This window comes from Dufourea novaeangliae, unplaced genomic scaffold (genome assembly GCF_001272555.1).
Source record: "Dufourea novaeangliae isolate 0120121106 unplaced genomic scaffold, ASM127255v1 scaffold412, whole genome shotgun sequence".
In the NCBI taxonomy this organism is placed as follows: Eukaryota; Metazoa; Arthropoda; class Insecta; order Hymenoptera; family Halictidae; genus Dufourea; species Dufourea novaeangliae.
The window spans coordinates 486879-558967 of NW_015374293.1; the positions used below are offsets into that span (position 1 = coordinate 486879).

At 42.2% G+C, this 72089-nt stretch overlaps 2 protein-coding genes across 2 annotated transcripts; one reads left to right on the forward strand and one right to left on the reverse strand.

Annotated features, from left to right (window-relative positions):
• Positions 1 to 27511: 27511 nt before the first annotated feature.
• LOC107192786 (POU domain, class 6, transcription factor 2) lies at positions 27512 to 48066 on the forward strand. The gene is made up of 12 exons (XM_015582123.1): positions 27512 to 27613; positions 28266 to 28446; positions 29069 to 29227; positions 29755 to 29946; positions 33514 to 33687; positions 34192 to 34454; positions 35815 to 36034; positions 37966 to 38146; positions 39135 to 39188; positions 40655 to 40738; positions 47578 to 47714; positions 47942 to 48066. Exons 1-12 carry the CDS (start codon positions 27512 to 27514, stop codon positions 48064 to 48066), a joined length of 1872 nt encoding a protein of 623 aa, XP_015437609.1.
• A 4819-nt stretch (positions 48067 to 52885) lies between these two features.
• LOC107192789 (UNC93-like protein) lies at positions 52886 to 58962 on the reverse strand. The gene is made up of 6 exons (XM_015582126.1): positions 58675 to 58962; positions 56827 to 57113; positions 55699 to 55924; positions 54087 to 54246; positions 53673 to 53940; positions 52886 to 53157 (listed from the first exon to the last, which is right to left on the reverse strand). Exons 1-6 carry the CDS (start codon positions 58938 to 58940, stop codon positions 52886 to 52888), a joined length of 1479 nt encoding a protein of 492 aa, XP_015437612.1. The 5' UTR covers positions 58941 to 58962.
• Positions 58963 to 72089: the final 13127 nt, after the last annotated feature.

Genomic DNA, 72089 nt, shown 5'->3' on the forward strand with positions numbered 1-72089 from the left:
ACCCCACAGACGAACTTCTAATACGGGGAACAATGATGATAGTAATAGCGACTTAATGACGCGGCAATTAACGGTGTACGGGGGTTCCAGAAAGACGTATTCCGTGGATCGTGATGGAGGTAGCGGGGGTGGGTGTTCGTGGAAACTATCCCTTATCGTTCAGTCCGATTGCGCGGTAAATTTGCTGGCACGATATGAGGTGGAGTTTTATAATCATGGGGGACTACTGTCGAGTTAAGTGGATTAATTACTGTTGAATTACTCTTAACATATTCACTGTCGTAATCTACCCTTATTTTCTTTACACATCATTTTTCAATTATATTTCTTTTTGGAAATGCTTCTAGGAACATTATTTTCTTGCAGCTTGTATTGTGGATTGCAAGAATATAAACACTCAAAGCCTTAATTGTCCATTACTGTGCATGGTACAGAAGAAGAATGCAGTAAATCATTGATAATTGTTCAAAGGCACTGATAAGAAAAGTTCCAAAGGTGTAACGCTGACTGTTTAATGAGGTTTAGCACAGTGATGGAGCGTAGTATTCTGAAGCCAATGATATTTGTTTCAGCCTGTCTGACCATTAGTTAATAATATAATTAAACACTCATCGAAGATTTACTGTGAGCATACAGAAAAATGTTTGAAGTTAACTCCATTTCTATACAAATATTGCTAGCCTTCGTGGCCCCAGAGAAAAAATTGTTAAAAATACCCACAGTAGAATGAAGTACATTGTTAAGAGCCACCCCGAAACTATTCTGATTAAACGCGCGACGTTTTGAAAAAAGCTCTCCCTTTGAAGTTTCGCCGTAAAAAGGAAACGACCTTTCACGTGCAACGACCTAATAATAGTAATAATAATAATACACACGCGTCGTTCTGTGTGTTCCACAACAATTCGTATGCACGGAACACGAAAGAAAGAGTTCTCTAAATACCGCGCGTAACAATTTCCTAATACAAAAGGCCCGGCTACGTGTCACAATTGGACACCCGTTAGAGATCAAACCAGGCGAAAGGGAACACAGCGGAGCCAGCAGGCAAAGTGTCCGCGCGCGATAGTTTTAATAGTATTAATTCTACGCGGAATTACTTTGCCGGTGAACAGTAATGAGGGGGAGGGGGTGGTCGTAAAGCGTCGGCGTAACGAGTTGGGAAACGCGGGAAAACGTGCGCGCGCCTGTGCACGTTTTGCCTTATTGTTATCGCAAAAAAAGAAGAGAATAAAATCTGTGCTTTCTTGGTTGTAGCGGGTAACCAGCAGCTTTGCCCGTTTCACGTTTGTAATTACGAATTCGAAGGGTTCCGGGTCTATTGGAACGCGTTCGCGGAAGAAGGCCGCAAAGAACGTGTCAGAAATTGCGCAGCAACCCTCTCCCCCCGTTTTTATTTCTTTCGCGGAAGCGCGGCAGCGAATTTAATTAAAACGATGTCCATACAGAAGTTTCTTTCTTTCTTTTATTTTCTTTTTCCTTTTGCTGTACCGTAGACTGACTGGGAACCACGTTAATTAATTACAGAATATAAACGCAAGTGCCACCCTCGTTCACCCCACGCACCATCTTGCGCTCGGTTACTTATGCGGAACCAGGGAAAGAAATTAATAAGAGACGATCCGATGAATTTTTTAGCCCGCGAAGGGAAGTTGAGACCCGCGACCTTGGCTGATGAATGTTCAATGGGACCTGGTGGATGCCGGAAATAGTTCGGAAGAACAATATTGGGCAGATTGCGATAGTTACTGGTAACAATATTCTGACTTTCTTGACAGTGTTTAAAATTCTTGTATCGTGCATAACTCGTAATTAGAAACTTCTATGTACCTTATCCTAGCAACAATAAGGATAAGTGGAAGGTGTCGAACTTAATTGTCGAACATAAATTGTTTTGCAAGCTGAGATTTCCGTCGAACAAGATGCTTCGAGCAGTATCGCAATAACTGCTTGACGCGGTAACACGTTTCACAATAACAGCTGTTCACGCCGGTCCTTCAGCGTGTCGCTATTGTTAAGCAATATCCCTAATGCGGCGTCGATTCATAAATACTCGGCGTATACACGTCCGCCGCCACGACGTCCCTGTAAATGACGACTATCGAGGACCGTGTATAACTGGACGTTACACGGCCAGCACATAAACGTTGCCCCGCGCCGCTCGATGAACAGTAATTACGCGTTATGCGTTCGCCACTGATTCACCCCTCGTCCGTGGAAAAAGGAAATGTCGCGAGTGGACACCGATGGACGCGGTAAATGCCCACGATCGGTTGACATCGTTGCTGTTGAACGAGGGAAACTGTGAGTTTCATCGTTGTACCGGCAATTTAAAGACGGGGATTTATTTTCGAACTTGTAGTTTCAGCAAATGAAATTGAGAAAATGAAATTATTGATATTGCTGATGTAGGTCAATTTAGGTAGAGATGGACCACCGAAAGAGACGGACCGATTAACAAGGGAAAGCACGGAAGTGCCCCCTCCGATTTTAATGAAACTTCGTATGTCTGTTAAGCAGTCAAAAATAAGGGATACGTATTTTTTTTTATCGGCTGAGAAGCGAATTTAAGGGGTGAAACCACCCCTCAAAGTTACAATCCGAAATTTTTTTAAAACAAACGATTTTGAACAAACTTCCGAAATCTTCGTTTAAAACAACGGCGAACATTGTAGAACAAGTCCAAATATTATCAAAACAGGCTTCTCAATTTACTCTTTGACAAGACATACTAGATTAATTGACGATATCTAACACAATAATTCTCGAGATCTTCGACAGAGGCCAATTGCTCGGCTCGGCGAACGTACACGTAAAAATTTGAGTGGTTCCCATAGAATCCAGGGCCACGGGAAATTTGTTTATCGGCGTGCGAGCGGCCAGGGCATTAATACGCGGCCCGTCAGCGATAACCATTCTCAATATCCATAATTATTATCAGCGGCGGGAGCTGTTGGCAGCCCCGGCGCACCACGTGACTCGTTCCCGTCGAAATAAAATGACAGCGTTCATTTGCAAATGCGCGAAAGTGCATTATTTTTATTGGGTTTGTTAGTAGCCGAATCGCGAGTTCGTCTGCTCTGGTGCGTCTGTATAAATGTGCGTACAAATGTATATGTGATCACACGCAACTGGCAGACACTGTTCGTGCGCGTTGCCCAGGCGGAGAAGGGTGTCGATTCGTGTGCGTACGAACGCACGCACGCGACAGGTTCGTTCTACAACGACGGCTAAAGGGAGTGTGACAGATTCGCTGGGAGATGACCGGGACTGCCGTTGAATTTTTTCGTTTTTTCTTCATTTTTTTCTTCTACAGAACTCGCTTACCCTGGAGAAAAACTGCGCCGATGTTTGGCAACGATTCCGGCCAATTCGAATCGATGTGTCACAGGAATTTATCTTCTGCTCGTGCAACGAACGAATCGGAAACCTTTTTGTATCATCACGAATAATTATTCTCATTGAACGAGCGTGATTTCCAAAGTGCGTGGAATATTTCGTGGAACGAAACCTTTTTTAGGTTTAAATGAGATGGTTGGGTTGCTGATAAAAAGCTTTGGTGATAACGTATCAGTGATCCCTTTAAATTTTGATCTGTGAGTATCAATCCACCTTTGGGGGAGAATTTTGAATATGTTGCTGCATGGTTAGGTAATGTACCATTGCAATATTGGCCAATTTTTGTAATAGTTGTACTTATTCGAACTACTATAATCCAATGAAAATAGAAAAATTTTCCAAAAGTACTCTTGGATTGACAATATCAATTCCAGAATACTCTTTGAGTACAAACCTCTACGATAACTGTCAGCAGTCCGCTGTCCACCTGAAACGAGAATCGAATACCCACGACGCGAGGCGTCTTATCGGAAATAAAAAATCCCCGAACGATTTCGGTGGACGGTTTATATTTCGCGAGCAGTCGATTTTAATAAACCCCGATGTAAACGGTTTCGCCCCTACCCTTTGTGGAGGAAAGTTTCCGGGAGACCGCGCCGATTTTTAAATATAGTGCCCGCTAGGTTTCGGCCGCCAATGAGAGAGTGCCGTGCGGTCGTAAGCCGGGGTGGGGTACCGTGGCCACCGTCAAAGCGTTTTTCGCCAAGCGTTCTCCGCTTGCCTCGCTGATCCACGAAAAAGGCTCGCCATCCGTGGAATCTTTTGTTTATAATTTTTTTGATCATTACCCAACACGGCTGCTAATTCTGCCTGGCAGGGCGGGTGCATTCAAAATTTATCGGCGCCCGCGACAAAACGCACCCTCCTGATATTTTTTTTCTCTCTTCCTTTTTATCTACCTCTCTCTGTCTGTTATCCCGGTGTCGGGGGCCGGTTCTCTGCTCTCCGCGACCCTTCTCTCTGGCTTTCGCCTTTCTCTTCCTCTTTTCCCTTCCCCGACCCCGGCCAAACCGTTCGTTCGGCTCTTTCAAGCTTGCCCACCACCTCCCCTCCAGCCCCCGTTTCCCTATTGGACACCGTTCAAAGGGTATTCAGAGTCGAAGGTCCGGAAATGGTTTGGCGAAAAAAACAGGTAGACAGAGTTAGGCACTTGTTTGTCCACGAAGGGGTTATCCATCGGGCGATCCGTGATTTTCCGAAAAATTGAAATCCCCCGCGTCTATCGAGCGTGCGCAACGCTATCATCATTTGCTTCCACCGCCCGATCAGCTAATTACACAGATTTCCAAGCCTCGAAGCGTCAATGGGAAATCATTCAGGATGCTCGACGCAGTGGCAACTTCCGGCGGGATTGCACTCCATTTGCACGGTAAGCTACGCGGAAACAATCGGTCCCATTCCTGTTGCGATTTTTTTTTTTTTTACGGTGTAATGTCGAGGGATTTGTTCGTGTTATTTTGATTAGTCTTTTCTCTGTTTTCTACATTTGGTTTTGGTGTACCGTGGAAAATACATGGCTCGAAAGAATTGGAGGGTCGTTAATGGAGGTGCTCTTGTTGCACCCGTCATGCGAAATAAAAATTTACTGCTATAGGATTGGTTAAATTGATATTTTTTCTATGGAATAATAACACTATTAACACCTACATAGTTACGTTTGTATGAACAAATTTTTAAAGGTTTATGGAAACCATAATAGGTATATAGAAGCTGGTCCCAGCGATCGGTCGCGTCTTGGGTCGACAATACGGTCGACGAACCGTCATAAAAAAGGGATTCCTCGACTGCTGCAGGTCACGTCCTAAATACAATTCGTTATTGTATTTCGACGCTGAATTCCAGGAACCCCAAAAACTATATACACACCGGGCCCCACTTCTTTCACTTTACACTATCACATCTTCCATAACATACACCAATAAAAATTCTGCATTTTCTGCCAATTACAAGCTGATACGTACCAGCGACCCACCACGCACACAGACGTCGGGCAGTACACACTGAACCATCAACGAGAACACATCTAATAGTCAGAGTGGAAACAACTGTGTAGTGCATACATATACATACATCACACTGTTATGCTTGGTGAAGTTTAAATGTGTGACCAAAGTAGTGTTAAATTATTCAAATCACACACAATCACACCATCTTCGAACGAGCTTCGCGATATTAATTTATCAACGAGTAATAGCAAATCGTGAGTACACCGCAATCATAATTGATTTGTTTCGTGTAGTATGTATCTTCTACTAGGCCATTACAGTGATTTCTCGATGAATGCAACACGCGCAACGGCGTTATTCCCTTTACCGAGGGATCCTCCTTTAGAATCAGTTAAAACAGAATTAACAGAAGTTAAGCAGAGGCTCGGTTTCTGATAATTCCTTGAAGCGATGTCAAGTAAGCCGAACTCATCGAGACATTACTGTATTTTTTTTTAATTGAATGGGAAGAAGGTTAGTACTTTTATTGGTTCATTTTTACTGTGACATCTGTTTACTACCAAATTCTCTGTCAATGTAAGTTTATTCTGTACAATCTTCTTCCGCTCTATTCTAATTTCTGCCCCTATTTTTAATTAATCGTACTCCATCGGTACCGAAAAATCTTCGTCCATTTCCCTAACCTTTTTTCACTCGAAAAACGTTTTCTTTTCATTTTAATTATATACCAATAAAAGTAAAAAATTATCAACGTCAAAGATAAACGAAAAGCCTCTTGCTGCCTTTTAAAATTACGAAAAAAGAAATAACGTATTCACGGTCTGTGTCCTTAAGAAATTTATTTCTGTTTCTAATACTAACAGATTATACCAGGGAAAGATATAATAAGTCTCTATTACACTTTGAATTATATAACAAGAAAAAAACAAGGCTAGACACAGAAAAAAACCTGCTAACGACCCAATGCCTTCCGCTAGTTGAGATCATCCGACAATTATCGAGACAGTCCAGCCTTCATTTAAATCGTTTATCATAGCTAATATCTCACCACACTTAACAACACAAGTATACGACATCAGTAACACGTCGCCCGAGTTCTTAACTGTTCTAACTCCATTTATCAAAACAATTCAGTTAATCAATCTATGTACGTGCGTCTCATTAGTCTAAAGAATACAAATTTACCATAATACAGTCGTGTTCGTTGTTCCTGTTATTCCTACAGTTTCGAAACTAGTGAAGATAGAACAATTAAGAACTAGAGCGACCGTAGAATTACAGAAGGGTCGTAAAATCGAGGGGGTATCGCGCGAACAGTCAGAAAATTTCATATCCCCGCTAAATATTTCAGTTACATCAGTGTTTGCCACGGACAGCGACAGCAAATAAAACACATTTTTCGTCGAAACTAATTGAGACCGGGTGACACGTCGAAAAACTCATCGGACCGCGAGCCGGGGTCGGTTTTCCTTTGATCATATAACATATAATTATCACCGTTTAACCGTGTCACAAAATCGAAAAATATCTCCACTGTCGCGGTCTGCTCGACCATACGCGCATCGTTTCAGAGGTAATAAACTCGACGCGATTCGTCAAAGAAACCGACAACGGTCAGACCAAGCACACCGTTAATGAGACGCGAGCTTACAACGGTGTCCTCGATCCCACCCCCTGGATACAGGATTCAGGCATATTTAAAAAAAGGGCTGAGCGACGTGTGGGCCGTTGGAGGTGGCAGAAAGGTGGAAGGAGAAAAAAATGGAGGGTAACAGTTCGCATTCAGAGATCGTTGGGTACGGGGCCGCGAGCGAAACCGAGACCACGGGTAGAAATAATGTGTTTAGACGCGGGCATTTTTATCGCGCTACACCACCCCCGTCGCCTCCCTCTCGCCATCCACCCTCTAGCCGTCCCGAAGCTTTTGTTGTTTCCAATGCTTTATGTGAATTGCACTGTAAAATCTCATTATAGCCGTGTGCAATGCGTCCATTATATCCCTGTGCCAGAAACATTTTTCCCCAACCCGATTTTTCCACCCCCTGTTCTTGTTTTTTTTTTACCATCTCCAATCCTCTTTTTTTCTCTCTCTCTCTCTCTTGCACGCTCTGTTTCCTGGGGTTTTTTTTAACTTGTACCGAAACATTCCCTAAATTTATTTGTTCGTGCGACGAGCCACGGTCTAATTTGTGCTCGGAACAGCGAACAACACGCTCGATACGAGGCACGACGATGGACGCTAATTACCTCGTACTGGTTCATCCGATCGGTGTCCGATTTCGTCTCTGCGCGATGTCGCGTGTTTTTTTTTTCGCCTCAATCTTCCGCCATTCGGCCGTTTTCATAGGCCAGGAAGCATCTACACGGTCGGTCGGTTGTTTGCTTGTCGTTAAACGGACGTCGGTCGAATGATTTTTGAGAGTTGCGATCGGATCTACGAGAGGAATTAGACGGATCTGTAGGTTGGATCAATTTTACTCTGTTCTGTGTCTCGATTTTGCGACATCAACTGTATTTTTCATAATTATATGAGCTAAGTTTAATTTCTTTGTATATTTGTAGTGATCAATTATTAACTTTGATATTGTGATTTTATTTTTATACAAACACGAAGAACGTATTTTTGGTATTGTGACCCTGATAATTTGATCACCCACTGCATATTCATAACAGGAACAAAAATATTATCATATTATTTTTTACTCTAGCTCCTTATAAATCGCTTTGTATCAACCTTGTAATTTTCATAGATCAGTCATACCACTTTCTACTTTAAACGATTTATAAAATCTTTTTACATTTCTTCTGAATTACTGAGTCTGAGATCAAGAATTGCAGGAATTCTCTAGAAATTTAAGACGGTCTGATTTCGTCCGTCTTCTCCAAAAAATCCCGTAACAATTATCTGCTTTCTTTACCACACATCCCGCTGGAAGTTTCATAGTGAACTGAAAATATCAAGTTACCAATTACAAAATTCCGTAAAACTCTCCGCGTAATCTTGAGGAGCTGACTTTCCTGAACAAAGCGAAATCTCTGGCCCAGCAAAAGGATTGCATTACCACGATTTGTTCTTGTAACAGTGGGAGTTAGCCCGGTTAGAAAATCGCCGTCGATACAAATGACGATACATCATCGAGTCGTTATTTAAGCAGAAAGAAAGCCGGCTGAATAAAAGTACGGGACAAACCGTTAAGCTCGGGACCGGGTAAAAGCGACTCGTGGGGGGGAAGGTTAATGGCGCGTCGTTGCGTATTCCAGCGGTGTTTGTTTCCTCGCAGTTGGCAATAAACTAAGATAAATGAATGTCCGTAGGCTAGGCCACTATTATTCCTTCGCTCGCTGCTTACATTAAGTTGCCCCGCATTAACGGCGATACGGAATGTATCGCGCCCATTACAAGCTCGAATTCCCGATCGAATGTTCGTCCTGTGTGTAGGAAGCACCAGGAAACCAGCAAGGCTTCTTCAGGAGCTCGAAATTTAGGATCGTGGTCTACGATTCTCTCGTTGTCGGTGACCGTGCAAAAAGTACACGCGAAAGAGGTAAAAAGGAGCAAATGGTAAACTCCTCGATTCAACGACTGGGGAACTTCGATTACTTGAACCACTGGCAAGACGTAAACCAGTGTAGCCAAGTTTTTCATAGCAGGATTCGAAGAAAGATGGTGTGGTTTTGTTATATGTACATTCTATTGTAATGACTACATTTGTTATTTTAATGTCACTGTCTAGAGATTGCAAACGAGTTACGATGTAAAGAACGACATACATATCGTTTGTAAGAATTTACGATCATATCAGATATGTCTAATTCTGATATACCTAATTCTAATGTATCTAATTTTGATACACCTAATTCTGACACACCTAATTCTATTGTATCTAATTCTGATACACCCAATTCTCATATACCCGACTTACAGCTCACTTTTACCTTTCCTTTCCCTCCACTTAATATACATATTTCACACGTTCCATACTGTACACTTCCGAATACAAAGGAGCCAGATTAAACGCCGCGAAACAATTCTTCCATTGGTCGGCGAAGTGTCTTGTTGCCACTATTTCATTAACATTTCACGACACAGCAAAACGACGTCGGGTGCTTTCGTCATGACGGTCCTATGGCATTGTGCGTCGGGTCCAAATAACACAGGCGTCGTTACCTTGTCAGGGCGGGCGTCGCGATAACCAACCTGGGGTGGAAACGTTACGATTCGTTTCGCAAGTCGCAAAACGCCGACCAAGAAGCCGCGAATCCATCGAGGTAAGGTGGCCCGAGCTCCTTAAGGGCACACAGAGAGGCAGAGAGAGCTCGCGCGCACGCCAGGCAGTAATGTCGTCGCAAAATCCACTGTGAGTACGCCTCAAATTCCGGCGGAGGAGGCTCAGCTCGTAAAGCACAGGAAGATGCATGCCGGGATATTAAGGCCATTATCGCCGTTGCATATTCATGCCGTATTATAATGAAAATACAGTTTATTACCGAAGATTAACAGCTTCTTACGACGACGACGCGCGCGCGCTTGCTCGCCGCCGCTTGGCGACTACGCTTCCCGTCGTTTTAGTAACCAACCTTGCCAGAACCATTCGAACGAGACGGAAGCGACCGGGTTTATAACATTCTTGCCGCTGTCGGGTACGGTGAATTCGAAATATTCACTGGGCTAAGTCGTGAAGTACAACGTTTCAGTTCGAATTTTACTAATAATTCAGATATATCCTCGATGTTATAAATTCGCGACGATATCGTTTGAGTGCGTTGAATTCCCCACGTGCAGAGGACGAGCATTCACGGGGTTTCCGTGTATTCACCATACATAAGTAATTAATTCTATGAATTGCTTGCCAAGTAACGCGAGAGGAAGGGTTGTCGAGGCTTACCGAAGAATAAATAAAAGGAATTGGAAGGCAGTTTATCGAATAATTAAGACGTACTTATGAAGTTCTGACGTGTAATTCAATGTCCATTCGCGGAGACGCAAATAGTCGATATAATTAATGAAACGAAATGAAGGGTATTTATATGCATTAGTATGAAAATAGAGAGTTCCTTGACATTCTATTAACTCCGTGTATCACTATTTATATTTCTGATGGATCCAATGTTCTACTACTGTTTTTTCCTTGTATTTCATTCATGAGTTCTTTATTCTTAAATGCGATAAATCCGTATTATTAGGTGTACCAGTAAATGGTCCACCGTGTCAGCTAATAAATCGATAACACTTAAAATTCATAACGCTTTCCTGCCCTTTTAAAAAAAGACGATTACACATTGGTCCCCTCAGTATTATTAGAAAATCTGTCTACCATTCATTCAACATTCATTCTTTCTCATCAAAGGAACGTCAATCTACCATTTATTGAACATTCGTTCCTAAAACCCTCTCATAAATCATAAGCCACTACTTTTTTACATCCACCTAGTAACAAGTACGAACCAAATTAAACCCAATAATTATTCTTGACATCAGAGATGGGCACAAATTTATTCGAATAATACATAGTGGGAAGTAGCAGTATCTAAGATCGTAATCCTGATCTTCAAACAGTCCATAAGATGAAATAATTGTTTGCATAGTGTCCACTCATTCAAGAAGATATATTATTCTATGATAAAAATTGGAATTACTAGGTTCAATCAAATAAAAATGACGATATATTCGTTTCATCTTTTATTCGTTATTCGAAACATTTTATCTAAATAATGAATTTCCCCATCTCTGCTTGACATTCAAGTACACCTGTTCCATCCACAGATTCCCCCAACCACCTTGATCAGTCCCCCGTGCCCAAAACCATATCACCGAAACCAAACGACTTTCAGAAAAGCCTAGCACGAGTTAATCCCCAATCAACGAAAATCAGATTACCCTACTCGTCGACCTACTCCCGAAAAACCGTGTCCGGCGATCATCCTCCTCACGGCACAATTTCGTCGCCGGTTCACCCTTCCAGCCCCTAGCTCTTAATTCCACCCCCGTATAGACTGTCACCGGAGTGGGGGAAGGAGTGGGAGAGATAGACGCTACAGAGTTTCCGTTTACGTACCGTAAATAAGTAAATAATTCATTCTCTGACTCGCTTGGCAAGTGGCACAAGGAGCGAGCGTGTCCTGGAAGATGACGGTGGAGGAGAGGCAAGCCGTTGAACAGAGGGGTTGAGGGTTGGGGGAGGGGTAGGGGGAAAGAGGAGAAAGACTGAGAACGCCGTTGAAGACGGAGACCGTGGGGGTGGTTGGTAAAGGTGGTAGTAGGAGTGGGGGGGGGGATGAAATCTGCATAATATCGGTAATGCTCAAAATGCGAGTCGCGTAGCTACCTGCCTTGCTTACCCCCTCCCCTCCTACCCGAGCGCTACGCTCCACAGTCGCGTCAACTAAAACTTAATTATAATTAATTAATGCGACTGCTAACTGTGGCAGCCGGACAAGTATTGACCCGAACCACCCCCACGCCACTCGCTCGACCGTTTCTGATTCTCCTCGGAGATGCTCGAACCCACCGTCGTGTTCCTTCCCTCGTCGCGGGTGTCATCAGCCTGGCCTGACGCGGCAAATTTCGAGTCTTAATTCCGCATTCGGTTGCCCAACCGGCTTCGACCAGCTTCGTACAACCCGCCCGCGCGACGAATGGAGATGAAGCGAGGGACATAACATTTTCCAGCGTCGCGGGGGCGGCACTAAGTCTATGCCACCCCTCCCCCTCCCTCTCGGTACAGTGCGTAATTAGAAACCTTTGTGCAAAATGAATACTGTTAATTAACGTACCTAAAAAGACATTATACCCGCTGGCTGGTAAACTAAATATGGCCTCCGGCGAGCGTATTACACCGTTCACCGTGTAAATAAGCGATTTGCCACCGTCCCCCTTCACTACGCGCCTGCCCTTCCTCTTCTTGCCGCTGTTAAATCATAATGAATTTGTATTCGCGGCTCGCGAGAAGTTTCCTCTAGCCGGCTTCGGGTTTCGTTGAACGATGTGGATGCTGATCGTGGGATGGATTCTTGATGAATGCGTGGAATTGAAAAAGCGGATCTATAGTGATTTTAGAGGAGTTTTAGGAGTTATAATAAAACATACAATTGGTGTTTGACAAATGTTGTTACACACATGTTAGATCAGTTTTGGAAAAATAGTGGTTGGATATTATAGGACTACGAACTGAGGTATACCATCACTCATAAGTATTACGACACCTAGTCTGTATGAAGATAACATGATGTTACGTGAAAGTTATATATTTTGGGTTGAGTTGAAGTTATTTACTTCATATCTTTCATATCATTGACATCCTCTAAATAATATTCGGATCAAACTTTCAGCATTTTCGCAATGCTCAATTCAAATCACCTCACGAATCTCCCCTTTTCCGGGTCATCCAACATTTTTGTTACACTCTGTATATATATATTTAAGAAGTAAAGTTTTTGCTTTCCATACAAAATGGAGAAAGCCAGAGTGTGGAAATATTAATTTGCGTCTAATCGAAATAGAAAGCTGATGAAGATTCGGTTTACTGGCCAGCTCGAGGTCGCCAGGCCAGAACATTCGTCAGAATTCTCACGAGTTCGTATCGAACGCCACGAACGGCGTAAATGGTCGATATTAATTGCGCCTTGACTCATTAATTCCCGCGCATTATCTCAGCTCCGCGAGCAAGAGATCGTCCGGGAGAACCGTGGGCTCTACGTTACGCTTTTACACGGGACCCGACTCGAGTTCGGCGGGCAATTACAATATGAAAGGCGCATAAATCAACGGGTTTAATTAACGCGTTGTTATTATGATTACGACACCGCCGCGGAATTATAATATCCCGAAACGCCCCCGAGGAGCTAGCCGCCGAGAGTCATTTTCCAGCCGGTGGCGAAAAGGGAAAGCTGCTTTTCACGCGAAACGTTTCCGAAGAAAGGGTAACGATATTGTTCCCGTGAGATTCGTTACCGATGAATTCGTACTGAACATTGTCTTCGTTCTGACAGATGCTCTGACTGGTATAAAGAGGGACAGGTGAAGATTCATTGAGCAGAAGGCATGTAGCGATTATGAAGTCGAAAGTAGGTCACCTTGTCTGCATTTTGTTCCAATATTGTAGTTCTAGTATTGTGACGATGTATTTTAGATTCAGAATATTTTTCTAACCTTCTGTTTAGTCAAAATGACTAACGAGGAACAAATAACGAGTAATATTAGAATAGTTTAATATTTTCCAATTGTTAATAGTATTCTGATTCCAAGTACCAACCAGATAACTTTCATTTACCCTCAAAGAACCTCATCCTTCATTCCCAAAACATTCCCCACGTTCCCACAGCATCGAATCGTGTTAAACAATTACCGGTAATTGCACACGAAGAATCCCGAGGTCGCGGAAAATTCGCACAAGAATTGGACCAGTGGATAACAGAAAGAAAGGGACGAACGATTTCCAAACGACGGTGTAAGAACCCTCTCGGGGTCGGAGACGCGGGAGAGAGCGAGAGAGCGGCCTGGAAACAGGGGTAGACAGGGGAACTACACCACCCCTCTTCACCACGTTGATCCCTTGGCTGCGAAACAGTCTGTGAAAGCACGATTTCTCTATTACCGTCGGTTAATAGGGTTTTTAAAAGTCAAGTGCACCTCGCATCCCTCCCCCGTGCACGAGGGTGTGGGACCCAACGGACGGCGTAGGTGGAGGCGAAAGATAACGGGGGTGCAGAGATGGTAGGAAAGGGGGAGTGATACAGAATCGTAGGAAACGTGGTGGGATGAGAGAAAGAGAGAGGAAGAAGATTCAAAGGTTGCCAATTGCGCCGGGAAGTGCGCACACCGGGTCGTTCGCAAGGTTTTTCAAGGGTGGTGGGGCTGAGGGGTGGGTGCTTGGAGGAAACGTCGCTCACTCGATAGTCATAATCAAGTAATCACAGATGATGCGGGAACATCGAGTGGTACGTTTCAGTTATCAGCTATTACCCCCATCGATACACAGAGAGCGCCTTTTAGTCAGGGGCTCTCAGCGTCTCTTTCTCTCTCTCTCAGGGGGGTGGGTTATTTTTTTTTCTTGTAGCCTCTCGCAACAGGAAACAAGAGGATCTTCGTTGCTGTCTCCTCGAGGGCCAGACGGGAACAGGGAGCGTGATCGACAGAGGGGAACGGGGGTGGACTACGTACGACGCGGGCTCTGGAACGCGACTGAGCGACCCTGCGATATTTTTTAATTAATCGAATTATTGAACTGTATCGCAATTGAATTGAATTAAGTGTAGGTGCTGTGCCGCGGAACCTGGAAGCGCGCAATTTTCTGTCATTATTGCAACGTCCTCTCGCCCATCCCCCCGCCCCCTCCTTCCATACCCACCCCGTGTACTGCAGTCTACCCCGTCGTGACTCTCCCTTCGTCTCGATACATCTTCTCCATCCCTCCCTCTTTTTAGCTCGTCGTTGGCTCGCCTTCTTCGTCCCACTTCGACGAGACCACCCCCTCCCTGTTTCCATCTCCGATCCGTCTAGCAGCGGGGTTGCTATCACCCTTCTAGCCCACGTGTGTACGTGTCTGTATATCGTGGCAACCCTTCCTCGACACACGCACCCTCACGCATCAACCAATACCGGTCGTCGTCTCTCGCCCAGCGAGCGTGTACATCGCGGGTGCACCACGTGGCCCTCCACTAATTACCTATCCAGCTGTACCGCGGCGACGTAAACGACGACGGGAAAGGGTTGCTGCTCCGTGCGCGGGAGCGAACGGTAAGGATTTTTTTTCGGGGGTGGATGGGGGGAGGACGATGGAAAATATTGATAAAGTAAACGCCGGCACTCTCGCCGACGCGGGATAATTAAAAAGAATGGCTGTCTCTCGACTCGCGTCCCCGCGCACCGTTCGCTCCCCACGTGGACTTCTCCTAGATATTGCTTTCGAAATTTCTGGCTGTTACGTCCGCGACTGGAATCGTTTGCCCGTGGTGTGATTCGATCATTCCTTGATCACTTTCAGCTTAATATTAAATGTTCAGTTTCGAGTCGTAAGTTTCGGTTTTCGGGGAAATTGTGGACCTTATGAGTTTGCATCAGGTTAATGTTTATAATATTTCCTAGTAGGGCGAAGAAACTTGTTTAAACTTTAATCTGTACCAGCCATTTATAGAGGCCTATCGAATTAATTTTGTTTTTTTGGTTATTGGATTGTTAGAATTAATTCCAGCGAATTAGGTCCATCCGTTATAAATTTAATTATATTTAGTCAATGAGAAGTCAAAAACAATAATCCGGTACTGTATATTGTAGTACCAGTACAGAATCTCCCTACGATCGATACGATTTTAATTCCCCGCGGTTCCCCCTTTCAAATAGCCACATCAGTTTATGCGACCGGCTTGAAAAATCCACAGGCCGATCATCGAACGACCGGCCCAATCACGGTTCAGATCCAGTTCAACTGTAGTTTACTTCCCCCTTTCCGAAACCGTCGCGGCGCCGGCCATCGAGCGCGCGGCGGCAGACCACAATAATTCAAACGGGACGAGGCCGGAACGTACCGAAAACCGCGAAACGAATCGTCTCAGCGGGACACGATTTAGAACACCTCTACGTGACGCGGCGAACGGTTGGAAGAAAGGGAGAGAAAGGCAGGAAGAGGGAAAGGAAGCGGCAGAGGGAAACACGAAGTTGAAAGGAGAGACGGAAAAGGGGCGAAGAGGACGATGGTGGATTCAGGGGGTCGGTGGGGGGGAGGATGACGACCGGTAGGGCGGGCGGGGTGGTCTAACCAAACTTAATTGAATCCCAGTCCGAATGTATAATATGTAGACTGCCTGCATAATGTCGTGAGCCGGCAGTGATTCTCAGACGGTCCACAATGTCGGGTGGGGACGTGGCCGTCGAGGGTGTCGCGGTAAACGGCGGAATTTTGAGAACCATCCGCGGAATTAGATATACAATAATGTAAGCAGAGCCCCGTTGCGGTGTAAGGGTTGGTGGTAAGGTCATGTATATTCATACATCGGTCGACCCACCTCCGATTCTCTCGCCCGACCACCAGCCCTCCTCCCACTTCGCCCATCTCGCCCCTTTCACCGCCTGGAGCGCACTCCTCCCGCCCCTTTAGCCTGTTTCCTCTTTCGCCTTCAACCGACCACCTCCTCCCTCTTACAGCAAAGACCGGGCCAAACCACCGCGCTGCGAATAGATTTACGTCACGTCCGCGGTGTTTACGACTCGCGGGCATTAAGATGTCTGCTGGGGAAGAACGGTCGGAATCTGGGCGGGATCGGCCGATCGCGGGGGTAGAACGGTTTGTAGACGGATCGTTGAGTTGTCTTCACTGTGTCGTGGATGAATATTTTCCTGAATCAGTTGGATATTTTCTGCAGTAAGGTAAATGTTCCAATTTATACATATTCAAGTGTTTTGGTCATGAGGAGGGCGTAAAATATTTGTTTGCGGAGAAAGTTTGCAAAGTAACCGATTACTTCCTTAAAATACTGCACTAAATGTACGTATTTCTATTCACCAGATGTACCAATTCTGTTCACATGATTTGTTGCCTTTTCAGGTAAGAATAAGTTATCCCTCTTCTGGATAGGTTTTATAAAATAATAGTAGACAAAGCTCTTTCTACTTTCTTGCAAAAATAAATCACCATTTACCGCAGAAATCCAACGTTACTTTTCGGTCAATCGAATACTTTCTCACGAAGAATCCTCATCCCAGTCGTGCAAACCTCCGCGAGCCACCGTCGCGTACCGAATTCCACGACAGAAATTAGATACAGCGCTCGGATTGCTCTTTTCCTCCGAGTAATTACGGGCTCATTTTAATTATAATTTGTAAAATTCAATGGAATATCTTTCCGTCCCGGCGAGCACTTGAACCGCGATATGGAAATCGCGGTTGGGGTGGGCGAGGTTGGGAGCGAACTTTATGTCAACGTGGTCGAGTATCAGTTTTATTAAAATGATTATAAAAGCAGCGTTATTAACGCAGGAATTTATGAATATTTTAAACGCCGCGGACGAAGATAAGGCGATCGTTTATTTTTCTCCATCATTCTCTTCTTCTCGCTCCGCTATTTTTTTTTTCTCTCTCTTTCGCTACGCTTACTGTCTCCATACTCATCCTTAACCGGGAAGAAGACAATGTGCCTTACAATTTAAATTTCGCGGTTATCGCGCACGAATAATCGTCATGGTGAGTGACGTTACGGGGTGGCCGTGCACCTAGACGAAGCTAAGGGTGTGAGGGTGGAGCATCGGTGAAGGGGTGTGGGGCATCGTTACCGGTAACGACTCCTCCGTAGGTAATGTTTCCCCAAGTCCCTTCGAAAAGCTTAATTACGGCGAGTCAGCGAAATAATTCGAAATAGGAGTAAACGTTTGTGCAAGAGGGGGTTGGAGGGGGGGGGGGGGATTTGCATTTAATGGATATTAAAATGAATGACCATCGCTCATTACGAATGCCGCGGGGCGTTCGCGGTTAAAATCGTGGGGTAATGAAGTCGCACCGGGGGTGGGTGGTTGAATCTTACTTGTAAATGGATCCTTCATTATAGCCAAATATCGTTTCCTCCGAAATGCGTTCCAACGACCCGTTTGGACACACGACGCCCACTCCACCATCGCGCGCCGACGTGAAATTATAAGAATGACGGAAACGGTAATGCACGGACGGCCACGGTCGCCGTCGTCTGAGCTGTAATTACGCTGGAGAACTTTCCACGCGAAACCGCGTTACGTCTGATTGAGGGGCGGGGGGGGAGGATCACGAACGAAGTTGGTCAAACTTCAGCCGCCCTGCGATTCGCCACCATTAACGAATGCGCCGTTCCGAAACTTCTAAATACAGTGTCTTTTCGCGCAGCAGTGTACGATCTGTCTTTGCTGTTTGGACGTCACTGTCTACACTTTTGTGCTCGTCCTCAATGGTATTTATATCCTCCTACTTGCTTTTTAGATTGCATTTTTTATTTCTGTTCTCGGTATGATTTACTTTAGCATCCTACTGATTTTATGTAATGAACTTATAGAGAGACAGGACGGTGATATCGTTTTGTGGTTTAAAATTCTAACTTCCATTTCTTCATTGACGTTTATTAGTTAGGACTTCTGTCCTTTATTCAACACGCGATATAATCAATTTTTTCTTAAATCTTTTTTCAACATATTAAAACATGTTCCAGAAGGTCCAACATTTGTCACGAATAAAAGTCTCTCAATTTAAATTCTCTGCCCCATAAATAATACCATCGACGAACACATCAAAAGATTAAGGATTCTTTTTATAGGGTTGTTATTAGTAGTATGCGCTAATCAGTGCGACGGTCTCGAAGCACAGGCTACACAGGTGGCCGCATTAGAATGCAATGGCGTGTGGCAGGGAAGATTTTTCGGGGCTCGCGTGTGCCGCTGGAGTAAGACGCGCTCGAGCCGCGGATGCTCGAGACATAAGCCACCGAACAGAGCGGCGTCGGTCGTTATACACTCAACATTCTGCAATCTACCCTTTCTATCGGCCCTAATTTATGTTGAGTAAGGTACCAGGGCGGAGGGACCACCCTATAACCCCTCTTGGCCTCGACTAGGAAGCCACGGTAATGTTTCAAGTGGCTTGTCTGTTGTTAATTTAACCCGTTGGAGGGCCTGATGGGGGTCTGTCTACCCGTTGCCAACCTCCAAACCCGTTACGATAAATCGGTCATTATTCCGTGCTCGCTAGGCGACTCGTCAAAGCAAAGACAGAACCAGCAAGCACGCGCAAACCGTCCAGTTTTCGGTTAGACGCGAAACGGGAGTTTCGGTTTCACGCCGCTGTACGTTCCCCGAACCGACCCGATTACCATAACTGGATCGGACTCGGGCTCCTGATAAGGGACCCGGTCGGCTAGATAGAGGCGCAGATTAAGGGAAATTCGCGGAGTGAAAATTACGGATTCTTGGTCGTTCGTATCTGAGGGAAAAATGTATCGTAATTGGGAAATGTTTATTGGATATGGGGACGGCAACTGGGGTTGTAATCGAAATTTGTTTAACCTCTCTGCACTGTTCGATAAATTTTTGCAATAGTACGTAAAGTGAGGGTAAATATGAATCGAATTAGGGAAATATATTTGCTTGTCACTAGATTGTAATATAGGTGAGATAGTGTTGTCAAATTAATTTAGAAATTTCTATATTAAACTGTGTAGGTAAGAATCGAATATTGGCTTCGGATTAAATTCGGCCGATCAGTGCATGATGATTAATCTATATAGAATTGCGTGTTGTTAGATACGCCAAAATTTCTAAAAAATGATCAGAAATTCCCTAAATATGTTTCTAATCTTTCCATAATACACACAGCGTAGCATAACTATAAAAAAATCAGATCGTTCAATTCCTATGTGTTACGATTAAAATAAAAACGAATCATCATGCTTAAAATCGTGTTAGGAAATAACGTTTTTCCAGAAGAGGATAGGTTATATTCCCTAGGAAAAAGTAGTATTAGCACTTTTATAAATGCCATTCCACCCTTCGATTCCACATCAGACACCCCCGTCGGTCGAACCCGTGGACTATCGACGCCGGTAATTTCGGGCGAGGGCGAATCGCGAAGCGTCGCTCGCCAGCCCGAATACGAACGAAACGGTCGTAAACATATACGGGGGTTCCAGAGACGAACCCTTTTCCGCGTATCCCCGTGCACCCTTTCGCGGCGGGTGAGGCCGACTCGGGTGGAACATTAATATCGCGAAATGAAGCTCATTTGCATATAAATAAGGCGGTGGTGGGGCACGGTGGCGCGGCAAGGGAGACCCCCAGGATGAACCACCCTTTTCCTACGGTTCTCGCCCCTCGCTTCGTCCCTACCTTCCCTCCTTCTCGGTTCTCTCTGTGCTCTCGTTCTCGCTTCCTCTTGGCAGAAACCCCACCCTGGACTAATTACACTTACAGACAAAGCAGCCTGTGCCGAGGGGTCGGTCGACTCTCTCGTTTGTCCGTCTTTCTTCCCCTCTCTGTCGCCTCTGTCTTCTATCCTCGTCCTTCTCACCCGTGTAGCACCTCTGTCTCCTCCGCCCCTAACCCCCCGCCACCGTAGTCCCGATAACAACGGTTCGCAATGACCACGTGATAATTGCAACCCCCGTGGAGCACGTCCCCGTTAGGATACCCCCGGTTAGGTCGTCGAGGAAATTCATCGTTTCCTCGCACCGCTCCGCCCGAACGCTCTCTGTCGTTCTATATCTCTATCTCTGTCTCACTATGTCGTTCTCTCTTTGTCTGTGTGGATGGCCACGGATAATCCTTAATCCCGATCAATGGAGTATTCGTGACGGGGTTACGCGGTGTGAGTTAAAAGTGTCTTGGTGGGTCTGTTACCTCGTGATACGGACTTTGTTAATGGGCTTTTATTCCTTTCTTTCTTTTCTCATCTTATTTTCCCTCTTGTCCTCTTTCGCCGCGAAGGTTCTCCTGGATTGATCGAGGGGCCATCGTGTTTTCTGTGTCTTTTTTTTTTTTTCATCGCATTTCTCACGGTTTTGTAGATTTCCGCACCAGTAATTGTCGTCCGCGTGTTACGAGAGGGCAATTATGAGATAATATTAAATTTCGGGATTTCCTGCGGAGATGGTATCGCTTAATTATAGCGCGGACACTTGGGGGGTATCTGAGCGCGCGGTGGCCTAGTTTATTCACTGCAGTCGAATGATCGTTGAATTCAAGCTAATTTGGTGTTCTCCTTATTCGGCGCTTCGTGAAACGCGATGGTCGGTTTGTACTGTTTTCTTTTTCGTAATTGAATTGTAACTTCTTGTTACTACTGCAGGGGGGGGGGCGGATATTAAATGGTAGTCAGGTACGAAATCGCCAATTGGATATGTTTTATAAAAATTCACTGACCAAATTGTTAGGGTAGAAATTTGTTTACGTAACTATACTTATTGTATATTTTGTAAGGGCGAAAGTAATGTTTCGTTATAGTATTACAAAACACCCAGTACATACAAACTGAATTTCCAAATTAATCTCTTCTCCAGAATCTAGAAAACTTCTCAACAGAACTCGACGATCTCCCGCTTCCTTTCGAATCCACAAGTGATTAATGACCGCCGTGCCGAATTTACATAAATTAAACACCGTTCCCTAACATAATTCACTCGCACATTACAGCCAGGCAAAATTCGATTCCGATCAAAGCGGCCAACAAAAGTCCATTAACAAGTCGAGCGAAAAGTTGCACGCGGAACAAAATGCTTATCGTCAAACCGAGCCAAACCAAGCCAAACCGAAACGAACCCGTTCGAATCAGCGTGATAGAGAAAGACAGAGAGAGATCGACACAGAGATGAAAAAGACCAAAAAAAAAAAAAAAAGAACGAACGAACCAGAAACAAAAAGGTACGACGAAACCTTTTAAAATGCAACGAGAAGAGAGAAATCGATCGATACGGAAGATAGCGGCGGGAAATAAACGTAGGTGGAAACCGGTCGGGACGCGGCTACCGTTCTATACATAGAATGAAACATAAAAACGCGTATTACCGATTCCGGAATACGGCCATTAGTCTGAAGTCAGAGCGCGCGCACGGCTATCGTTTATTAAGCGCAAACAGATATTAATGTATTTTTACATGCCTGCCGTCGTTTTCGTTGCGCCGACGCCGCCACCGCCGCCGCCGACGCCGCCGCCGACGCCACCGACGCCACCGACGCCAGGCACCGTTGGCGCGGTCCGCGGGGTCGAAGCCAAATCCAATTACTTTTATTCGGGCGAAATGAGTGCAGCTAAGTCATTAATACTAATCAATGGGAGCCCCGGACCCGCGGAGCGTTGTTGGGCCGCGTGTGCGCGCGCGCGAGTGCTCACAGGCGTGTTTGCACACGCGAATTACGCCATAACTCAAACGCCTCGAAATGACTTTATTGCAAAAAACTTGCGCTTTTCCGAGCGGCCGCGAGCCGCTTCTCGTCCTATCCGCATTGTTAAAGGCTCCCGTGCCGATAAGTAATGTTTATTGTTGCATTTCCAACGACCGTGTATCCCAATCCCGCTCCAACCCCTTCCACCCCCACCCAACCTGTATACACCCACGGACGCCATTCTTTTTTCCGTTGGCGATTTTTTTTTTTTATTCGTCTCTACCCTTTTCTCTCTCTTTCTGGCTACCCTACGCGCCACCCTGCCGGTACACACACCCCCACCCTTTCGATCCTCCCTACCTACCTCACCCCCGAACCGATCCGGTCCCTCTCAACCAGAGAATGCTGCACCACGGTTTTTTCGCATTAGCGAGATGGCCCGTGAGGGCCGGCTAACGATTTTTTACTGCCCCAGGAACCCGCCGACCGAACGATCCTTCCCGCGGAATTTAAATCGTAACCATCCCGTTCGACAACCCGGCTACCGTTGACGCCGCGCGTTACCCGCCGATTGCTCTCCGCGGATTCGACTGGTTTTCCGGTGGTTTCTGACCGTCGAAGATCGTGGTTTTCTGGGGTTTCTATCGGGGGATGACTGTGTGAGCTTTTCGCTCTGAATTCTAGGGGGAATTTGTGGATCGAAATAGATTGGGTAAATTGGGTAGACTGTTTACAGGTGAATGTTGGGTGACAGTGGGCAACAGATTTTTTCACGATTTTTCATATTTTTGAATTTGAAGTTTCATATAGTTGTCATAGCGTCACACTACGAAACATAAGCGAACCTTTTGGAGCCCAACGATTTATTTAACCCTCGGAAGGCGGACTTAAGTAGTAGTAAACAGCGAAATGTGGAAACGTTTGGACCCTCATACATCGTTCCTTCTAAATGCAATTTTGTAACTCATTTCTCTGTGTAATATTATTTTTATACTCTGTATAAAAGTACCCATTTATATTCTGGAAGTATTTAGCACTATTTTATAGTTGACGGTAGAATAATGTTTATATTCAAAGATGTTGGAAGTGATTTTGTGGCTGAAGCTGTGTCCCCAAAATGCAGCACGCTTTTTTCATCCCCCCATGTGCGTGTTTCTATATATGGGAACGCTTGAAGTGAGGAGTTTATTCTGAGGTAATTAAAACGAGGAGTGAACTTGTTAACGAAATTGGGAATTCCTGCCAAAATACGAAAATGGATGGACAACAATTAGAAACGGTAATGAAGTCAATGAGAGGACACTGTGAATTGCGCGCACGAGAGTTTAATGAACGGTTTTACTTTCTGCTTTGTTTTAATGGAAACTTATTTCTTTCACCGCTAACTGGCTTAACAAATCTATCGATCCTGTTGGATAAAGTTACCCTCTAAGAATTTTTTGCTCACTGTTCTTTACGTTCGCATTTAGGACATTTGTTTTTACAGCACTCGAACATGAGTGTTCTTAATTACTTCGTGCAGATATACATATATTCAGTAACACACTAAAATTATTATCAATATTGATAGCTGGAATTCTTAATATTATTACAGTGATTTATAAAAGGAATATATGCAGTTGGGAATGAAATAGAATAAAGTATTGATGACAGACTGGATTTATTCAACAGTTTACCATTTACTATACAATAATGTCTATCGTGGAAAAAGACAAAACGATTAATATAACTGATTCCTAACAGTCTACAGACGTTGAGCTTTCTTTCAGTAAAATTTGGCCCGCCAATTGAACAACAAAAATTCCTTATTTACATCAAACATGTAATTTCTAATTCTGGTAAAACATTTCACAGGAGTACAATTTAAAACATCCCTCATCGTTACACCAACTATGAATTCGTTATATTCGTGGACGAGTGCAATCGAGGATTCGCCAAAAATGTCTTTTCTCTAGAAGAACGGGGGCGGGGGGGTGGTTGCGTGCCGGTTCCATCAATGGCGAACGACGCCCCGATATTTGCGCAAGGGTCAGTCCCGCTGATTAATTTATGCGAAATGCCGAAAGCCCCATAAACATACGTTTCTACGGCTTACTATATATGTACATACACATCGGCGGGCGCACTTTTACAAGCAAAATGTTCGGGGCCCGGGTGCATTCAACTAATCCCCCTCGCCTCGTCCATTTAATATGGGGTGGCCATACCGTCGAGTATAGCCGTTTACGAATTTGCGTGGCGAAAAAAAAAATTGAACTACCGCCGTGGCCTCCCTGCGCCTCCTATTTTTCGTTCGTTACCTATCGACCGGGCTTTATCTATTTTTTATGCAATGAAATGCCCCGAACCAATGGCGCCGCGGCCGACCAGTCCATTGTACGACTTTGACGAAAATTCGAAATTACAGCACGCGGAAGAGGAGGGACGACGGGGAGGGAGGGGATATTCTCTCCCTTTTATACAGAAAAATGGCCGCGGCCGCGTTCGAATCATTTGATAACTTCCACTTTTACCCGGGAATCCAGTGACGCTCGTTATTTTCTCACCCCTGTGTGCTGCTCTACCCCTTCCATCGTCCCTCGTTTCCCGTCGAAATCGACACTTTCGATTGATGAAACTTTCGTCCCGTTGACGATACTGATTCGACTCCGTGCCATTAAAGTCGAATGTGTCGTTTCGCTGTAATCCGGTTAATAGCTTGCCCGTCCTTCAGCCGCTGGACTATCATCTCTGTGTTAGGTGTTGGGGTGAGTTTTGTATTTTTCCATATGTATGTTTTAAAAACAAAATGGAATATTTTTATGAAGAGATCGAAAAAGCTGCATTATTGTGGTGGGGAATTATAGTCATTACATTTCAAATTGAGGAGAAATTATAGGGGTATCATCGATTTCGAAGATATTCGGAGGGTTCGATTTATATATCTCTCTCTGTACGTAAACTATACCTACTAAATGATCTTTCAGGTCACGAGGGTTAAACCATAGTGGCAAGAATAATAAGCACAAATACCCTAAATATAAACCAATTATTTCCCTCCAAAAAAATACTAATAACAAATCCGGTGGATTACAAACACCAGAACTACGACCTATGTTAATACAACGAATACTACCAACAGAACATTCACTATTTTCAGAAATTTGTCATATTTATCAATCCGATAAAAATAGATATACGTTTATAGTTGGCAGTTCTAGTGTCAACGAGTGTTCAGAATCTCATTCCAAGCAGAAAACGTTGTTCCTCCACTCGGCAAAGTGTCACCAAAGTCGCGCGCGTCTGCTCCCCCAAAATTCTCCCCGTCGAAATACATTTCGTCAAGGTGGAAAATCATCCTCGTCTAAAGTCGTCTCGGTTAGCCGAGAAGCTCTCGTCGGATTTATTCATGGGCCGCGAACGAGCCAGGCCGGGTGACTCCTTTTTCGCGAATTAGCCGAGGTGTCGAAGCTCTAACACGCTTAATCTGTATCCAACTATGGCGATACACGTTCCAGCATATTTCCATGGCATTATGCAAAGAGGAGGGGGGTCGCTGCCGTCGCGTCGAGTAACATTACTTCGTACAACGACGCCCATCGATACGATACACACACATATATACAGAAAGGGATGGAAAAGGTGAGAGGACTCGTAGCGGTGGTAAACCATCGACGTTGCCCCCGTGCGTACGCCATCGATTTATTATAATTTAGATAGTCTTCTTAGAAGCCGACTGTACGTGCACGTACGTATACACACAGAGTGGGTCGCCTTAATGCGCTGCCGTTCGTTAATTATTCCTCCGGCATCCCCGTAAATATGCATGAATTATATATCGCCCGGCACGAAACCGCGGGGATACGGAACGAATGATTAATACGCGCCGTGATTTTTTCTTTCTTTTACCCTTTCCCTCGTTCACGTTCGATTCACCGTTTCCTTCGTTCACGAAACGAAACCTCTGGGATAGAAGGCGTTACACCGTGACCACGATCGGATTCGTTATTTTGCAAGGTCGTGGACGTCTTTCTTAGGTGTTGGTGACAGGGTTTTTGATTTGAACTGGATGAATTAATTCCTGGAGCTGAAAGGGATTTGAGAACTACCGGAGGGCAGAGGTTTCTGTAAGATATTGGTTATAATTATGCCGCGGATGTTTATGCAAATTCACAACTTTAGACATCCATTTATAAATGTGATAATGAGGTAGGAATTTTTTCAAATCTTTATTTTTAGTGTCTAACGCATTTAAATTTCACGTCCACTTTCTGTGTGTATTCCCTTTCCGAAGAACAAATCATTTCAAAATTGGAAATAATTTTATTTCACGAGACACAAACGTGAAGAATAAGTTAGGAGAATAGCAGGATTAATAATACACACGCACGTCGAACGTTGCATTCGAAACTCCGTGAGTTTATCCTATCCGTTTCAAGACCGTTCGAAATACTTTTGTAATCGTATGCACAATAAAAAGTATTCAGTAACTCGATTGCCAATATATATCACACGTACATATATCCCGAGCGGCGCTGATTGAACCAGAGCGCGCGTCTACAGTCGCCCGTTAATTTGCCACGCCGACGGCTGTACAATAGAAAAATCTCCCGATGCAAATTATTTATGTTTATACAATGCATCGCCGTTGCGATACACGGCGAAATGATGCTGCAGTTTTTCGACGCATCCCCCGTTACGCTTAAAATCGTATTATCGCGCCCCGGGATTTTCGGTTAACGAGCTTCATTTCGTCGAAGAATCGCCCGGACAAAGAACCCCAGCTCGCATTATGAGCCGATCGGAGGAAGCGGAAGCTTTATTATGGGACCAAAATTCCGTAGACTCGTGTCGATTTTTCTGTACTCGATGATTCGTTCCGCGGTTTTATTGCTCCCCACTCCAACGTTTCCTTTTTTTTTTTTTTCAACATCCACTGTTTCTGGAGGGCCGTCTACACCCGCCATTATTTCGTATCGAAGCATTTCAACGTCGGCCAGTTGGACCGTGAATGATTATTAATCAATTTTGCAGCGTTAAACGTGGCCGTCCGCAATAAAAAGCGTGGTGTACGTTAACGAACCACGCGCGTATAATTGAGCATTTCGACGAGAATGATTGCCCGGCCTCTCCGTTAAAACCTTTGCGCGCGCGACCGTTCGATTGATTTCGGGTCAGTAAGGAGGAAAAAAGAGGGTGCTAGTGTATGAAGCCTCGTGTATTTTTTTTAATGGCTGGACGGGGAGTGCTCTGTTGGTGTGCAGGTTGCTTATGGAATTGGAGGGCTGTGGCGGAGAAATTTAATGCGGTCGATGGAGGCGAGGGGAATCATTCTATTGGTGTGAAACGAAACATTCGATGTGAAAATGTGTGAAATAATGGGTATTAGTAGATGTAATAGAAGCTCGATTATATTAAAAAGAGCAATCTCAAAAGTTAATATTACAGATGAACAAAATCTTTTACCAGTAAGTTCTGATCGAGAATAATTAAAATGTGGTTCGGTAAAGATTGACAACCGCTGTACACGAGCAAGCTTTCCTAGAGCTATTATTCGGCTTATTAATTCTCCGGGACGTCAACGGGTCCGCCACGCGATCAGAGTTTCAGACGAAAAATATAGCCGAAAGCACTCCGCGAGGTACGCTTGTTGCCATCGCAACGGCCAATACTTTATAATCGTTATCAATATGGTATAAATACAAGGTTTCAAACGCAAGCGTAATAAACGAAATAAAGTATGACCATTCTCGTTGCCGATAGCCACGCGCTGACTTTTCTCTCGTTTTCACCTCCGCCCGCCTCCCTCCTCAACCCCTTCAATCGCAATTAATAATATTTTTCCGTGTTCCCACTCTTCGAGTTCCATGAATCTGGAAAAAAAATTTTTTTTTTCGAATTCACGAAGCATCGATGATTCGTCCTGCAATATACGATATTTTCATCGGGGATCTAAACAGAGATTGTAAACAAGTCTTATACCCTTTTCTTATGTCCCTGTACATTCAATAGACCTTCGAATCTCGACTCGAGCGAAAGATAACGAAGGGTCTCGAGCGACTTGATATTATTAATTAAATTGACACATGGCTAACCATTTCGTATTTGTGTTTGTTGCAGGACAGCGACAGGAGTAGCGTTGGCAGTCCCGAGCCGGCGACCACAATTGGCTCGCTCCATGAGCATCAGATGATGATGGATGACCTGAGGAACGCGCGGAAGAGGCGACGCAGCCCGTCACCTGAAAATCTTCACCAGGCGAAACGGGCTGCAGTGGCGCAGGCACATCTTAATGGGACAAGTGAGTGGGATCGTCTACAGACACTAAGTAAAAAGGATTCTACAAAATTTTTAAACTTTTCAATCCTCTTTCTAAATCAGTACGGTTTCCTTTTAAATCCACGATATATTCGATAAAAATAATAGACTGCGACACTTGCCGTGTTACATTGCTGTAGAAGTTCTGACCATTAATAAGAATAAATTGAATAGAAATTAAACTTTACAAGAAAAGTTCCGATTTCGGACTTTGTAGTATATTTTCTGGCTGTTCTTCATACGTTCGTAACATAAAGCAAAAGGATAATTGACAGAGAACGAAGTAAATCTTAGCTTTGATTTAACATTCTAGTTATAGAATCAATCTACTCAAAATTTCAAATGGAACTGAGACTTTTTAGAATCTTAGGCTACGTGTCCACAGAAACGTTTGCTCCCGAGAGTAGCTTCAAAACCTGAGTGTATTAGAGAGTATACTTCATGGAATTGTTAGGTTGTTTCTTTTATGCCAGTGTCCACGAATAAATTCTCCTATCGGTAGTAACATATCAAGTGGACACGTAGCATAAGAGCCCCATATTTTACAGCTGTTATCTAGAATTCGATCGGATCCTAAAACTTTCTATTCTTTTTTCCCCTGTCAGTGGCCGGGATGGTAACTTTGCAAAGCCTTCAGAATCTGGCGAGCCTGCAAAACCTTCCGCAAGTCGCCTCACTAGCCGCGGGTCTCCAGGGAATGACAACGGGGCTGAGTAACAATCAGCTCATCAACACGCCCTTGAATCTCACTGTCAGCTCATCCGGTAGGATTTCCAATTGACGATTCAAATGGAAACGCGTGGCCATAAGTGACGTGAAATTTGAGACTACCCTCCTTTCAATTTTATTCCGTGCTACTAATTATCTCACCCTTGAACAACCGTGGTCACGACAATTTCATACGATGCTCCTCACGCGTAGAAAGGATCTCTGATTCGAGACGAAAATTTGAATCCAAAGCGATGCTGATTTATCGCATACATATCGGTAATAAGTAGACTGTGGATTTTTATGCAAAATGATTTTTTCTAAAGCAATTCAAACAGAGAAGAGCAAATGTAGACATTTCTTTCTTTTTTCGAGTATCATATTCGGTCCCAAGAAAACTAAAAAACTTATTGGATCCGATGAAAGTTTTGTCCTTTATTGTATTTTACAGACCCCTATAGATTATAAATACATAAAATCCGCAGTCTAGTGGTAAGGAATAGAACGTGATTCCAGGCTGACCGTTTAAAAATAAAGATAAGCGACCGGCTATCATTTTAAAACCATGAATCTTGATGTTCAGGTGGCACAGTACCAACAGCCTCGAGTACGACAGCTGCGCCACACCTCCTGCCACCAAGTTCGGCGCCAATGGCGACATTACCTCAACTATTATCTCAGCCGCAACCGGTCGCAATGCCTCAATTCGTCCTAACGTCCGGTCAATTGGTGCAAGGCATTCAAGGGGCTCAGCTTATTATCCCTACGTCGCAAGGTAAGCCTTCTGTTTCTTATGTATCCGCGCCCTTTCAGCTTTCCAAATGACCGTTGATTGACACCCATTCAAAACTTCTCTCCTCTTGATGGTAATAAGGCCGTCAACGGTGAACGTGTCGCGTAAATCGATGGTGGCCCTCCTCAAGGCGTTTTCAATACCGTGACTCTGGAACGGTTGTAAAGTAGAAATTCAAATGGCCTCGTTTTGTGAAAATTATCCCTTTTGAGAGCTAATGTCGTGGGACTGACGCCTTCAACCGAACACGGATTCTTTGAGCTGAACATTGTGGAATCAATTCCTGATGAAATTACAGGGAAATGTTCATTGTAAAATAATTGTAAAAGTACAGTTAAATAAGACGTTTCAACAATTCTTTCCATCCACGAAGTGCCACTTATCAATAAGGGAACAAGTATTTCATTGAATTCTTTTTTCTGTGAATTACTCCATCAATCTAGTCAGTAATAGTACAGTGTCTATCACACGCATTAACAACCGTGTTCACCGTATGAAACAAATCCCCGTTAATGAATGTTTCCGATACTTTCGACTCGAGTTATCATCCCCATTCTCTTTAAAACGTTCGACGCTAATAGCCGAAGCCTTACGGGCGAAATTTAATTAAACGGTTGGCGAGATAAAGGTCCCAGGCGTTAGATAGTCCGGTCCCGGGGTATCGCCGGGGCAAGAAATCTCGAACAATAACCCTCCGACTAAGTACCTTCGAATTTCGTGGGCATAAATCAGTACGAGTGGGCTCATCGTGAAATCTACACGATGTGCCGGCGCATAATGTTGTGCAATCAAGATGTGACGATATATATGTAGCTGCATATATATACAGAGTAATATATATATAATATAATATCGACTATCTCTGACCAGGCTTGGACTAAGGCTCGGCCACGTCGTCCATACTTAGTGGTCCTAGACTAGCCTGGCGAGCAGAGGGCAAACTCTGCAACTAATTTCAATGTATAATTAACGTCTCACTACCCCTTTCCAGACCCACGAATAACTCCCCCTTCGTCTCCTCGGGACCGTCCCGCCCTGCCCAGCCCTGACCATAGTACTCTCTGGCTGGACATCACAGCTCCGCGGATTCGGCCGCTATTATATCGATTGCGGTTCGCGCTAACTTCGTTTCTACCAAGTTGGGTTCCTATTCTGGCAATTGGAAGGGAGAGAGGGAGAGAAAGAGAGGGATGGTCGACGGTACCGAAGGAAGGGCTGGGGGTGGGTGGGAGCAGAGGAGGGTAAGGAGAACTTTGGGAGTCCGCCTAAGTGGATTGAAGTTCGTGGATATGGACCAGTCGTGGTAGGATGACGAGTTACGTGGTGGCAAATAATGTTTGCACTGCTTTTCGGCTGACTCGATCCTAACTGACTAACGCTCGATTGAGCCCTGATCGACGTCGCAAAAAGACGCTCAAGAGTTGTTCAGGCCTGATGCCAAAATTGTCGTATGATGACACGGCGATTCCTTGTATTCAGTTGTACGAAAAGTTCGTTGTGTTTCGAGCACAGTATCTTCATTGCTTTTTTAGTGGAACAAGATTATAATTTTTTTTGAATAATTAAAGCCAACAATTACTTTAATGTTGCCTCAACGAATGGTTTTACCAAATACAGAAGGAAATAATCTCTGTATTATACTTTAATAAGAATTATGTTTTAGTTTCTTTTTTTTTTTTACACTTTTCCATCTGTTGTGAATGTATAAAATCCAAATAATCACATCAAGGTTTTCAAACAGCGGGTTTCTCTCGCTGAGCCTCACCTTGTACACTGGTAATTACGATTCTTCATTGTTACTCTTAGTTTAATTTTTCTGCATATTTCACGTTATTCATTTTTCTCGTCTCCTAATTAAATGTATAATACAGACTTGTAATTATCATCGTATACGTCTCTGTCAATATTTGAACAACTAATACGGGGAAAAGATAATCATTAACACAATTTTACCATACTCATATTATATTCAAATGTCCACACGTTTGACGAATTTTTCCATTAAATTCTCTCGAAAAAAAACGATTCCACGCGACTAAATTGGGTGCACATTATCGATTCATTTTTTGCAAGTAGAACAGATAGAAAACCGTTTCGATTATAATACCACTTTCGATCCATTCGGTGTCCACTGACCGATCAATGGATCCCCCGGATCACGGACGAGTTTGTACGGTTGATATTCCCCGTGGCTCCAGGTTTAATTATGCAGAACACAGGAAATGGTTAAATACGTGCTGCTTGAGCGTAACTTTTTCGATCCCCCTGAACTTTTGCGCCAGTTTGGCCCGGTTAAATCGAGAATGAACGAACGGATTTTCGAAGTTGTGGTGTAAAAACGGTGATGGTGGCCGGATAAACAAGGCCGCGAATAATTTCGCCGAGTATCTGACCGCGATCAAAAGCAACAGTGATTGAATCATTGATGGCTTTTAGCGGACTGCGATTGAGTTCTTGCACCCGCGACAACGAAAATAAGACAACGTCGAATGTTTCAGAAGATCGTGTAAGAATAAGCTATCAGAGGCTTGTCAGATGAAGATTATTTTAGCTGACGTACATGCTGGAAAAAGATGTGGGTCAACCGTGGATCTGCGATTTACGCTCGGAATCTAGACCGTGACGTGAACAAGGAAATGAGTTACTCTATCATTTCAATTATCTCTTAATTGTGTTAAATCAGTGCATATGAAGTATCCTCTTGCAATTTTAAGTAGTATCTAATTATTATCCTGTTTCATTAGAAAGTAACAGAACAGACGTTCATGAAATATATTTTAACTCATGAATATATCTATTTCTTTTAGAGTAAATAATGCATCTCAGTATTGTTCAGATAATTACTATTTCAAACTCGTATGGAATGGTCAGTTTAATCAGGTGGAAAAATCTCGGAACCATAATAGTTTAAGGTGTCACAGAAATGGTACACGGGAGACCCCATTCAGGACGTTGCAATAAAAGAATCTCGGACCGCGAGAATATCACCATCAAATATCGCTTGAACCAAACTGTAATCGGATTGTCAGTTGACCTTACCTCAGAACGCGAAACTTTTATGGCTGTTCGGAATATGGGATTTGCTTAGCTTAGCTATAGGTACCAACACGGGTACGTACTCATGATCAGTAATCATATTAAGCGCGTGTACAGGGTAATCAGATTAGCGGAGCTGGAGGTAATCCCGAAACTATTCTAAGTATGATTAGGCGTCCTTCTCGCAGCCTAGTCCAGTGCCGGTACCTGTACCCACTATTAAGATGACGATAATAGTTTGCCAACTACGCTGGCCTGCGAGGTTACCTGCCCTATGGGTTGCCTAATAATCCCTCTATGAGACTCTGATAACTTTACTACCCTTCCTGGATCAACGACGCGTGGGCTACGTTCATAATGGAAATGAAGTATCTATTGATTCGAGACACGTTCATACAACCGGCCCCACCGACCGCCCAAGGGGATAGAATTATCAAGCGACCTCGTTCCCTGTCGTCGTTACTTCGTTAGATTCTAATCTAGCCGTGACTTTCCTTTCTTTGTCCCCGACAGGAATCGCCTCGCAGACTATACTGACCATCCCAGTTAGCCATGTGACGAACAATCAGATGGTGAACCTGGCGCTGAGCAACGGTCAGGTGGTTTCCACGACCCTGGCCAATCTTCAGTCGATCGCCCAGCCTCAGAACATACTGAACACGCCGACTAGCAACGGTGACTTCACAGGTAGTATAATGACGTATGCAAGAATACCTGTTTAGTAGTTCGGTAGCCTACTATTCGGGGTCTAGAGGTGACCGTATAGAGAGGCAGAATTAATACTTTTGTCACACACGTATAGGTGCATAGCTTCTACTTAGGAAATGTGTTTTTAGTAATTAATTAACATAGACCATTGGATACAGCTATCAATTTGTATTGCTTGAAAATTAGTGGTGTTTATATTCAAATGTTCTTGAAAATGTTCTTCACTCTCTATAAGAGAACAGAGTAAGAGGCCAACTATGACAGGGTAGGCGAGCGCAAGTTGCAAAGCTCATGTTAGACAGTCAGGGAAGGGCTGATTCAGCTATCTTAGCAATGAGGAATTTCTTTAACCCCTACATCGTGTTCTGATCAGCCCCAACTCCCCTATATTTACTTCCCCAAGTGCGCTCAGCCCAGTTTTCCCATCCAGGTGTCAAGTCACAGAAAGTAGAAAGTGGACCTTTTCTGTTTCCCCCACCATAGTTCCAACAAGTCCCAGTTTAGCGTCCGGTCTAGGACTGAATCCAGCCGCGTTGCCCCACCTTCTGGGCAATAGCTCGGCCAGCCAGCAGCTTCTGAGCGCGATGCAGCCGCAGCAGCTACTCCAGGTGGCGCAGGCCGCCCAGGCACAGGCGGCACAGGCTGCACAGGCGGTTCAGGCCGCCCAAGCCTCTCAGCAACCGCTTCTGACGACGTCGCCTCAGCAACACAGCCATCGACACAGCTCTCACATGAATCATTACACGGTACGTGAACCGCTGATTACGGAACGGAATAATTTACCGTCTTTTCTGGCTTAACGAACTTCGGTATCGACATTAAATCCTATTAATAGTACGCTATACATATATATTTAATCAGCGGTGAATGCATAATTGTGTGAACCGTGGGGGCAAACGGTGTTGCTTTAAACATGGAGCTGCAGTTGAGAATTAAAGTATCCGCACCCAGTTAGTTGGAACACTTCAGTGACACGTTTCTAAAATTGTCACTGGGACTTAACTGTTTAACACAGGAATTCGGTTATTATTAGGATAGGATGCTTCGTACGTTCTGGGCATTAATTTTTCATGGGACATACCGAAAGATTCATACCATCGTAGTTCTGTGTTGCTATTTATAACGCTGCTACTGTACATCTTAAGCAGTAAATGATTAATTGATCAAGGTAGAGAAATGTAACTTGAAATAGTTAATGCCGAATATAAAATACACTTGAAGTTGGATGTCAGAATTCAGGAAAGGAACTTTGAAAATTGGACACCATAACTACTTCATATCCCAAGGAATACATAACAAAAAGTAGCTAAATAACAGCAATATTAGAAATAATGGATTATAAAATGTTGCTTCAGTAATTATCGTTCATTATATTTCATTTACGACAAAGTAAACTACTTAGGACTTCTTTAAAATCAATTTTCAAATACAATTTACTATCCCCTTAAGAATTTTCAGTTTGAACAGTATTTGTCGAGTAATTGGAGTGGTCGGATGCTTCCGTGACCAACCGCAGCTTCCTTCAGCTGATTCCATTTGATAGTTGGTAATCACTAAAGGTGAACCATTTTATAGAGTATCTAAATCTCATTCCACCCAATAAACTGCACTCACAGAAAACAATCAATATCCCAGCATTTCCCTAGTTCGCCTCAATTATTACTTCTCTCGGGTCAGTCCCGATTCGAGACAGAATTCTTTCCTTCAGAATTTCCATATACCTCTATTTCCTCGATAACTAACATTCCACCTTCCCCATTCTCCTCTCGACTGGACTCGATCGCCACGTTTCACGCTCCCTACCTATATCCCTATAACAATACGAATCGACTCTCGAAACAGACGGACGATATACGATCGGAACCGTGGTCCCCGTGAAGCTTAAGATCAGTGAAACAACCAGAATAATTCCCGATACCGACCAAGACTCGTTAAGATAGTATTCCGTGGCCGCCGCCGTTTCTTCCGTTAATTAGACTCTAAAGTGTCTCGAACCCCGGAGGGGGAGTCTCATTATTAAGTGCATAATTGGCGTGGTAGAGAAGCATTGTCGTTCCTCGGTCGATGTAACTGATCCGTAACTAACCGCCGGTGTGTCCCTCACAGCCGACGGAGAAGCATCACAGAGAGAGACCCGAGCAATCGTCGCCTTTGAACGAGTCCGTGGTATCCGCGGCCTCAGCTTTGAACCGACTCGCGGCAAGCAACGGGGAGATCACGATCACGACGACCCATGGACCAAGCGGAGCCAGCGGCGTCAAGGCCTCGCCGAGCAGCATGCACAGTCCCAAAACGGAGGACGACGATCTGCTGAACGATTCACCTAGTAAGATTTGATTTGCATTCTTATTCCCTTAATCATCGTGCACTGTTTTATTAATTGATGGAATCACTAATTCTTCAACTGGCCTTGGTCCAAGTCCCTGACCCTGTACTACTTAAATTAATCTCAAGTTTAAAAAAAATTTTTTTTTGTATATACTGTTCACTACTGACCAGGTGAACATGTAAGATTAAAATTTTTAATTTTGGTGGTTTTAGTTTACTGTTACTAATAAGGTTGTGTGACATTACGCTGACACTGGATAATTTGTAAATGTCTTATAGACTTTATGTTACAAATTATTTACATTAACTACATCTTTCGACCACGCATCACAATATTAACCACGTTTCGCAGCCCACCTACCTCGAATCACGTTTCCGTCTCTCGCCGTTTTAACAGTTAACGCACGGTCGGAGCTGATAAATAATAAGTTATTATTAATAATGTTCGAGACTCTGGCCGCGCTATGAAGCGCTTAATAATCTTAATAGGATATCGTACAATGCTCGGCTCATTACGGTGTATTAGATCGTTCCTTGCTGCCTTCTGGGAAGCCATAAAGATACCGACGGCGCGCACGTAACACCCAGCCGGCGGACAATAATTTTAATAATTCGCAATCGTTGCTCCGAGTGCCACAACGACGGTGGAATAATCGATGGTGTCTAGAACCTAACGAGTTCAATGTCCAGCCCGTTATACCTGTCTTCGTTAACCTAACGCCACGAAAATAATTTCAAGCTTACTCCTAGCGAAGGTACAGAAGTTCCATGAAAATTTTACACTAAAATCAACAAAGAACTCCATAAAATTCAGACTAGGAGACATGTTTTTATGTCTTTCACTGCCGTATCTAGTTCCTTATTCGTCATTCACAGGAATTAAAAGACGGGGTCTATAGAATTTTCATCGTATTATATCTGTATTTTATCTATTCTGGCATAGCTCCTTGGCAAAAGTTTATTAAAAATCTTCAAATATAAAATAATAGACAGATTAACCGGTTTCAGTGTGCAGGAACACGATCGCACTGCTCTTAGTACTTACTATGTTTGTTTTAATTTTTCTTGTGTGGTCAATCTAAAGAAACAACAATTAGACAATACAGTTGATTATTTAGTGTAACGTCATAACAGTCATCAAGTGTCTCTCGCGAAAAGGGTTCCTAAAAAATTCCAAGCGCTCCAAGTCTGAAAGAATTCGATCGAATCACGTCATTGAAATGTTGATTTCGTCTCGAATATTCACCGATTCCACGAACGAGCGTTCGCTTTGAATCGCGAGAGTCGGAGGATTTTGCGTTTTTGCGCGGCGAGGAACGACGCCGTTCTGCGTTCGATCGGAAATTAATGATCGCAGAAGCGGCGCGCCACGGAAGAAGGATTCGAAGTTTATTGCTCGCCGCGGAAACCAGGCGGACTGGTCGAGATTGCCGGGGCATGTGAGGGGGCGCACCTACGTTGTGCGTGCGTGTACATTCGGGGGCTGACAGATTTACGGGAGAAATCGGTGTAGCCTCGAGCTGCTTTAACGAAGCCGCCTGATGTCATTAGGCAGCTTCTCGCCCAGAGCTTCGGTACATATCCGCGATGGATCGATTACGACTCAAGCCTAATTCTTTTGCGAACATATTCTGATTGTACTCTTAATCCACGGAGGCCTTACCCGTTGCTCTTTCTGGGGCAATGGATGCCGCTGATAGTCATTGTTCGATCGTGTGGGAAATTACGAATCGTCAGGATACATTTATTTCGCTGGAGTCATTACATAAGAAAGATATGCGTTTATCGACAATAGATTTTCCCATATATCGTCGAAGATGCCAGTCTTGACCCATAGGATCCAGCAAAGAACCTTCTTGTTTATGAAAACAATAAATTCTGACTTTTCAATGTAATCGTAAACTCAAAATTCGTTAACATTAATTACAGATCAGCCTACCATCAACGAGGCCACGAACAACATAGTGGACGGGATCAATCTGGAGGAGATGAGAGAGTTCTCGAAGGTGTTTAAGATTCGTAGACTGTCGCTGGGTCTGACGCAGACCCAGGTGGGTCAGGCCCTTAGCGCGCAGGAAGGGCCAGCTTACAGCCAAAGCGCCATATGCAGGTGAGTGTGTAACCGTTTGCCGTGTACGCTATCAACGCGAATCAAACGGACGCCGCTGATGAGAAACTAGAAAGCAACACGATAGTCTACGACACAGTGTGCCAGGTCACTGGCAGAATTTTGCTGTCACATATTTCTAATTAATGTATACGATTGGAAATATGTGACAAATAATTGCAAAGAGTATAGTACAATTTATTTGTACTGTGAGTCTTCATTTTTATGTTATAAAACGGTCCACGTTTACAGAATCCACTGGAAGATTTTCCAAAAAATCTGTTCCTTCAAGAATTCAAGTGAAGGAGAAGTAAAACAGTGAAGGAATAATATTAACTGTGCTGGGATATTATAATATATGAAACGAAATCTTTATTTGAACCTTCATTATTAGTACAATAGTTAAAATAAATGTATAACTTAAATTCCGGACAATCTAACGCTGCTCTCTAGGTATTTCTCTTTGTTGTCATGAGGAGAACAAGTACTCTTCGAATATACAGTATTCCCTCCCTATAATCTCTCTTCATTGACCTGTTTATAATCAATATATCGTTCTCTAACTGACAGAAGGCATGCCTTGTATTCAGTCTAGCCAATAACAAAAGCAGCGAATGGAAACAAGGTTTTAACCAATGAAAAGAATTGCAGAATCCTGCCCAAATGCTCTCTATAAACGCGATATCAGCCCGACATCGTGTACTATAAGGAGGGAATACTGTATCACATTGACTATTCTGACAGAACGTGAATTTTCTTTCCCAATCGTGTTCCATACGAGAAATATATTGATCTGCCACGTTGGTTCCTCCAAAGATTTCTAAACGTCGTCGAAGCACTCTTATCTATCTCTCTCTATTTCACTCTCTCATGCCAGAACGAAAGGAACCACCGTGGTAACGCCGGTGGGGCAGCGTGGAAACTCTGTTTCTCCGCAACCCTAGAATTCTTATCGTGACGACTAATTTAAGCATTGGTGATTGTTCCCCAGTGCCCTGGCTTCCCAGATGTACGCTGCCTCGCAGATTGCCTCTCAGCAAGCTACGTACGTTCAACCCCTTCATGCTACTCAATTGTTAACCCAAAGAATCGAGAACTTTTTTGGTCAAATCCTCCGGCAGTTATACCCAAGCATGTGAAAAATCCGTGTCGAGACCATGGGCCGGCGTGTGTGGTCGTGTCCACGTCGTCACGAAAAAAAAAAAAAATAAATAAATTATTGTCCCACGACGGATCTGATGAACAAACGATAAACCATATACAATGTATCCCAGACGAATTAACTTCTACCTTTGATGCGCCGAGGAGAGCGTACGTTTTCATTCATTTTACTTCTTCGTGGCCTCTTTCGCTCTATTATTCCTATACGAGATTTTTGTCTGTCGAGATGTTCGAAAAAACTGTCGCTCTCTCTCTCCGTCGTGTCGATGACACTGCGATTCTTCGCCGATTCGAATAGACAACGGGGCCATATATTTGGGTATAGCTGCAAAGTTACTCTCGCTGATTTCCTAAACTTCCGTTTTTGGAAAAGAGAAAGGAGCACTTTTGTTTTACGATGTTTCAACGAGCTATCTCTTCGAGCCAGGGCATTGGCAAACTTGGGCATGATGTCGCCAACGCGCGAAAAAGAAAATGCCAGATGTGTATCGGCCAAAGACGTATAACGTGTCGAGGGGGTACCTCGTGGATCCGAAAATCACTTATTCGCGGCTGTTCTAACCACGAAGGGAGAGGGGGGACTATCGAAGCGCGTTGGCAACATCATACACGGCATCACCAAAACCTTTAAGCATGCACGCATTGTCAATGTCCTGTTTTTTGAGTCAATGCATGCCACTTAGTGCTCCTTTAGTCGAATAAAAACGTAAAGACGAACTTCGATTTGACACCTCGATGAAATAATAAGGCTATTTAATTGTTATTTACTTCAATGGAACTCATTAAATGTTGAAGTTATTATAAATGGACTGCAGGTGTTTATACAGAGTCACATTTTTATGGAGTAATTTGCAATGTTGAAAGTTACGCAGGAATTTATTTTCTCTGTTGGTAGTATTCAGTATGTTGCAGGTGAAAGTTTTATTGACACGGTAGTTACCTGTGCATAGGTAATACAATGTTGAAATAGAAATTCCATATGGTCGACGTAATGATTATACTAATTATTATTGAATATCTTGTTTCCGTGTGATTTTTAAATACAACGGAGTTACCTTAATATAGTTGATCTTCTGGTTCGGCAGTAAAAAAAATTATGTGCTACAGTTAATGATTTATGTTCAGGTATTACGAAACAGTTAATTAAATGCGAATATATGTATTATAAATGTACGAGGATCAGCAGTCCAATTATAATACCATGAAATTTATGTGTGACGTAAACTGTAAAATGAAATTTCACTTTTTCGTCTTTACGCGTTTGTCGTGAAATCTTTTCCTTTTTTTTTCAACCCGAGTTTCATGCACCACGCATTACGATCACGAATCATAAGATATTGTTGGCTCTAGATTCGAAAAGTTGGACATCACGCCAAAGAGCGCGCAGAAAATAAAGCCGGTCCTCGAGGCGTGGATGAAAGAGGCTGAAAAGAGGTGAGTTGCAACCTAGTACTTCAGTAGAAATTGTTTTCAAAAACTTTAAGGTCAATTTCCCCGTATTATGAATCAAAAATATCGTGTGCTCGATTAAAAATGATCCATACCCAAACCACGAGTAACTAGAAAATCTAGAAATATTTTAATGTTGACCACTTATTATCACAATCACCTTGGTCTGTATTTCTTCATTCGACTATTCTTGGTCACATTTACTACTTCATAGTAGCATAAGCGTTATCCATCGAGCTTTAATATTTCCTAAACAATACTTACTTCAGACGTTTAACAATTTCATAGTGCCTTGTATCATTTATTGCATACAGAAAATCCTCGTTGAGTGTTCGGACGTCATCCCTGCATTGTGACTGTTCACACCAACATGAAAAATTTCCGCAAAAATTTATCTATAAAAAATCTATCGCCGTTGGTTTGTGGGAGCCTTAAAACAAAACCGTAATTAGGATAGCGACGATTTGGCATCGCTGTAACGTAGAACGTGGTATTAGTGTACCTCCAATCAAGAGGACAGTTAAATCCGATTGGAATACGATTTCTAGATGAGCGAAAGTATCGAGGAAAAATCCTTCGATCGCGTCCAACGATCGGTTCGAACGGCCGCGATCCGTGCTGCATGATTATATTCCGCCAATCGTCCAACAGGATCTCAACCGGTGTCCGAGACCGTGTGAACGCGTGCGTGCTAATTGGTAATTCGCTAATTGAATCCACCTGATTAATTGCGGATCCGCGTCTAATAAATACGCGGAATGTTAATTAGAATGGGGGGAGAACCGTTACCGAGATCGGCGGCGGTCCGTGGTTGTGCCCCGCTTAACAGGCATCGCCAGTAGGTTTTCCATTCGTGTCGCGAGAAGAAGTCCGCCTATCGGCTTCTCCAGCCTTCGGGATATCGGCTGCCAGCCTTCGTGCACCCGATACACGCACACCGAGGGCCGGCAATTTTCTCCGAACGGTGTATCAGGATCTGTAATTAGCGAAACTCAAACTTTGATTCATCCTTGGCCTCGCGTCGACTGAATACCGGTTCAGCTCATAACGAACGGATACGATCGCGTAAAAATGTTGCAGATTTATATTTGGTAGTTGTATTGTAGGTCCACTGTCTCAGAAATCACACCATTCACTTTCCTTAATTACTAAAGCAATGAAATTAAGTATAAAGAAAGTCGTTTTGTATGTAACAAATAGTATATTTTACTATTTAAAGATTCGTTATTCTAGAAATGATAACAGTAATCGAATATATCCTTATCTTTACCGTCCACTAATGGACGAATGGAGTTAGTGTCCACAGAACAATTTTCCCTCCAATAGTAGCCGTATAAATCCCCGTTTATCGCCGCGATTGCCAATTAGTTATGTATTCAGATTTATATTTGGATCGCTAAACGATCCCACGTTTAATTGGTAGCACGATCTAAGAGCGTGAATCCCGGAAATTTTACGAGCCGCCGATGCCTAACACGGTTTATGGTTTCGATTTTACCCGGCGGTGACGCCGTTTTATTGCCAGCAAAAGCGCGGAAAAGTATAGAATTGTGCATGGAAAAAACATATATGTATATATATATATATATGTGTGTATGTATATATACATATAAATGAATATACGTGGACACATGGGCAGCGTATCGACGCATGCGGCATGTATCTCGACCGTGAACCGGATGATTCGATGACAGGAGCACGCGGTCATTTCTCTTTCCGCGGCCGAGCCGGCAACAATGACCCATTCCGCATTCCCGCGGCGTAGCATCAACAGATTTTACCCAAAACGAACAAAATGATTTGTTGACTGTACATTAACACCTACGCTCCACCGTGCCGGGTATCATCCACGGCAATATTATTGCCCGAAACGGTCCCGTTTCAATGATTCCGTTACTGATAACGTGTTCACTTTCATAAAACAAAAAATGAAAGCCTTTTCCCCTCTTCCCTCTTTTTCATCTTTATATTGGAAATAATACTGTAGCGACGCTTGATAAATCGTCTGCTTTCTTTTAATGAACATTTGTCTGATTTGGAGACAATTTTATTTAATTAACTCGACATTGATTTAATGAACTTGAAATTAATAATGACAACATACGTTACCGGCAAAATGTATGGGTCCAAACTTCATGACTGATGGAACAATAACTCATTATGCAATAAAATAAACGTTCCAATTTTTAATACCGTTTGAGTGTTATTATCAATGGAGTAAATCCTCCAGTCCAGGTCCAAAATTCTGCTCCATTTGAATTTTTAGATACTGGTATCTGAAATTCGGAACTCGCATAAACTTTTGCCAGTCCAATTATTTTTAGCACTATTACGTTTATGACATCGTTGTACAATAGTATTTTAAATGGTAGTGTATTTTTAATTTTTCAAATTGTAACAGAACTTCGGTTCAATCTAATCCTCAGAGTAACAATCTAACAGATTCGGGAACAGTGCCCGAGGGTTAGACCCCAACAAAGGGTCACCTGAACACCGCACGAGAATTGATCACCCTGGCTAACAAACGAAATACAGTTTACGGTAACACCGAACCATGAACCAAACAAAACAAAGACAGACTCTCCAGTGTCAGGATCTCAGACGTCGATCGAGGATACCAATCGTTCCCTGATCGATCCCAATGCCCCGTCAATCAGGCCCCCTCTGACCACCGTAAAAATTTCGTATTTCAATGAAACAGCTCCATGGGGCCCCGTAGGAGGGGAGGGGGCGCCTCGACGTGAAAGGATTACTGACCGACGTGACGGCAGTGTAAACCGACTGACTATTATCCAGCCGACTCTCGATGACGGTTAAAGCCGGCGGCGGCTGGTCATTTCTCTTTCCGCCGTGGCGAACGGACCCCGGGAGAGCAACAATGACCCATCCCGCATTCTCGCGGCGTAGAGCTAAGCGGCGCGACCGTGCCGGGCCGCCGCGTCCGGGAAAAATGAAAGCGGCTAGTTTATGCGGTGCACGTGCACGATTTATCTGCCGAGTAATTAAACTGTGGACTAATTAAAATCAGGTTTCATAAACGTTTCCTCGGTTCGTTTTCTCTTCCACAAACCCTTCCCTCCTTTCTCCTCCTTCCACCGATTCTCACTCTTCTTACTTTTACTATCACACCCGCAACGGCCACGTAAACGATAATACTTGTGATTCCGTCGTACACCCACGCCGGAATCCCCCTTTCCAACGTTCCTTTTACTGTCCTTTATTGGCTTTTCTCGCACTTGGTTCGGTTTTATGGACTTGGGGATAGGAGGGATTCGATTCTTTGGAAGGTATTTTTAGATTTGTTAGTATTTTTTTTTTGGTGGTAATGTTTGTTATATGCAGGTTTCTTTCCCCCAGTGTCCGCACCTCTTTACCTTCCCCCTACGCTCCTGAATCGCATACGCTCAACCGCAAGGAGTTTCTAATAAATATTCGATTAGCTGATTTATTCCGTTAGTCCCCTGCGGGGGATTTAGAGGAAATAGTTGCGGTCGGTGTGACGAAACGCTCACGACGAAATGACTAAGACCCGCTTTCGGTCTATTCAATCCAGTTCTGTTTCTGAATCAACATCGAAACACTCGAGCATTTTTCATTTCCACGGTGGTCACGGCGCCAGGTAATTTTTGCAAGCTCTATTACCATTAATATTCTACTTTTAATTAGTACGTTAAGTCTTTCTGCCTGGAATTATTTAGTACGCCACATAATTGATCAATTAATTAATTAATGATTTTCTAAAAATAAAGTGTCATTACATGTGTTCAAATTATATTAAAAATAGAAAGCCGATATATCGGCTCTAAGATACTGAAAGGGTTAGAATACGATATATTCTGATCTACCATAGAATTTCACAACTCAACAAAAAATATTTTAATCACCATCAAGAAAATTTGTCCTTAAACTCTGATTTTCCTAAAACTGTTCCTAAAAATCGAATCTTCCGTAACATTCCACGATCCAGCTATTAATCATCGCGTCCAATTACAATGACACAATTATCAAAACAATCAAAATGACTAATTTATAATTAATAATTTAAATTTCCTACAAAATGAATTGGTTCATCGTGTACAGATTGTTTCATACAAGTACTTGTACTAATTTTTAAATCATGATCGCTGTTTTTTTGTGTATGCGTATTAGAAGCATTCATTCCCTTTTCAGAGCCGTTCAATTTCTCCCGTCACATTTGTCTTCTTTGTTCCTCCTCGAGGCGTGCAAACTCCGCGGATTAAATCCCGCGAACACGTTTAGCGGCGTCCTTATTCGACGACCGGTCTTCCCTTTTCTCTTTCTCGGTCGGCTTCTCACCTGTGCGTGTATACGTGCCTCGAGCTAACCCTCCGTTTCCGTCTCTCTCAACCACCCGTTCCACGACTCCCCTCTGCCGTCGACTTTTCTCACCTGCGCCGCGACCGAACGAGCGATAATAGCGTTTCCTTTTTAAGTCGACGCTTTATTAAGATTATTGGAAGCGCGGTACGTATTAAATTGCCGCAAAAGTGGCAATCACGGTATTTATAATGGCTCTCGAGGCGATCGGTGCCTGTTTAACAATCTTTTTTACGTGTCTACATCTTTTTTCACGTTTATTGGGGTTTGTAACTTGCACGTTAATAGGATTATTTGTCGGATTCAGAGTGAATTTCTTGCTCGCTCGACGATTAGATTGAAGGGACATGGCACTCGGAATTTTTTTTCTTTTTGCACCACGGTGTTTAAATTGCCGGTTTTTCGGGGCGCGCTTCGTTGGAATTTAATCAATCTTTCGGCGGAACGCGGGGTATCGCAATTAATGCACGATCTTCATTAACAACGAAAGCTATGGGAGAAGTGTAATTACGGTACAGTTAATTTCCATTACATTTTGTCGGCGTAGAATAACACAGAAGTCGATGGCCACGTTTTTCTAACAATTTCATAATGTCACTCCACTTTTTCTGTATTGTTGACGAACTTCAATTAATTAAACTTAGTGTGGTAATAATTGTACGAAATGAAGCGGCTAGAATAATCGATGGACGTTCAATTTAATTTTTGATTTTAGTAAACTCGTTAATACATCAAACAAATTTCTCGTCCAATCTATTGTTATGAAATAGTGTATAAAAATATACTTCTGCAGAAATTATTCCCAGAATGGTGATAATTTTATTTTACCATTTTCCACTAGTAATTACATTTTGAGTCCCCTTCTTCTCTCTGGTTTGCCACGTGTTTATTTATTCAAGAAGAAGAACTACTTTATTAAACAAATTTTACTTTCTACTTCATGAGAAACCAATTTTGTACAAGATACCAAAGAGATGCAGTAAGCGTATTAACTGCCACAGTGAAAAGAGCCGATCGTAACCAGACACACTTCGTTTTCATATAATCCAGTATTTAAATAATCCAGTATTCTTGTAATGTACATGTCACCTTTCAGATAACGTGGCAGTTAAAGTGTACTTATCACTAAACTGTAGATGTCTATCCATTTTTAGCATACCTCTACTTGGAAAATGAAATAAATTAAACATTCTACCATATTACAGTCTCTAGTAGGTACAAAATTCAAAATTCCGTCCCATTTTAATTTTCAAACATTCGTACCTAAAATTATGAATTTGCATAAACTTTCGCAGTCAACTTATCCCGGTCGCGTGGTTCTGTCAGTCGAGTTGTTAAATAACACAAAAACGAATATGTCCAATACCGAACAAGTCCATCCTGCCCGTTCCACCTACCAATATCCACCCCTACCGCGAACTCACCCCCAGATTCGGAGGCATCGGTTCTTCGCGCTCACAAACCCCCCCACTTCATCCCAGTTCTCCATTAGCATATTGTTTTCGCGGATTCGACGAAATATCACCGCGCGATGCTAATGGCTCGGCCTGCACTTTTTTCGGCGGCGCTCGACAGTTGGTCATACGGAGTTAAATTAAAAACATAAATCCCACAGCGGCACCTACCCAACTCTCCCCTCCGTCTCGCGTCGGGTCGCCCCGCGACCCTTCCCCTTTTCCCATTCGTACGCTGGGCTCGTTTACCCGCGATTCCCGGCGGAAGTTTTCCTGTTTACGGTCGCGAGCTTTTTTCCCTCCCCCTACGAAACCACCCCCAACCGCCGCAACGCTTCGATCGCTAATTTCATTTACGCCGTTGGACGGTCGCGATGCTCGCGAAAGTTCGCCGACCAATCAGTCAACACTCTGTACCAAACGTCTCGTAAACGACGCTTTGTCCCTCTGTGTTACCGATTCCTTTCTTTTTTTTTCTATTGTCCTCTGTTTATTTTTTTATTATTCAGTTTCGTTTCTGTTTCGTCGAGTGGAATGGGAAGTGGGGGAGGCAGGAGGATGAGTGGACCAGGAGATGAACGGTGGGGTACAGGAGAACCGTCGGGTGTTTACGATACCGCTTTCGATTTCATGGCGCTTTGACGCGGAGAAAGTTTGCCGAGTTAACAGACCAGGGAAGGAGGGGATGGTACCGGTTCTCCTGTTTTGTTTTAATATTTGATTAGAACCCGATCGCCCGGGTATTTGCGCCCCGGCGTCAAATGGAAATTGAGTTTCCGTGACGAAGTCCATCGGGTTCCTGATTTTTTTTTCTCCCCCCCCCCTCGGGTGGATCGTTACAATCAGAGGGCAGACGATATTCTGGTTCGTTAAAAGAATTGTACGAATGTCATCCGATTGGTGTTTTGATAAATACTGGTCTCGATCTTTAGTAATATTCTGTACTTTTTTTGTTTTTTGTTTCCGTAGATTGATTTCTTGAAACTGAGTATTCTTGTCGAACCTGAGGGAAAATAGTGTGTTTGATTACAGGTACAAGAGCGGGGTGAATCACCTGACGGACTTCATCGGGGTGGAGCCGACCAAGAAGCGGAAGCGGCGGACTTCGTTTACGCCTCAGGCGTTGGAGGTACTGACCGCTCATTTCGGGAGGAATACTCATCCGAATGGTGAGTCATGAATTATTATAACAATTGTTGTTAAGGGGAGTGTTGGTCGATCGGTATGAGGAATGAGGGAAAGTCACTATTTTTAAAGTCAGGACGGAACGACTTGCTATGTACAGTAAAAGAGTACAACTGTTAAATTCCAGAGATATAAGTACAATAACTTAAATAATAATGTTGACAATGTTAAGAGAAATAATCTTAGGGTTGACGTTCGAATCAATTTTCAGGTAACGAAATCAGCACGTTGGCGCACAGTCTCGGATACGAGAGGGAGGTGATCAGGATTTGGTTCTGCAACAGGAGGCAAGCCCTGAAGAACACGGTGAGATCGATGACGAAGACTGTCGTATAAAAATACCCAGGGGCGTCCTGTCAAGACTCATCCCCACGAATGGAACCCAGTGAATAAAAGTGAAGCTTTAAGGACTCGATCTTACGATCGCGCCGAGGAACACCGCGTGATCTGGATTACCTAATTATGCTCTGGTGAATCATTGAAATGCCCCGGACACCTGATGAGATTTCAGCCGAGGGTGGAAATCGAGTCTCCGAGTGTCGCGTTATTAATATCTAATTCGGCGGGTTAAGAGAACAGTTTTAAAGATTCAAGCCTTTCAGCAAACGCCGGGCTTGAATTTTAAACAGCATACTCCACGCAGCTGCTGGCCGGTCGATGTAGAGATATCATTGTGATTGCAGGCGTATACGAGACCTATCTGTAAATACCTTTAATCTACGAATATGTGATGTACAGGAGTCGAGCGTCGATTATTGATGATCCAGTCGTCTCGATCTCTGAGCCTGAAATGCTCCAATGAACGCTTTTACCAACGGCAGAACAATCAACTCCTTGTCTACGGTCGATAAAATCATGAACGATAATCTCTACAGACGGTACAGATGTTACCGACAGATGATAGAAGAAAATTTCAAATTTCGCGGGCTTTCGAAGGAACTCTTTTTCTAAATTAAATTAAATTAAAGGAACGGTGATATTGTAACGTTCGTCGAGACACCGAGGAGGCAGTTGTTAATATTCCACGCATCGACTCGTAAACTATAGAATAAGCAACTCGCAAGTAATCGCACAGATAATACTAGTACGTAAAATTGAGAAGCTTCCAAGCCACGGAATATCGTCTACGGAACGATTAGACGAAGCACAAACGAGCCTCTTACGGAAAAGGAATATGATCACCCACGATGGAATGATGTCTTTCCGTACGAGGAAACGTTCAAGACTATAGGAATTCAAGGGACGGTGAGGTCCATTGCGCACTGAAAAGAACATAGTTGAAGCAACGGAGCAACAGTACCAACACACTACCATCACAGTTCACAAATGCCATATACACACGGATACGATTCAGTTGTCGATGAAATAGCAACGGAGAAGTTTTACAGTACCGCAGATATCGTTTATAACGATCGTCCAATTTAGTTCTTTTCTTACAGAAGAAAAATAGCAGAAAAACGAAACAATTTTCTCACGGGACTTCGTTAAACTGTTTCAACCACCATTGTTCTCTGGGTGTGCTCGTCTGTAAATTACGCGCGTATTTAGGGGTTCGACTGAGAAAGGGAAGGTGAAAGGAACAAAAAAGAAAATGCGATGAAAGGAATAAAATGGAAAACCGCGGGAAAAAAGTGAAAGCTGTAGGGAGTAAATTAACGTTCTTGGAAGTAATGATCCCTTTGACAATCCGGAAATTTCGCTTGAAACAAGGGGAATCGGGATGTTAACGGCGATCGAGGTTGTTTCTGGAGAATAGAAAATGAAAAAAGAAACACTAGTCCGTAATAATCTGCCATATACGAGGTATACGTATTAAACATTTACGCATCTTTCGTTCTTAAATGTTCGATCTACTTGCCCGCTGGTGATTGAGACGAAAGCGTTCCCTCAGTCGCGAGGAATTCGCAACCGAACCAGCGACATGAAAAGTTCATTCTTCCCTTGACTGGAATTAATAGATAAATTCTGGTCCTACTTTCTGAAATCAGCTAGCCAATGACATAATCGGATCAATATCCATCCTGTGCTCAAGTCCACTGGGAAGAGATTATCCTCGCCACGCCTCTAGTATTAGCTCCGCCCACGCCAATCGAGTTGCGTGGTGATACGACATGGGGTGGGAGAAACGGTCTTGAGCAGTTCTACAGATTCGTCACAGTATTATAGGAAGATTCACTTTGAGACATGAATTTCTAGTAAAACAATTAAATTCGTTGTCACTTGTTCGGTTACGAATTCCCTGTAGAATGATATTGTTCAATATTTATCGGACAGTGAATGTTAAGCAAAAGTAATAGTACGCGACCAGGAACGGTTTCCACAATTCTGCGGACAAATTCCACTTTCACGCATCCAGAGGAATTCGTTTGGAGAACGAACGATAATACGATTATGAAGCTAACTATCGACCACAATGATATAATCATGTATTCCCGGTAATCGTTAGTGATAAATAGCGTTTCTTTGAATATGTTCCGCTTATGTGAGAAGGTCTTTCTTTCACGCGTCTGACTGGAGGTAAAATAGTCGTTTAAATAGCGCGCCGCCGAATTTTTCTCGGACCTTTTTCCTTCTTGTGTGATAAACGATACTCTAGGCGACACCCATCTGTCATAATGGTACGACGATTTCTTAAAATATCTCAGCTCGAGTAAATAATTAGCACGTATGAGTGTGCGTTAAAAGGCAAAAAAAAAAACATAATAAGAAACGTAAACGGCATGTACTATCTGATAACTACCCTTCCCGTTGTAATGGGCTATTCACTACACGATAACTGTAGTCGGAACGAGATCGATTGGCTGTTCGAGGTCACGAAGACGCGGCTATCCCCGCCCACGCTTCGTTTGGTCACGCCCCAGCGCATTGCACCTCCAGCGTTTACGCGCCAATAAGCGATCGCGTCGCGACTCGAAGCGTGGGTGAAGAGGACGGCCTTGGGCAGACGATTGTGATCGGCACGACGATATTAACTACCGGATCCTTATCGAAGCGTAGCTAGGAGCGCCAAGGATAGCGTGTATATATTAAGGAGACACCTAGGGACTGTATCATTAAATACAAAAATGCTACTAATACTTTTAATATCGTATAGCTACGCAATAGCTAGATGACGATTCATGAGAAGACGAAGAAGAAAAAAAGAACAAGAAAATTTACATGGTTAACAGAAGATAAATTTTTAAAGGTACACCAGCATACTTTAAGGTATATAGTTTACTCTTAAGGCTACGGTTACGATACGAGCAAAGTGATCTGTTCCTAACGAAGCACACAAAATGATCGAAATATACAAGAGGAAACAAAAGAAAAGAGCGAGCTGAAAAAGGTGAAGTGACGGGAGACAAATGAAAGAACGGCGAAACGTTGTTTGTATTATATATACGAGCGAGAATGACGGAAATGGTATACGGCTTTTGGGCGCGAAGTGTTGTGAACGCGAGGGGCTGTTCAAAATTCAAAATTTTTCGTCTAGCGGAGCGGCGGGTGGGGGGAAAGGGGGCGGGATAGATGCGTATGTTGTCCTTTTGATAGAGAGAAAGAATAAAAGAAAGAGTGAACACGTTTGTACAGAGATATTCCGGTTATTAAATTTTGTTATACGAGAAAAAAAAGAGCGGGGGAGAATGGCGCGCGATGGCGAAACAAAATTAAACGAGAGAAAGAGAGTGAGATTGAGAGAGAGAGAAAGAGAGAGAAAGAGAGAGAAAGAGAAGCACTGAATAACGAGAGAGAAAAGTCTACGAATCATGTGTATTTTCTTCGTGAAATTGATATTCAAAATAGGTCATTACGGAAATATAAAACATGAGTATTAAAAGCAAAAAAAATCGTGAATTGTATTCGTGAGTGTCATATTTCTAAGGAAGATAGATCCACGGGCGAATGTTTTATAGCAGTTTCCGAGTCGAGTCACTTTGTCCGAGTCTCAAATGGAAAAACAATCGCAAAAGTAAATAAACAATTTAAAAAGGATAACAATAATTCAGAAACAGTGAGAAATAAAAATGAAAAATCGTAGGGGGGTGGAGAGGTGGGAAGAGTGGACCAGCCAGGAAGAAATTTTCGTCGCGAGCGTAGAAAAAAAAAAACAAGAGGAAACTGCTCCTGAAACATTGCCCAGCGAAACCAAAGTTCCTACTACGTTTTATAAAGTATATAAACTGAACTGCAGAACTTCAACTGTACATAACGAGGGTGAAGCTGACACACGATTCACAATCAGACAACCTTAACGACGAATTACGAAACCAGACCCCAAGGGTCAATTGATTCCGTGTTGCGACTCGTTCAGTAACGACGAGAGGATATCTTCGTCGAGGGGGAAAAAAAAAGAAACATCGGAAGTAATGTTCGTTGATTCTAACAATCGCCTTCGATATTTCAAGACGGGAGACAATTGATCATTCACGGCACAATAAACGATCAGCATCCGACACACAGAACACACAGATGTGTGAAACACTGACAGATCCACGCACATATATACATACACACGGTAAACGTGATACATATATACATACACATGTACACAACGCATCATCACATAGAGACACCGGTACAGTCGAATGGCAATTATGCACATTAAGTATACAATTAAATTAAGCAGCCGTAGCTTTAGCTTGAATGTTAGCACCTAGCCACACGATGTAACATTAAACCTACGTATTTAAACAGAGAACGGAAGATGGAAGTCTTTAGCGGTTAAGCGAAAAATACCTGTGTAAAAGTCTAGTAGGTGTCCACAAGAATAAAATAAAAACATATATTGTGGTACAAATCACACAACAAGATCATACCTACAGGTCCTGACTGCGTGCTCCGCCGACTCTTGTATGTATATATACAGATAATTTTACTCGCGTCTGACTTATATGTATCATTTTTTATGTATGATTCTTATGTATAACGGAATTATACATTATTTACACGATCATAATACGAGAGTTAACAAAAAGAAAAAACAAAATATTTCTCTGTATATTCGTTTTCAACACGTACAATGTATCGATGTTTCCAGAATTCACATTGCGTATCCCCTGAACACTGTAGGGTCTTTTCGTATTTTCCCTTGACGCAAGGAGAATGTTCGAACCTAAAAGAATAATTGGACAAGACAATACAATACAATAAGGGTTCGGAATGATGCATTATTTCAAAGTTTCGTTGTGTCGTTCGCGTCCCCGTTCCCCACTAGCTCGAAATCGGGTTTCGGTTCGGGGACTCTTCGTTCAGTTTTCCCGCTCCATTCGATCAGACCGTAGCCGATCATTCCGAGGCAAAGGATCCCGATCAGAATGTACAGTTTCGTTTGCGTGCAGAGATAAGGACTGTACGCGTACGTGATGACCGATCCTGTGGATTCCCATAGACGGAAGTTCGAGAACGCAGCTTCCTCTTTGCCAGGGAACAGTATGCCAGATAGAGCTAAAGATGCGTGTACAGACAATTTCAAAATGACACTTGAAAGTCTCTTTATACTAATTTCTTAATCAATATTAAGAGATCATTGACAGACAGCAATGCAACTACATATTCGAATTTAGCGCCAATTTTCCGAAAACTCAAGGAAAAAGTTACCATCAGCTGAACAGAGGAAATTCTACGTTTTTAATTGTTAGTACCATCGAATCAAGGAACCGTCTTTACCAGCAGATAATAACATTCGAACCTATCATCGATGGAAGTGGACACTGCTGCTAAATGACCAACAGAACTCTACTTTTTATCACCAGATAGCAACTATTATAGACGAAAAAGGACGCTGGAAATATTGAATGCTCACCACAAGATAACAGGAGATAGGAATTTCATTTTTATCGACAGTTATTTACCACGGGTGGCATATTCACAGCTACTCTTACTACTCCAGACAGTAATAATCCTGCTCAACGGTTTCCTGTCACTGATAAGTAGGATCACGTGAAAAAATATCAACGTACCATTAACTTGTACCAGCCACATAGCATCACAAAGACCCCACAATCCAGACATCAGGAAGAACATGGAGCTTCGATCAGGTGTTGGCTTCCAGCGCAACAGGAATATCAGGATTCCCAAGTGAAGACAGAAAGCGAATATCATTAGAGCCTTCCGGCCAGTCAGCTTCATTATGGACCCAGCGCCTAATGCAGCTATAGCGTTCGTGACACCGAAACAGATCATCACGTAACCGATGTTGCTGATCCCCCAAGCGCAGGACACAAATGACTGAAGCACAAACGTCGGTGGGTCTGTTATTGAGAGCCAACATACATCAAACATCTAACTCTATCTCGTTAAGCGTTAAAGAATGTAACATTTCGTTTTCCTGGATCCACTGAAAATCATAAAGAAGACGACACGAATTTACTCACGGCATTGTAATCGGCGAACAGAAACGCCTGTTCAGCTCCAATGAATATAATGATCGGCAGTATCAGCAACTGGCTCTTCTCCTTCAACAACTTCAGCGTCACGGCCAGCAGCTTGATCCCTGACAATCCTGTGGCAGAACCGGATCTACCTCTATTGTATCTGTAACGTGTACCAGATGCGTGCCACACAGGATTAGGACAAATATACAGGGTGTAAATTTTAACTCGAGCACCTAAATTATTTCCGCTACTATTGAATAGGGCATTCTATTTAGTAAATTTTTTTTACATTCAATAGTAGCGGGATAATTTGAGTGGTCAAGTTAAAATTAACGCTCTGTATACTATATATTCAAGAATCTCGATTAATCGTCGCAATTATCAGTCGCGATTCTTCAAACGGTTACAGTATTGCACTCCCCGTTCTGGATTAATCCGCCCATCAATTCCGAATTCGCGAGCGGATCCGACTCGCTGTGAACGATTTATGGGTATACGCGGCGGAACGCATTTCGTTACATGCGTAAATCGATTTCCGTCGACTTCCCTCATGTGTCTCGACGTAGACGGTTCACGGTGAATACACCGGAAGCTCCCCTTTTTCTTCAGCCGCCACGGAAAAGCCAGGCATATTGTATAGTTGTCCGCAAGTTTCGGTGTACCGAAATCCCCATACGACGAGTGTATCGGTTTCCAATATTTCTTCGATCAGGCTGATTTTCGTAACAAGAATTCCGAACGTGTAATCGGATCCCAGGTGATGCACACATGACTGTGCGATACAATTTTCTTCGTATGGAACCACATTCTTGTGGAAATTCGGAGTCGAGGATCTTGTACGTGCTTTTGGTCGATACGTCTGATCAATTACTGAGTTGTTCTACTTAAAGTAAATACTGACGATGATCGGGAAGTACAGTGAATAATGGATGATTTATGACATTTTACGAGGAAACATATCGAACTCGCACACGCCGATTTTAGTGAAACTTATATGGGAGATAGTTTTCCGAAAAATATTAGATAAATACTTCTTTTTTTAGCTGCGATCGGCTATGTTAGGGATGTAAATTTTGAACATCTCGGAAACTGGAAAGAGTAGGAAAAAGTTCTTTCCTTTTAAATTGTATGTTTTTAAGCGGGGAATTTAGATAACTAAGAAAATTAAACAAAACATTTAATATCGCAGTATAAATGAAGGAATATCATCCAATTACCATCGTTTAATTAACGCAGACAGGAATAATGAATAATTGCTCCATGCCTTTTGTCGAGATTGGGCTTCACTCACAAACAACGTTTGTTGAATTTTCTAATTAACTTTCACCGAAAACGAGGCCTCGTGCACGGAAATACTATTCTATTATTTCCATTTCAAATAAACCCCCTTGCAATAATATGAATCCCCATAAAATCAGCAGTCTTGTGCTAACTCGTTCCAAGCGATTGCTATAAATCGCAACGGTTTCGTGATTTACGGGCGCAAGTTAATACCGCTGTACCTAACTTCGGTGACAACAATGGTTGGTTAAGCTCGCAGCCAGAGCAGTTTTATTACGCCCGAAGAATGCACGGAATTGCTGGGCTGGCGCAGATCGAGTAAAATCGTTACCTCGAGAGGGAATCGACGCCGAACGCGACGATTAAGGAAGCGGCTATCATGCAACACAAATAAATGCCGGATATCAGGTGGATCCTTTCCTCGGGCGGTCGATCCAATTTCGGGCTCTCAGCGTCGCCGGATGTCGCGCCGCAGAAGTTCGCGCCGCAAACTTCCGCGACTATGGTGCTGTTCAATATTGTGTTCGTGGGCACAGCGTCCATTCCGTAGGAAAGAACTGTGGACAAAAATATCGAAAATATTCACGGATATTCAATTAATCCTAAATGCAGTCTGAAAGTTCTAAACGACCAACTGTGAACAACATTTGATCCATTATGGTGATCCCGATCGAAGAAGTTTTCTCAATTACCGTATGTTCAATTGAGTCTAAAAAAAATATTAACAAAGTTTTCTTCTGAAATATTAAGATCAACATTCCCTGTACAGTCAGTGGATTTTATTATGAATATCGTCATCGATACTCTTACCACTTTTAAAATTCGATTTCCCAATAAGAAAAAACCACTGACCCATATTTCCATTGTGCGCCTGGAATCATCGGTAACTGTAATCAGACGGCGGGAAGCGCGGGAAATTTAAAACTCGATAAGTCCGTGGAATTTCGTTCCCGAATCAGCGTCTTTACTTTTCTACTTAACGTGAGACGGGCCAGTGTACCGTGGTTTCGCGTGCCTCCGTATCGCCGGGGAAAACGTTAAAAGTTTCAGGATCCTTGAATTCCGAGGATCAACCCGAAACGCTCATGAATAAACCCCACCCGTCCCGTGGGATTGCACCAGAAGTACACCAATACACCGTCGTTAAAAAAGAAACTCGTGAACGACGGTTCTGTTACCGTTTTTCCTACTTCTATCATTTATTTCGTTCGTTTCACAATTATAGGAAATCGAGACGAGATAATCTCCAAAAAAGCTTTCTATACAAACATAACTAGGTTTTATTATTAATTTTAATATTACACGGACAAACATTTATTTCATTCCTTTCGTTCGGTGGATGAAACAAGACCGCCCACATTATCAATTCCCTAACTCTTTCAACCAGTGTGACTATAGCTTGCAGTTAGTACACAGTTGGAGGAATTCCGTGACTGTTCCTGCAACAAAATATACGTACCTGCCGAAGATATAAGATTACCCCAGACCTGGGCCATTTGATAAAACATGAAGAACACGCCGAAGAACCTAGTGACGAGGACATCCGTGGCGACATCCGAGAGTGTTGCATACGCATCAGCCGCAACAGTGAGATAAGTGCATTTAGCGCACCATAGGGGCCCAGCCCCGATCCCGACCATCAGTCCAGCTGGTATCATGGTGTAGAATTTCGGGTAAAACTGAGCGGCCATAAACGGCACGTAAGTCAAGATGGACAAGGATATCGTCCATTTACAACCCAGCCAGCTGCAACGAGAGAAGCCGAGATAAGGATTGCTTTTATGGTCGGGCCACGTTTCGCAGAACTTCGCTCGCTCGGCGAAGTACCAGGACAGAGCGAAGTTTCGCTACTTTCTTTTTTTTCTATCTTTCCGTCACGTTGAACGAAGCAGGAGAACATCAGGTGTCAGAATAATATTTTTAACGGGGACGAATCGCTCGCTGGGATATTTCGCAAAGCGGATTGGGGATCCACCTTCAATCAAGTGGATTACGCCCGGCGATAATCTGCCATGTTACTGGGCGCGCGGCCATAAATATGGATCCGATGTGTGTTATTTTCGGACGTAATTAAGTGTTAAGCGGATACGGGACAAACGCTTCGTCTGGTGTCTCTTCGGTGCGAGTAATTGGTATTATAATCGTTTTTTTAACGAAGCTCTGTGATCGGTACAGACGGCTCGATTCGATCTGTACACTCAAGTTTAAAAGGCTATTCCACTTTGATGGTCGAAATGGTGGAGCTATATTGAGGGATTTTTTCCTCAGAATACTTCTTGTTACTTGACTATACGTTCTGCCAAAAGGAACAGTAACAATCTACACGGAAATAAATTCTTCCGTACATTTATTACACCGGCGAAATATCAGTTCGCCTAACAAAAACGATGTTTGAACGAATAATGGATCCGGTGAAGTACGCGTCGATAGCCGGAAGTGATGTAGGCGGATGACGATCTTGTGTGCCAAGTTGAAAATTTCATGGACCATAAACTTCAATAATAAAGTTTATTGTCCCTCCGCTACGAGCGTGTTCAAATGCAGAAAATTCGTCCCATGAACGAGACTATCCAAGCATCGCCGTCAAGATTGTAACAATCGCGTTAAATTAAAAACAGGCGAGAAGAAGAGGTTACGCTTCTCCACTTCTGTCTCTCTTGTCTAGAGCACCCTTTCGCTTTATTTGCTCCCAGAATAAAATGTAACGTAGCGGATTAAAAGATACAAAAGGTAAATGCTACCCCTCCTCGACTGCTTGACCCTTTTGTAGTAAACAGGTCACGCGTACTCGAGTACAATTGCTGGAAAAAGGGAAGCGGAAAGACGCTTTCACCATTCGGCGCCGCGTTTTAAATACGCTGTAACGTTACGAGCGGTACCACCCCTGACACGACCGTATCACTCGTTACACGCGAAAATTATAGGCCGCCCGGCAGAGTTTAAGCTTCCCCGAGGGAAAATGCTCGGCAAACCGAGCTCCTTTTGGAATGTTTTCGACGTGAGGTTTAGGGTTCCTTTCCGCGAGGGTAGATCTTTTATGAGCCATTTGAAAAGCGTTTCTCTGCCTTAAAATCCAGAAAATTGATAGATATTTGGTGAGGGAAGCTAGAATTTTTTACGATATTCTAGAAACGTTTATTTAGTAGGAACAACATAAGCTACAACTTCAAAGAGAATTTCTCCAAACGTAAAAAATACGTTTAATACTACAATTCCTAAAAGAAGCTAAACTACTTACAAGTGTAATTAAATTAAAAAACACTGTGGTCGCTGATTACTACACAATAAAAAACAAACATCTAATTACCTTATGATCAGAGTAGGCAGGAAGATATTGCTGAATATCAGGCTCCCGTAGATCGACGCCAGCGTGAACGTTCCCAGTGATTGATCGGCATTGATCGAACTCTGTAGATTTGTGGCGCCCATGAACGCCGTGAAGTTCACCATGAAAGCTAGCCCGATCACCAGCACGTTCCTGGTGATCCGCCATCGTTCCGCCGGCTCGTAACCTGTACTTTCCGTTCTCACTTTCACGAACTGTCCCGTTTTGTCCCTGTTATCGAGCGTCATGGCTCGACGGCAACCTCGCCCGGCTTCTTGACACGGATTCGAATGACGATAGAGTGAAAGAGAGAGACGAACCCAGGTCGTTAGATCCCGGTACAAAGATCTACTCGAGAACCACGTCGTCTTTGCGTGACTGGGGTCTTCGCGTCGAGAGAACTTTCGCGGTTCTTCACGCTACCAGAGAGACGAGGATAGTTCAGTGGTGCATGACGAAGTCTATCGGTTTGCGCTACGATTTAAATATTACCGCGATACCGACACGCCGGGAGTACGAGAGTCTTCCTCCACCTCCTCCACCGCTTATCAATGGCACTCGAGGTGGTTCGGGCGACTTTCAGGGACGTAGAGTTAACGATCCGGTGTGCTTGGAGGACGGAGGATAGGAGATGGTCTCATAATTGCGGCCTCTGCCCGTGAGTAGCGACCGTTCCTTCTGTTTGGAATCCTGGAACAAAGGGATGCTGGTAAAATACTGGTGTTTCTCTGGAGCTAGGTCGGTGTAATTCTAGTGTGTACGCCGGGGGAACTGAATTGGTCCAGCAAGGACAGTGGGTGAGTTAGCCTCACAGATATAGTCTGATTGAATCAGTTGGCGGCTGGTCTTTGAGGTTTGATAAGCGAATGGAGGTTTATTAATGTTACAGGATCATTGGGCTTTATAGTAACTGGAGAGCGAAGAAGTAGAGACGATGAAGGTTCGAGGGAAAAGGAAGATATAGGGGGAACCTTTTCTTCTTCTTCCTATTGTCCTCTCTATCTACAGGAAATCCTCGATGAGTGTTTGAAGGCTTCTCGGTACTGAACATTATATATTTCATAAACTAATAGCCATATTTGGCTGAAACAAATATGATTGACTTCAAAATTCCAAGCTCTATGACTGTGCTAAATCTCATTAAAATGTCAGTGTTAAACCTGGGGAGAGAGATGGGCAAACTAATTACCTAGATAAAAAGTTTCGAATAACGAATAAAAAAAAGTATTTCGTCATTTTTAATTGTTTAAACGTGGAAATTTCCATTTTTATAATAAAATAATACTTCTTCATGAATAAATCGACATTTGTCGATCAACTATTTAATCTCATTAACTGTTTAAAGCTCAGAACGACACCCTGAGATACTACTGCTTTTCACTTTGTATTATCGCGACCGCTACGAACAGCTTGGGTTTTTCCGCAAATTTTGAACTCGCTAACCATAATATTTTTCATTCCATTGTTTCTTTAGGACCGTACCCCTACCACGAGTCATATAAATACGAAATTCACCTTCCCGTAATCAGTTCTTCTTCGTCCTTTAACGAAACAACATTCGCTCCAATGTATTGAAAGTGCGGAAAGTTGCAGAGATTTCAATTGAAAAACGTTTTGCGGTGTGTGTGTGTGTGTGCGTGTTCTTCGTGGTGTAGGCTATTCGATTAGTGATATTGCAAACAATCATCCCATGCATAAAGATTTCATTCAACATTCCCAATCCATTTTTTAATCTACATAAATTTCCAATATTCCTTTTACCTCAAAAAGTTGTCTACACATGTTCCCAGCATCGGACAAAAATTATCATTCCTAATTACCCCGAATCATAATTTTCCTCGAGTTCGAATGCAATTATCGACAAACAGGTGTTTGGTCGCGACACGAAAACGCAGATTGGTGGAAAAAACGTAAGTCGTAGTAGAAATTTCCATACAACTTTATATTAACGTGAGCTAGTCGGTTCTTTGATAAAATGCTAATTTCTTGCTAATTAATACTGTTTTATTTATTAAAATAAACTACAAAAATAGTTATGTAACATACAAGTGGCATGTAAGAGATGGGAGAGGAGGGGAAACAATGTATTACATAAGTGCAAATTCGCGTAAATCGGGAGAGCGTAAGTCGTGGTATTACTGTATATTAAAATGCAACTGTGAACGGAGATTGTTGCGAAAACGATTCATAATTAGGGGCAGCCAGAGATTTAAAAGCCGGTTAGATTGCGATTTTGCCTGTGACGTCCAGTGATTTATTACCCTCCTCGGGGCGATCTAATCACCGTTGGACCGCCAACCGAGGTAAATTTTTACGACCAGTAAGTCTCTTAGTGTCCCATCGCGTGCCGATAATGGCGCACCGTCGGTGCCGCTCGATGGATTCGACCTACAGATAACCGGACTGTTTGCTACCTATCGCCGCGGCAAACGTTGCCCAGCCTCGGCTGTGAAGGGCACTGCACTCGAGGACGTTTAACGTGAATGGGCGCGAGCTAATTTATCTTGGTGAATGACCTGGTGTTGGTCGCGGTTCCGCTATGAGTCAACGGAATGTAATGACGCCAATCGGAGGTGTCAATTACCTGCATCGTGTAAGTCGAAACATGCTTATCTATATTCTAAATAATTTACTTTGATAATCACTTTTCATTAACTAATTTCCATCCCATTTATGTTTAATAATAGATATATAGTATAACGTTATAAATAGCAAAAACGAGGTATCAATCTTAATACGTAATTAGTTTACCCTAATTCTTCTCAAAATTAGGTTCATATCAGTATAAGATTCCTACAATAATAATTCTTAATATATCTTTGTAACACGAAATTCCAATACGTTCCCAACGTATACTTATTTTCCAAAAATCTGAATCTATAGAGAAATATTTACTCCGATCTACAAAAGTCACAAAAATGAAGGCAATATTAAACTAAATTTACGTGATATTTACGAAAAACGGTTTAGTGTCAGACAATGTTTAATACCACGAACCATTATCTCCTGAATTTAAACGAACGTCACTACGTCTGTTAGTATTCTCTCCAATATTGCGTTGTCAATCATGATATTTTTATCGAACGTCGGTTAAAGTTATTGAACTCCTCCCATCTTCAATGGACTCGGGCTACGTGAGTTCTTTGATACAGTTCCCTCGTCCGTGATTGATAAGAGAAATCGCGAAAGGGATGTTAAAGGCAGGGCGCCGCTGGTGGACGTTGAAAAATGTAGGATGACCGGGGCGAAGAGAAATGAGGATTCTTGGAAGAAGTGTGAAACGTGTAAAACAACCGTCGGCCCCTGGGGAAGTTACGTTAACTTGGCCAAGAATAATGTATGTGGGCCAGACGCCCCGGGTACTTTATAAGTAATTTTGACTGTGTGCCTGTTCTCAATTGGCTTCCTCTACTTGCACACCTGTACCTAGCTCGCAGTTCGTTCTATCATTCTGGAATTAATGATCGTTATTAATATGCACGACTGTCACTCATTAATACTTTGTATCTCGAATGTACAGCTGGAGATTTCTATTATTGCATGGACATTTTTGAAGATAAACTTCTTTCTTCAAAGATTATTTAAAAATTACGAATGAAATGTTTCGTTGTATTTTTGTGTATATTACATGACATATCAATTTTTACATTTTGACAATTTACACAAGAGTTTCAATGCGTCATACAATTTTAGTATCTGTTTACGATCGTGGGCAATTATTTGATAATGTTTTTTATCAGACTCCGTCTATGTATGATTTTTCAGTTGAAAGATAATGGTCTATTATTGAAAGATCCATTTATTTGTCGAAGGTACGGTGTATCGACTTTATTACGGAAACTCCGGGATAAATATCACAAGACGGGGAATGTATGCAATTCGGTGTTGCAACATCGAAGGCTCTTGAATATGTATGGCTATACCTCAACCTGAATGATTCCGCCAAGCCTCACGTATTACGCGACGTCGTTTTCAAGGCTAGCGAATGCAGCACGGATTCAAAATTCAACAAAAATTGTATAACGCAAGGAATTTTCCTTTACGAATGACACACGCACGCACACACGTCATAGAAATCTACACTAACAGTTCGGTTCTGTGAATGCTGTAGAATTCGGTGTCTGGCCACCGATGGCTGATTCTACTTGGTCGATAATAGGAAATAAAATCATATTCCAATACTGTTATATGAGCGCACCACACGTGTATTCCATTGTAAGGATAAAGATTGTAGGATATATAGAGATCACTTATATCTTAATGTACAATTAACAAAAAACCATCCACAGACAAGTACCATTACGCAGTCTATATTAGATCCGGTAAAAAGTTAATGTCTCCAATGAACAATGAATCACTAACTCTCTGACCAGATAACGAAGCAAAAAGTAGCAATTTACTGGAACAGAAAACAGAAGAACACAAGGCGATTAATTCTGTTTTTCGTTTAAACGTTAAGTATAAGACGGAATCCGCCTACGCAAGGGAAATAAATATGGAAGAGAACGCAAGAAACCGTCGCGACAGACCTTCACGCGTTTCCTCGTAATGTGGAAGGAAATGTGTTCGGCGTTCGATAATATCAATCCGCCTCTAGTCTATTCCAATATATCATCGCGGATCGATAGCTCCCGATTAATAGCGCGATACAACGATTGTCCGAACACGCGCGAATAATCCGTCCTTGGAGGGGGAATGGGTATCCTTGCTCCTTTCACGAAGTCCGATCGAGCTCAACCGAACACGCGTCTACATTCAAGAAAAAAGAACGAGAAACTATCATTTAATCACGCAATTTGAGTGTCGCAATCGTACGTATTGGGGACTGGTTCATTGATTTCGATTCACTTCGTCGATTACCACATTCACAGGTTTTTATTCTTATCCCTTAAGGGGTTATACAGGGGAACCACGAATCGTGATTAATAGAGGTTACTCTCTTATAAGCAGTTCGATCGAAAATGTTTTTATCAGTTATAGCATGAAGATTAATGAATTTGTTTCTATCCGTAGAATTATTGTTTATTAAAAGTTCAACATGTACATCTTATTATAGATTATTTCCTTAGTAATTTCTGAATAATTGAGCTATATCCAGTTCCTGTACAAAATATCTTATTAGGTTATCAGTAATATATAAATATCATTAAATTCTATTAAAATCTTTATTTTACTGTATTATGCATGTTAAAATTTTTGATAAATGCATAAACATTCGCAGTACAATTATCATAATCATCTAGTGTATTTTACTTACTTTGAAATTTTCTGCATATGTATATTAATACTCCACCGTCTCTTTAAACACTAGCAATTTTCACGTCATAAATTACGAAAATTACCGTTCTTCTTAATTCCGCCGAACATCCAGTTTATCTATCGTTTCTACTTCACACCGAACAAATTTACTCCGCTACGTTAATTAGAATTCCATCGGTCCCGACCGTGCACTAATTGTTTCTTCTATCAACTCCTCCGGGTTCACGGAATTAAATCCAGGGACGTTGTTAAATCGTCCCCGAAAGAACGAGCCCGCCTAATTATTTTTGACTAACGCCCGACGTCGTAACCGCTGTTCCGGCACAGCGAAAAATGACTGTCCGACAACGGAACGGTGGGATTTCTACTTCGGGAACAGAAACACGTCGACTCGAAACGGGAAAAATTAACATAACCAGATACCGAGAAAACGGAGAAGCTATTTCCCGTTTATTGGAAACTTCGTTCGCAATTCGATTATGGCCACGTTTGAGAGGGAATCCTCCCGGAGGAGGAACGCCACTGTACCAACGAGTTATCTGCGTTGAGTGAATTTGTGGGGTAACGTTTTCACGTGTTTACAATCACCTGTGATATTGTTTATTCGTAGATATTCTGTATTATATTCGATCTTTGTATTCTGAATTCCATAACGAGTTGATACGGCATAATTCAATAGATCGATCATTATTATCGGTTAAGTTTCTGGATTTTCAATGATATTCTGTTATTATTCCAGAAAGTAAAAATTTATTTCTGCAATTTGTTATCGTTGCAATATACTCACTTTTCAAGATTATAGACTTGAGCATCTTGTTAATTACGACACTCGTTTGTATCCTGTTATTAGCGAAGGTGGTGCTATTATGCTATTATACCGTCTACTATAGTGTCATTTACAATGACTGTTAAACATACAGTGTAACATGAGTTCATTCGCTGTGAGAAACATCGAAGTACAAGTTGATTCAAAAGACCAGGACTGTTTTAACCAGCCCACTGCATTTTTAGTAATTTCTACAACATTTTTCTTCATAAAATCAAGGACCAATAATTATTCTATAAACAATGTGTTTGTTTGCGATAAATAACGAACTAGGAGTCATAATAACACCATTTTTCTAATGTTTGGATGACATTTAACAAAGTTTGAAGTGTTCCAGTTATTGTCACTAAAGTGATAAAGTAGGCGTCGTCGCTCTAGTTCTTAAGTGTTCCATCTTCATTAGTTTTTAAACTAAGGAAACTGAGTTTAAAGTTTACGAAGTTTACCATTATAGAAGCAAGGAAGTAGTGATATAATATCATCTACTGAATAGTTATTTATTACAGTATTTAATTTTTAATTCGTGAACTCTGTCCCCACACTTTTGGCCGGTAGTATAGCACGTATATACATTTTGTATAAATTCTTAACCAAGTTTGAGAGTTAATATTACAAGAAACATACAGCTCACACGATAATCATACCAATCTCGACAAAGTAAATTTAATTAGCACCGAATTTACCTTAAAATCAGAGACTTCATCACCTTCCCCGTCAGTAATAGTGAAATTAATTTCGAACGCTCGAGAAACCAGTTCAAGCAGTTACGACAGATTTTTTCCTCGAGTTTAAACATTCCACGCTCCAAATTAAACACTTCGATCCGTCTAACAGAATTGAACAATTTCCTCGGAAGTCTCCCGAGTCACCTTTATCGCGGCCCTTATTACAACCGTTTAATGACTTTCACGTAGCTTGACGTCTTTCAAAAGCAAGCAGTCGACCGACAATTCTCTCGCCGAGTTAATTAACTCGTCCTGAATACTGTTTAAGAACAGTGTTGATTACCTACTTGAAAAAGCGACGAGTACGATCGTTCGAATAATTTAATTCTTTTTTCTGTGAAATCCGATAATTTGCGACACAGAAATATTATTCCTCGCCTCGGAGTGTGAGGGTCGTGACGATCGTTGAATTATAAACAAACACCAAGACCCGTCGTTTGTCCCCGTCCCCACGTCGCGGCACAATATCCGCACGGATGAAATTTTCCACGGAATCGGAATATTTCCCGAGCGACGAATTCATCTCCTTTTTCCCGGGGTACGCGGGCGGTGAAGCCAATTTTTCAATAATTTTCCTCCAAGGACCGGGACGACATTATTGCGGGACCGTTTTTCTCGAACCCCTCGGAGAAAAACCGGCTTTCTCCCTCTCTGAATGATGAATTGCCCGCGTGGTATGTAGATCAGTGTACCCCACGTCGAGAAACCGTCTTGTGGCTCTGGTCCACGTCTATTACGACAGGCTGTCGATGCGGAATCGTGGCATAATAAGGAAACCACGATTGGTAATTGACGTAATGATACATAATAGCGTCTTATTAGTCACGAAAACAAACATGGAGATCATTATAAAGCGTGTGATAGCGTTAGATTGTTAAAAAGAGAACGTACAGGGTATATGAAAGTTCATTATTAGTGTTAAGTGATCGTATCAGGTTGTTAAATAATAAATGTCATTTTTAGTTCAACCACCTTAACCCTTTAACGCCCAGACACTTAAATGATCATTTAAAAATTATGAGAGTGATCCCAAAATAGTTGTGAGTCGTTGGAATGGGGGGTCCTGGGGTGGTTTGGAATATTTTTTAGAATTGAGATAATTTGAAGCATTAGAAAAACGGTGTTACTGTAACTACTAGTTCGATATTTATCGTGAACGAATATTGTTAACAACACAGCTTAGTTCACTTTCACTTCAATAGACCGTAACATTCCTCACAACAGTACATTATTAAACAACACAATATAGAAGCCCCTATTTCATTTCTTAATCAACAATCTATCTATCATCATCGACATGTTCATTTATTCGATCTCACCTCTCGACCGAGGATCATTCCCGACGAAGTCGGTATCACGCCTGTCTCCGGCTCTTTTCCATCGTTCTCGCCAGTGCACGATCCACGTTCGGACGTTTCCAACGAGCGCAACGAATGAAATACCACTGATCGAACACGAAATCACGCGGTCAAACCGTTATATTACGGCCCCACCAGGCGTCTTTTTCTCTCAGTTCCCCAGTGCCGCAGAGCCTGAATGTATCGGGTGCAGCTATTTGAGCAGGGATTTTCGATGCTTATCGAGTCGGCAACGACTATCTGTATTCACGGCACACGCCCGCGGCTGTTACACTTCGCTATTGATCCCCGGAGTTTCGCGATTCCTTAACACTTTTTATTGGAAGCACACGGGCCCGAGATCTGGCGAGAATCGAGCTGCATCGGGGACCGTTTCCACCATGCTTTCCCTTTATATCGAAATGGTTACCTTTGAGCGAGACGTTTTCATTTGAATGAGATGTTGGCAGTACCAATCGGAGACGAGAAAGATTGTCAGTTGGTTAGAAAATATTGAAATAATAGGTGAGAAATACTTTGTTGATTATGTGACGAATGTAGGTAGAAATCACAGTCTACTCATGAGTAGCAGTGTAAATATAAAATATGAAGCACTATGAATATAGTATTATAGCTTGTTATCGATTATCTAAAAAAAATTTGGACGTCTGACCACTGATGTCTTATTCTACTGTGAGTATAACCCTTCATGGGGAATATGGGTTGTATTCCTCAGAATTTTTTCAGATTCATGGAAAGTTTAAATTTGTAAAAAAATTAGTCTTTCGCATGAACCGATCGTTGTTAATACATTCTACCGACAATGTCTTAAATCAACATCGATTAGAATCCATAGGACATGGCATCAGGGAAGGAATCTCGATGATAGTTCTCATGATAGTTAAGTAAAGTATCAATTATAACGACAATACCACGGAATTACAGTAATAGGATACTTCAGTCTGTCTCTCTCTTTCCGTTCACAAACGCAGGCACCAGGTATAGGCTTTCATGCGTTTCGAGCAATGACGTAAGCCACTCGTTAAAGAGATTTTCATCAACAGTTCCCCATCTCATTAATTATCACCGAGAATTGCGCGTGATTTTAACTACCATTGAAATTATTGTAAATACACAAGAAACATTTCTTGAAATACAAACATTTCCTGACTTGAATTTACAAATAATAAATGACGTGACAATTTCTTGTCTGTCGTCCAATTATAATTGTGGATTGTACTTATAATAATATTAAAATCTCAGTGACATAAATTAACTATTTAGAATTAACAGATGAATTTTTTTAAGGACCTGTTTTGGAATTTCATCCGTACATCTATGATAATTTATTATTAGGAAGAACCTAATCATTTACAATAGAAAGTAATTTATAATTGTTGATTACACTTAGCTCGTGTTTAAAAGTGGTATCATCGGTACGTGATAATTATACCACAATCAATTATGTAAACTCTATACTCGTTCTATTTAATCAACTTATCATCAAATGATATCTGTTCACACTCTTGTTTATACGTCCAATAAAGACATACCGCTATCATTACGACTGGGTGGTATTATTTCGTCATATTTCATTGGCCCAAATCAATTATATTCAGATTTCAAAGGGAACTCTTTCCAGGAATCAGAAATTCCATCGAATTTTCGCGCAAGGTTATCGGTACCATATTCAACTGATTGAATGGTAAGCGCCCTTGTGTATTAATTAATGAAGGTCATGCATTACTGAATCACCAAATCTCGAGTACAGAAGCTGTTCATTGGTTTGTACTCCTTTTTTTTAAACTATATTCATTAATCCTGTGGACTAATTTCGATGACGTCTGTCTCTGCTCTTTGAAAATAAAATGTCCTTCGTGCATTCATAAATTCTCGCTTATTCACACCAGATATTAAGATTAAAAGACAAAAAGAAAAAAGAAATCCTCCTGGAGAGGTAGAAAACACTGAAAATGAATTTGAAATATTCATCGTGCTAATTAACTTCCGTTTCTAAACTCTCTGATTACAATAAAGTGATTAAGCCCGTCCAATAATTAATATTTCCAACAAGTTTAAGGAAAATTACCACACGGTTCGTGAATTCTGCTTGTATTAATAATATGCATGAAGTTAGTATATAAATAACGGAGCAAAACAGGAAGAAAGTGTTGCAAATAAAACAACCTCTTCGTTAGCGAACATTAATTTCCTAGCTACAAGCGCCGTAGAAAAGTTGCGAAGCTTCCCAGGTTATAACGTGTACACCCTGTAATAAAGTCAAACAGCATCATCCACGCGATGTCCGTGAATTCCGCTTCTGTTAATGCGATGAATAGAATCTCGAAACTCCCCTTGCACGCATATATGGCAGGAATGTTCTACCGTTCACAAAACTCCCGTTTCAAACGATCTTCTTTTGATACGCCGTTTTCGAAAAAGAGTTCCCAGTAGTCTTATTCTTCGTTTCTGAAACGCATGGTCTGTATCGTAATTTTAGCATGAAAGCTATTACGTTTTTCGTTAAATTTCGGTTTTTTCATGCGGGGAGTCGAAATACGCGTTAATTAATAAAAAAAAGTTACGTCATTACCTAATCCACGTAAAATTTGTTTTTTCGTTGGCAATCATTAAAGAATCCATTACAGATTCATCTTTCAAATCAACAAGAAAAATATTAAATAAATTATTATTAAACTTTCAGATCTTTATATTTATCGTGTAGAATTACAAAATAATTTTTTATTAAAAATGTCCTTTGTAAATGTTGCTATTGAAGGTAGTTACTGCAGCCTCGCCGCCGGAGGTATAAATTGGCGAGCATGGTTTAAAGAAAACTATTTGACTTCTAACTGTTCCGGTGTATACAACTACAAACCATAGTCGATGAACCTGTATGTTCAATGAAAAAATTAATTTAAGCAACTTCCCCCAATAGCAACATTTACAGCCAACATTGTAAATAACAAAATTCTTTTTTAACTTTAGACGGTATTATAATGATTTACTTAGTAGTTTTTCCTAATAAGTTCGCAAAAAACAGCTTATTTTCAGCATATTATATATAATTCCACCCTTAAAAGCATCCGCTCGTTTACGGAGCCCAGACTCGTCTCGTTTATCTCCGCGACGCGATACGCAATCCGGCCAGTAATAAAAGAAGAAAAGAAACCACAAATGTCGGGTCTGGTAAATTTTAATTAACATCCAACGGAGTTCGTGCTTTATTAATTATTTGTCGTGTCCGCAATAGGGAAGCACACATTAACCTTTTACCGCGGCCCGCCGCCATTACGCCACTGCTGAAGCATTGTAAATAATCCAGATAGCCGCGATTACAGCGACACAGGTGATAATACTCACCAGTGGAATTGAGATTTTCAGCGTAGAATTCAATTTTATAGGTTCAGTGAGCTATTGGAGGTATTTCCCACATTGATTGTTCCTGTTTGATTGTCGATATCGATCAATCCTCTGTGGGTGACATTAATTAAGAAATTTTTGGTTGATTCTACGATCGTCCATTTAATCAAAAAAATCGAATACGCCGATTAACTGTTATTCATGCATTTTTATTACTTGCTGAAATAGCCAATTCAATTCATTGTGAAATTTTCTGCATATCATCGGCTCTTTTGATTGAAAATGGGAATAATTATTTCAGAGAATTATTGAAGTATTTCCGAAACAGTGCTGGACAAAAGTACAACAATTTAATCGTGATACTTCTTTGAAGATTAGTTTCTTCAACATTTTCTATGTTAATTAACGATGAGTATGGATTTCCTGATACGTTGATTTCTTAAATAATAATAATCTTAATAAAATCCTCACCGTTCGTTAATTAATAATAAAAAATAATACAGAAATTGTTCATCAAGAAATTATTATCGTATATCCTGCCCGGACTTTTGCGCAACCTGTGTGAAACGCTAAAAACGGGATTTACAAAATCTCGATCCGATGGAAGGATTTACATAATCTCGAATAAGAATCCTCCCCGTAAATAATTACAGAAACGTCGAGTGTACTATCCGTGGCAGTCTGAAAGATTCATTGGAACCTTTCGACGGGTTTGATCAATGAATGCTTGTTTAAGCACCAGATCCCATTAAATCCTGTTTAATAATGTATCCGTGTGTACACCAGCTGCTCATGCGTTCGCGGGCATAGCGGAAGAAATTCGAGTTCATCGAATATAGGGTGGTTGGTAACTGATGGCAGAATCGGAAAGGGGATGATTCTACATACAAAAAAATAAGTCGAAAATGTAGAATAAAATTTTTTTATAGAAGTAGAAACGCGTTAGATTACATTCAATTTACTGAAAAGTATTTCATATATCCCAAGGAACTAATTTCCTTCACAGTAAGGATTCTGAATCAAGTAATATACATGTCTGTTAATTGAAATTTCCCAGAATAAACTGTAAAATGGAAATAAGTAGACCTTATGTAAAACTTATGAGCGATAGTTTACACATTAAAAATGTAGTGCAATGTTTATGTGAGTTACATTTTTATAAACTGGAATGAGTCCACTTTATCTTCTTTCGAAATATTTAACGTTCTTTATTCATCCCTACTTTATGTTCTTTTATAAAATTGTTACAGAATATTTATTTGGTGATTTTATAGAGATATTCTGGCGCGTTGATTTTAATATTATAAATATTGGAAGTGGCGTATATTCATTTTTCTTTAAAAATTGAATGTACACAGCTTCAATAAAAGGTCGTATTACAATAATGGACAATCGGTGTCGTTCACTATAAAGGCGAATGGAATCAGATAAATCGTGCAACATCTGGCCAAAACTGCAGCAGTCACGACAAACATTTCTGAGACTTCCGAAATATTCTTGCACGCGCGTACATATATCAAGTATCGGAAAGAATTAATACGTAACCGGTTATTTTTGAATTCGTCACGGATTCGAGTGGAAAATTCAATAACGCCCGATGGATGCACGCGTGCTTGGAATTGGATAAACTGGAAACGTGTCTGCTGCAAAAAGTGCGTATCAATCACTCCTACAACAGTTTCAAAGTTTAATTAAACCGATTCTGTCTTATCCTTTTACCCGTTTCTTGATCACCATGTGCCGCTAGATTATTAAAAGAACGACTAGTATTTGCTGAATAAAAAACCGAGCGTTACAAAATTATATTTTTTTCTTCACATTTCTCAATTTTACAAAATGTTTTGAAAATGTTAACGAAAATTTATTTTAGACTGTGCATAGATTTAA

What these genes read in the sequence shown, in the direction of transcription:
- LOC107192786 (XM_015582123.1), top strand. Translation starts at nt 27,512, where the DNA reads ATGTGTGAAATAATGGGTATTAGTAGATGTAATAGAAGCTCGATTATA. An exon ending in TCTGCTGAACGATTCACCTA is followed by an intron (nt 36,035 to 37,965) that starts GTAAGATTTGAT and finishes CATTAATTACAG; the next exon opens with ATCAGCCTACCATCAACGAG. An exon ending in ATGAAAGAGGCTGAAAAGAG is followed by an intron (nt 40,739 to 47,577) that starts GTGAGTTGCAAC and finishes GTTTGATTACAG; the next exon opens with GTACAAGAGCGGGGTGAATC.
- LOC107192789 (XM_015582126.1), bottom strand. Translation starts at nt 58,940, where the DNA reads ATGACGCTCGATAACAGGGACAAAACGGGACAGTTCGTGAAAGTGAGA. An exon ending in CTGCCTACTCTGATCATAAG is followed by an intron (nt 57,114 to 58,674) that starts GTAATTAGATGT and finishes CTCTCGTTGCAG; the next exon opens with CTGGCTGGGTTGTAAATGGA. An exon ending in TAATCTTATATCTTCGGCAG is followed by an intron (nt 55,925 to 56,826) that starts GTACGTATATTT and finishes TTTTGTCCACAG; the next exon opens with TTCTTTCCTACGGAATGGAC.